At 41.9% G+C, this 72,089-nt stretch overlaps 1 protein-coding gene across 4 annotated transcripts; it reads right to left on the bottom strand.

Moving 5' to 3' along the window:
* Positions 1-37,422: 37,422 nt before the first annotated feature.
* Positions 37,423-69,501, bottom strand: YWHAZ (tyrosine 3-monooxygenase/tryptophan 5-monooxygenase activation protein zeta). Of its 4 annotated transcripts, XM_012762045.3 has the most exons (7): positions 69,332-69,501; positions 66,331-66,400; positions 65,925-66,229; positions 42,268-42,391; positions 41,661-41,824; positions 41,485-41,580; positions 37,423-39,602 (listed from the first exon to the last, which is right to left on the bottom strand). In XM_012762045.3, exons 3-7 carry the CDS (start codon positions 66,216-66,218, stop codon positions 39,543-39,545), a joined length of 738 nt encoding a protein of 245 aa, XP_012617499.1. In that variant the 5' UTR covers positions 66,219-66,229; positions 66,331-66,400; positions 69,332-69,501; the 3' UTR covers positions 37,423-39,542. The 4 variants fall into 4 exon arrangements, with proteins under 4 accessions (XP_012617499.1, XP_012617495.1, XP_012617500.1 ...); XM_012762041.3 differs by lacking the exon at positions 66,331-66,400 and having other exon boundaries at positions 69,332-69,498; XM_012762046.2 differs by lacking the exons at positions 66,331-66,400; positions 69,332-69,501 and adding an exon at positions 68,856-68,875.
* Between the last annotated feature and the right edge of the window lie 2,588 nt (positions 69,502-72,089).

Genomic DNA, 72,089 nt, shown 5'->3' with positions numbered 1-72,089 from the left:
AGAACAAGCTAAGCTTAGGGCTCAAAAGGGCGGGTGGAGACCATGGGAACAGGGCCAGGCGATGGGTGGAGAACTGGCAGGGGCTCTGTAGTGAGTTTGGATTTTTATTCTAATTTCAATGGAAGTCAAGCCATGCGAGATGCTAGAGCAGCTCTGAGACGTTACTGAGGTGGGAGAGAAATCCGCTAGGGGCCAAACCTGCCAGCTGGCATCTCCCAGTCCCGATGATAAGCTTCTGCACGGGGAGGGGGGGCAGGACCCATCTTCTAGAGGTGCCTCCAGGTACAAAGACAACCTGGAACCTACATTGTTAGGAGGGTGGTGGCTTCACCCGGAGACTCCTCCCAGGGGAGAGGAGAGGCTCCAAGCTAGCCTAGACTCCTCCTCGCTCCCTCCCTCCCTGCAGAGCGCTCAGCCTCTCCCTCCAAATCATGGTTCTTAGCCTTGGCTCGCATGTGGATCATTTGGGAAGCTTTAAAAAAAATGCTGAGGGCTAGATCCTGCCCTAGTGATTCTAACTTAATTGGTCTGGGTTGAGAGACTAAATATACAAATGGACAACAGCCATGCCATCTATAAAATAGAACTATGACCCACAATCTGCAGCAACCAGTCCAGGAAGCCCAACCATAGCCTCTGGAGCAGCTGGCCGCAAACACTCAGGACTCAATCAATAACTGCCAGCTGCCCTCAGTTTGGACCCTGCTTCCAATATGGGACCAACAGAGAGAGTCAAATATGCACTTCTGACTAATCCCGTAGGGTGCCCACGCTAGGCAGCTGCCCACAGCTTCCCCACGTGACCAACCCCCAGTCAGGCACACCTGAAGCCTTCCCTCCTTGCCATGCAGAGCTTTCCCACTCCTCTGCCTGCCTTTGAGTCTCTACCAAATGCAGGTGACCACTCTCCATCCAATCAGCTACGGCTAAGGGGTTAGGTCCCATTTCACAAATGTGGCACCTGGTGGCCAACCTAGGATGGAAGAATGAACAGTTTCCAGAGAAAGGGGGGATCTGTGATGCACAGACTGGCCAGACACCTCAGAAATTCTTGACCACGGCCTTTTAAGCCACTGCAAGAAGTCTGGACTTTATCCTACAGGCAATAGGAGGGACGAGCCATCTAAAGCCAAGATGGGACTTGTCATTAGAAACGTAACCCGCGTGGAGGATGGATCACAATGGTGGGAGCCTGCAGGTTGGGAGGCCGCTTGGCAAAGTGTCAAAATAATCAGGCCACAAAACGACGAGCCCCAGATGGGACAAAGGCAGTGAGACAGAGAGGCATTTTAAGGATGGAAACTAGGACGTGGTGACTGATTGCAAGTGAGGAGCCACGTTTCCTGCCGGTGTGACGGGTGGACAGTGGTGTTGCCAAGTGGGACAGCGCTGAGAGAGAAAAGGTGTGGGGGAGAGTGAGGCTAGTGCAGAGCCCACGAGCTTGAGAGGTGACCACGTGAAGAACTGATGGATCCCACCCCCTGTTCCTTTCCCCCTGGACGCAAGCTTCATTGCCAATAAAGGAGAATTGGGTGGCATTATAAAATTATCCTCATCTTCTTGTTGGTACTTATGAAATCAGGAGGAAGCTGAATCTAGAAGACAGTGTGGGGGGGTGCTTTGGAGCCAGACAATGTATGTGCCAGTCAGCTGTGTTACCTTGAGAAAATTCCTCAACCTCTCTGAGTCTCAGTTTCCTCACTGGTGAAATGATATACCAGGGTGACCTTATAGAATTCTTTTTTTTTTTATCTTTTTTTTTTTATTTTGGCATATTATGGGGGTACAGATTTTAAGGTTTCAATAAATGCCCATTCCCCCCCCCCAAAAGTCTGAGTCTCCATCATGACCATCCCCCAGATGGTGCACATCTCACTCACTATGTATGTATATACCCGCCCCCCTCCCCCCTCCCACCTGCCCAATACCCTATTACTGTAGCACCTATGTGTCTACTTAGGTGCTACTCAGTTAATACCAGTTTGCTGGAGAATATATCTGGTGCTTGTTTTTCCATTCTTGGGATACTTCACTTAGTAGTATGGGTTCCAGCTCTAACCAGGAAAATATAAGGTGTGCTATATCACCATTGTTTCTTAGAGCTGAATAGTACTCCATGGTGTACATATACCACATTTTATTAATCCATTCTTTGATTGATGGGCACTTTAAGTGTGGCAATATTGGCAGAGTCTTTACAATATGAAAAGCCCTCAGTAAGTGGTCAGTAAGATCATCATTGTTTTCTCTCCATCACTCAGGTTGGATCTTTGCTCTGTGCCAGGCAGAAACGCTGCATCCACAGTCCTAGGTCTGAAGCTGAGTTACCTTGAGAACCAAGCCCATCGACTCCCTGAGCGCCTTCTAAAATGGTTAATTAAACTTACTAATTAACTAGACTATTCTCTACCATAGCAGTTGAACCCTAAATAAATTCAAACTTTGGGTTAGAACTAGCAATCAACTGTCTCTGAACTAACTGACAAATTTGACCCTGTAGTGGACCAAGTTGATGGTGAAGGTAATGACGATAGCCATTTGTCGGCTGCTAACTGCGTGTTGGGCACAATTCTGAGGGCTTTACAGAGTATTAACTCGAAAATCCTCACCAATAACCCTATGAGTCAATGCTATTAGTATCACCCTCGTTTTACAGATGAGGAAACTGAGGCCCAGAGATGTGAAGTCACCTGCCAAGATTATACAGCTGGTATGCAGTGGAGTCAAATTGTGCCTGGGGAGTCTGCCCCAGAGCCCACCGTCTCATCCAATTGCAAATACCGCATAATTCACTCTTATTTTTTATTGTTCTTCCAGAGTACATCGCACTGTTCCACTGAACATTGATCCTCAAGTGTGCCTCAACCCAATATGAAGCATGTTGGAAATCATTTATTTGGGACTGCTTTCTTCTTTAAAATAAATTAGAGCAGTTAGCTCTTTCAATCACCTTCACTTGTATCCAAATATTCTCTTTTAAGGAGGAAAGTGCCTCCTACTAAGGGAGTAAAGATAGTATCATCATCCATTCAGGCGACTATAATAAAATACCTTACATTGGGTAATTTATAAACAGTAGGAACTCATTGCTTACAGCTCTGATGGCTGGCAAGTCCAAGAACAAGGCGCTGGCAGATTCTGCATGTGGTGAGGCCTATTTCTGACAGATGGTGCCTTCTCTGTGTCCTCGCACAGTGGAAGGGGGAGGGGCAAAACAAGCCCTTTTATAAGGGCACTAATTACAGTCATGAGGGCTCTGTCACAGACCAAATCACCTCCCAAATGTCTCACCTCCTAATACTACTACACTGGGGATTAAGTTTCAACATATGAATTTTGGGGAAACACAAACATTCAGACCTTCACAAAGAGTCATGGCAATTATGGGTTGTCATGATACTCTATTTTCTGTCATAATTTGGGGGAATGGGGTTGTCAAAAATCTGAACATGCTGTAAGACAGTAACCTTCAGGTGGAGGTCACTTACCCTGGTTGTCTCAGGAGACAGTCTCAGAAATGTTTGATTAGATCAAGATTCTTAACCTTTGAGGGGTCAAAGATTCCCTTAAGAATCTAAAGAAAGCTACTGACTGTCTCCTTATAAATGCACAAGCACGACTCTAAATAGAATCCCATGTAGTTGGGGTGAGGACATGGATTTCCTGAAGCCCATTCCTGATCCCCAAGTTAAGAATCTCTGCCAAAGAAGATAGGCTAGGCATGTACTTTAATCATCCCTCCAAATTCAGTCTTGGCTTATTAATTTATAATGTAACTCCCTGGGAATCTCTCTATAATATCGAGTTCATTTTGTTCACTTATCATGCTCTGCCCTTGAGACACTTGCAAAATTAGCTGCAGAGAACTATTCAGATGGGCAGGTACCATTTCTCACGTGGCACTATCTCAGGAGTTATGCCCTTCCTTGCCAGTCTGAGCTGCAGAATAAAGTCATAGATAGCTCTTCAAAAATTCAAATCAAATGACTCTAAGCCCTCATGTTGATTATAATGGAACTCTGCTCTTAAAAAAATTTTTTTTACACTTATATATTTAGTTAGTCATCCAACACTTTTGTCCTTTTTTTTTTGAGATGAGGTCTCACTGTGTTGCCCAGGCTGGTCTGGAACTTCTGGGCTCAAGGGGTCTCCCACTTCAGCCTTCTGAGTAGCTGGGACTACAGGTGTGCATCACTGTGGCCAGCTGGAAACTCTGGGGGTTTTTTTGTCTTTTTTTTTTTGAGACAGAGTCTCGCTTTGTTGCCCAGGCTAGAGTGAGTGCCGTGGCATTAGCCTAGCTCACAGCAACCTCATACTCCTGGGCTCAAGCAATCCTCCTGCCAGCCTCCCGAGTAGCTGGGACTACAGGCATGTGCCACCACGCCCAGTTAATTTTTTCTATATATATTAGTTAGCCAATTAATTTCTTTCTATTTATAGTAGAGACGGGGTCTCGCTCTTGGTCAGGCTGGTTTCGAACTCCTGACCTCAAGCAATCTGCCTGCCTCAGCCTCCCAGAGTGCTAGAATTACAGGCGTGAGCCACCGCGCCTGGCCAGAAACTCTGTTCTTATTACAAGGTTCTCCTCCTCTAAACACTTTCTGAAAATCCTGAGAAATGGTCCATGGTCAGTGAGGAATCCTTCTAGCTGCTTTGAAGCCCACTCCACTGCCCTGTGTGATGCAGGCATGCAGTGCCCCATGTGCCCAGCAAGTCAGCAGCTCAATGGAGAGTTCTCTTCAAACTCCTTAGTTTGAGGAGGCACAGACATGATCCCACCCTGTGGTGGTGATGGTGGTGCATGGACATACTGTTAAAATTTCCAATGACCGGCCGGGCGCTGTGGCTCACGCCTGTAATCCTAGCTCTTGGGAGGCCGAGGCGGGCGGATTGCTCAAGGTCAGGAGTTCAAAACCAGCCTGAGCAAGAGCGAGACCCTGTCTCTACTATAAATAGAAAGAAATTAATTGGCCAACTGATATATATATATAAAAAATTAGCCGGGCATGGTGGCGCATGCCTGTAGTCCCAGCTACTCGGGAGGCTGAGGCAGAAGGATCACTCAAGCCCAGGAGTTTGAGGTTGCTGTGAGCTAGGCTGACGCCACGGCACTCACTCTAGCCTGGACAACAAAGCGAGACTCTGTCTCAAAAAAAAAAAAAAAAAATTTCCAATGACCAATTCTTCCAGCTAACACAGTGCTTCATGTACTGCTCAAGTGTTGAATAGTAAGGACATTCACTGAATCAGGAACTATAGGAATGTAATTGCATGTGAACTTATGTGTTCTATAATGTGAGTATATAAATTCAATGTATTTACTTATGCCGTAAGCCACTCAAGTGATAAAGAAATTTCTGTAATAAATTTCAAACCAGCATACATGATGTGCATTCGCTCTAGCTCTTCCCAGCAGGACAATTCTAGCCCACAGATTAAGTAGGCAGAGGTCAGGGGTCAGGAAAGGAAGTTTGCATCTCCATTCCACTCTTTTCCAGGGTCTGAGTTTAACCAGTGCAGTTCACAAGACTCCTGGGGAGGGTACCTAACTACTTGGCTAATAGTCTCACCCTTCATTGTGAATTTGTTCAACTAGACAGCTATCCTCCCAGGTGTTTACGAGCCATTCACAGCAAAGAGACTGGAAAGCTGAATGCAGTATTGGGAGGAAGACCTGGACAGAGATGGGAAACCACAGTAGAATGTTCTGGGTAGCCAGAGAGCACTGAGTATCTGGGAAGTGAGAGATGGAGAAAGATATCTAAGACAAACCTCACTTGATTCACAGTTAGGCCCAAGGCCAGTGCTACTCTTCCCGCAGGCACCCTGGAGGGACCTAACATAATGAACTCCTACTCCTGCATGGCTCAGATCAAACTTCTTTCCCCACAGCCTGATGTCACTTAGGTCCTGCCTGATTTCCTTTTCACAGTGGACCTGTGATAAGCACTAATTTGCAAAGTTACTCTTCAGTCCTTTCCAAAACAAACCACCTCAAAACTTAGTGGGTTAGAACAACCACCATAATTTTCTTGAGCAACTTTTGAAGAAAGTGTTTGAACTATCTATCCTGAGGCTAGAGATAAAAATATCTGTAAACATTGAACTCAAGTCAGTAGTTTTTTCTGCAGAGGATGGGTTAACAATTTTGAAAGTACTTTTCTGTATATTCTAGGATTAAGAAAATAAGACAATATATCATGTGGGAGCCAGATTCTTCACTGTTGGAAAAGGAAATGATAAATATGAAAAAGGAAGGAGCTAGGATAAAGTCCTATGGTGCTGCATTAGAATCAGAGGTGTCATTATGAACTCATGGTTTGAACTAATGGTTTTTAATATAGGGAGATAGGTATAAAAATAGAGTGTGGGCATGTATGTGGGTGTGCATGTGAACACTTACATATATTTCCTAGGTCTGGCCACTGAAGGACCAAGAAGCAATGACATTCCAGTAGCAATGAACACACCTACTACCCAGATATAAACAAGTGTTTAAATGGAAGGACCTTATTGTCCAGTACTCTTCAAAAGTATCGATGTCATGAAAGGCAAAGAAAGCCTGAGCAACCGGCCCAGGTTAAAGGAGGTTGTAGGGACACAGCAAGCAAATGCAGTTCATGATCCGGGTCTTCCTTTTGCTAGAAAGGACATTTTGGGGACAATTGGCAAAATTTGAACAAGGTCTGTAGATTAGATATTAGCATTATAAAATGGAATTTTTCTGACTTTTATAATTATACTGTTTATGTAAGAGAATTTTCATGTTTTTAGGAGATATTCACTGAATTATAGGAGGAAAGAGGTATCACATTTGCAACTTACTCTCACACAGGGGCGGGGGGAGGCAAATCTCAACATTTGGGCAATTCGGGTGAAAGACATATGGGATTTTTTGGTACTATTTCTATATCTTGTCTGTAAGTCTACAGCTATGTCAAAACAGAAGGGGTTTAAAAACAACTATTTTCCTATTCCTCCTGTTTCTGTGGGCTGTCTGGGGCCCAACTGCTGAGTCTTTTTCCTGCCCTTACTCAGGGTCTCCCTCATCTGCAGTCAGATGCTGGGGCAGGGACATCCCAGAAGGGACATCGCAGGCTCCACATGCGTCTCCTCTCCTCTTGTTCTGTAGGAGGGGTGGTGGGAGACGGGCTCCACAGGGCACTGTGATGGCAGGGCCTGTCTCTACATAAAGTCTGGGCTTCTTCCTCTCCAGGACTTTCCACGTGGTCTCTCCAACAAGGCAGCAGGACTTGTTATGTGGCCGCTCAGAGTTTCTGAAAGTGCCAAACCCGAAGTCACCAGACCTTGAGTCTTAGGGCCAGAGGAGGCATGTGTTAGCTCCACTGTGTTCTCTTGATCCAAAAGGCCCACAGGCTCAGCCAGGTTCATTGTGGCAATCTGGGAGGTGCGGGTCACTTGGGGCCATGTTTGGAGACCAATTACAATAACGAAAACTCAGGGTTCCACCTAGGACGCAGAGCCACTATGCAGGGCACAGAGTAAGGGATTTGTGAAAAAGACAAGACCTCACACAGTGTGGGAGGAACCGGGGAAGAGGGTTCGAAAGGAGCAGCTGGGAGATCAGCCGAAGCACTGGTATGGGTGGGCAGACCAGAGCTGGCCCGGGAACCTGGGAGCCAGGCACGGCCGCTGCTGGAGTGGGACCTCAGGAAGTCGATGGGCAGCTGTGTTCTCTGCATCTGGGGTGGGCCTGGAGTTGCTGTCGGTCAGGAGGGTGAGGTGGTCACAGAGCCAGGGAGGGGGAACACAAGCTGGATCTGCCAGCACCTCACCATCAGTCTTTCTCTGCATTTAAGCCATGATGGCATTCAGATAATATTGGTCGCTGTTTTCTTTCTACCTTGCAAATCACACACAAATTTCTCTTTGGCCAAGTCTAAGCTGCAACCAAAGAGGGAAGGGGATGGCCACAAACCTAGTTCTAGCTTTAGACAAGGTGACAGCATAATACCACCCTAAAGGAAAGAGAAAGGACCATAATTGAAGGCTTACAACTTGAGCAGAATCTGTGAACACGTTTCTTGTAGCCAGAAAAGGACCCCAGTGCAAAAGGTCATGATTAAGTACATTTGTTAGGCCTTATAAATATAGTGAAACCAGAATCAACAGCCTCACTTTCTCATGGATTGTGTTCAACTGTATCTCCTTTGTACCAGAGGCCTCCAATAAAACCTCAGTGAACAAGAAACATGGCTGAAATTTAAAGCTTAGGCTAAACTCTTTTAAAAAGACCAGAAGAATGGCCGGGCGTGGTGGCTCACGCCTATAATCCTAGCACTCTGGGAGGCCGAGCCAGACGGATTGCTCAAGGTCAGGAGTTCGAAACCAGCCTGAGCAAGAGTGAGACCCCGTCTCTACTACAAATAGAAAGAAATTAATTGGCCAACTGATATATATAGAAAGAATTAGCCAGGCATGGTGGCTCATGCCTGTAGTCCCAGCTACTTGGGAGGCTGAGGCAGGAGGATTGCTTGAGCCCAGGAGTTTGAGGTTGCTGTGAGCTAGGCTGACGCCCCAGCACTCACTCTAGCCTGGACAACAAAGCAAGACTCTGTCTCGCAAAAATTAAAAAAAAAAAGACCAGAAGAATAACAAATTCAAATCAGGAATTTATCTAAAACCGTTGTCTAGCTTGAATAAGTAAAAATGATGATGATAGCCAACATTTTTATACTCACTAGTACTTACCAGGCACTGTCTTAAGAGTGTTAATTCATATAATCTTTGTTAAAACCCTGTAAAATAGGCATTATTATTATTATTATGCCCATTTTATAGATGAGGACATTGAGGCACTGAAGGTTAGAAGCCCACCCAAGGTCATATGCTGATTAGTAGCACAAAGTGAGGGTTTGCACCCCAGAGTGCCGTGCTCAAGGCTGCTCTGAACCAGTAGGTGAAACTGCCTGTCATACTCTATCCCTATATCATCACATCCAAGGATTGGGTAATAAGGACATATGTTCAGAATAAGAGCCATGGGCATCGTCAGATGCTTTTGTTTGTAATAAACTTGTTTCCTTATTCATTCAGCCAAGATTAACTCAAAGCTTATATGCTAGGTATCACGCTAGGGTCAGGGGTCATGGAAGCAAAACTTGACCCAGCAGCCCCTGTTCTCCTGGATCATTCAGTTCCATGGAGGAGGAAGACATTATTCCAGCGAGCTCCCAGATAAGAGTGCAATTGCAGGGTGATGCTTATGTTCTAAGGGAGATGCGTCAACCTTCCTCTATTCCATTATATTCTGCACAGTCCAGCAGGAAAGTGTGTATGTCCTGGAGATCTTTTCTCTAAAAGGGTTAAATTCCTTCTTAAATCTCACTTAACCAGAAAAGTCAATGACCCTGAGCACCCCTACTCCCAGTGTTGGCCTTGCCTGTCTGTCTCACTCGGGCTCATTTTCCCTTCTCTTCCTAATACTGCTTTCACCTGTTGGGTTTGTTTGGCTACTAGCCCTCCTCCTGCCTCTGTTACAGATGTTTAATTACAGAGATTAGAGGGAAAATAACCAGTTGGTTAATTATTAAGCGGCCTTTCCCAAGAACACTGAGGACATTATAAAATGGTATGCAGTTATCCCCTCATTAGATCACGCAGGCATGGAAAATATTGAATGGTTTTAAATCTCTCCAAAAAGGGTATGAATGGAAAATGTATAATTTAAATCAAAACAACCTCTCTCATGGCTTAAGAGCATGAATGGTTGGAATGTTCCTTCCTCCTGACATCCTTCCTAAGGACAATTGAAGTTGGGTTGACAGCTGGTGCAAAGGCCATAAACAGAGGAAAGGACATTTTACAAGTGGCTGTGGCTTAACATAGTAAAGCACAGTGCTGTTTGGGGTTGTGATTTTGCCTTGGGGGTTGCAGGTGGAAGGTGCTATGGACTGAATGTTTGTGTCCCCCCCCCATTTGCATATTGAAACCTAATACTCAATGTGATGGCATTAAGAGGTGGGGCTTTGGAGAGGCAATTAGGTCATGAGGGTGGAGCCTATATGAATGGGATTAGTGCCCTTATAAGAAGAGATATGAGAGAGATAATCTCTTTACTGTGTGAGGCATCAGTGAGAAGATGGCCATCTGTAAGCCAGGAAGAGAACCCTCACCAGAACCTGACTGTGCTGGTACCCTGATCTTGGACTTCCACCCTCTATGGGATTTTTGTTATAGCAGCCCAAACTGACTAAGACAGAAGGGGTGAAAATACAAGAAAATAACAAACATTCTCATAGACTTTATAAATTGTCTATTTTTATGTCTATTCACTTCACACACAGAATTTTTATATTCTCAAATTTAATATTTAAGCACCTTAACTCTTTAAGAATGACATAGATGTTCCAAAACCTGCAGGAATAATGACTCAACAGTTAAAGTTGTGTCCCTGAGGCTGGTGGGCAGGAGTTAGTCACTTAGTGTGAGTGGGGCTAACCAGCCTCCTAGCAGTCCCTCTCCATGTGGCTGTGTGGTTCTCAGTTATTACTGGGTTTCATTGAATCATCACACCCACCCTCTGGAGCAGTGGAGTAGCATACTGCTGCTCACCAATATGTCAGGATCTCCTATCTTTCCAGCAGGGGGATGATGTATCCTTGTCCCCTTGACACTAGGTTTGTCTGTCTAACTGGCTAATCAATGAAATGAGTAGAAGTGACACATTTCATGTGTGCATGGAAGCATTTAAACTCTGTCTTCTCCCACTGCAGTGATCTCAGAAGCATATGTTGATATTCAGGTGCCTTAAGACCAAAGGCCCCCAGGAAAGCAGAACTAACCCACGGAAAAAAGCTGCCCTGAAGAATTATCTGGACCCACAGTGTACATTTTGCATGAGTGAGAGATAAATTTTAGTGGTATTAAGCAACTGAGACTTTAGGGTTATTGTTACTGTAGCATAAAATAGCCTAAACTGCCTGATGCAAGTAAATATTATTACTCTGATTTTAAAGATGAGGAAACTATAGAATTGATATGTAATGGTAAAACTTCAAAACTCAAAGATTTTTAATAACTTTCACATCTCCTTCCTATAACTTATGATGACTTCTGGTTTGTTTTTTCTTTCTTTTTCTTCTATCTATTTTAAACCTTCTTAGCCTTCCAACTCTGGCCAAATCCCAACTCCTCTTTTCATTGGTCCCCATGTTACTAGGATGAGATCCTAAAAATTGTGTCACTAAGTGTTGTGCACATAGCAGATGCTCAATAAAGATTAGTTTAATTGAATTACTTCCAATATTGGCATGCTTGCATTACTTTTTGAGATATAAAACAACCCATTCTGTGATGATTTTTCTCAATTGGGAAGTTTTGAGAAAAGTGAAATCTTTATTGCATATTTAAAAATTATTATTATTGGAAAATATATACTGAATGCCAGACACTGTACTATGCATTTTATATAAATTATCTCATTGAATGCTGGTGCAGTAGGTAGTCTCCAAAGATGGCTGCTGTCAAGTCCCCTCTTTCCTATGTGCACATGCTGCTCCTCTCACTAACAGGTGGAGTCCGTTTCTCTCCCCTTGGACTTGGGTTGGCCTTGTGACTTGATTTAACCAATAGACTGATGTGGAAGTGTGCCAGCTCTGAATCTACTTCTTCAAAGACCTGGAAACTTCTACTTTCACCCTGAAGAAGCCAGGAACCACACTATAAAAAGCTTGGGCTAGATTACTGAATAACGAGAGACCATGTCGAGAGACAGGCCACTGAGAGGAGCATTGAGGCACCTGTCATGTGAGTGAATGAAGCCTTCTTGGACCTTCCAGCCAAGCCAAATGGACAGCTAAAAGCAACAGTGAGGATGGCCCCAGCTGATGCCAAGTGAAGCAGAAGAACTATCCAGCTGAGCCTTTCCTGAATTCCTGACCTACAGAATCATAAGAAATACCACAGTTGGTCTTAGCCAAAAGGCCAAGAAGTGATAGAATCACAAGAAATAAAATTTCTGTTCTAAGTCACACTTTTGGAGTGATTGCTACACAGCAATGATTAACAGGAGCACCTGATACCAACCTTCATAATAGTACTTAATAATGTAAGTATTGTAAGTACTATTGAGGCCAGGAGAAGTTAAGAATCTTCCCCTAAGGTCACACAGTTAATAAGTGACAGAGCCAGGATGAGCACCCTGTTTCATCTAATCCCAAAGCCTAAACTCCTAACCATACCCTATATTGCCTCTAAAGTCAAGTCATTGGTTTAAGAGCTTTAAAATATATTATATATTACTTGGCCTTTTCATTAACTCAACACAGTTAGTATGGATTTTCTAAAGTTGGTCATATTAGTATTTCCCATTCCACCTGCTTTTCTGCCGTGCAGATGTGCTGTTCCCCCATCATGTGGGGAGTCTATTTCTCCACTCCTTTGGCCTGGGAGGACTTCACGCCTGCTTTCGTCAACATCACATGGTGGAAACCATCCAGTGCCAGTTCATGTCATAGCCCTCAATTGGCCTGGCTCTTGGAAACCAGCTGCCATAGAAGGAAAGCAGCTACCTGAGCCCCCCAGGTTGTAAGAAGGCCAAGTACATGCATAGGCCCTGGAGGATGGAGCACCCCATAGGAAGAGAGAGAGAGACCAAGGAGCACTAAATGGGCCAGACATGCGAGTGCAAAGCCCTCTTGGAAGTGGGCCCTCCAGCTATACCATATGTAGAACAGAGACAAACCATTCATCTGAGCCCTTCCCAAATTCCTGACCTACCAAATCATGAGCAAAATAAATGATTGTTTTAAGCCATTAAATATTGGCCTATTTTGTTTCATAACTATAGATAACCAAAACACTGAGTAATAAGTATTTGGGGTTTTTTTGAGAGAGAGAGATACGAGGTCTCACTCTGCCACCCAGGCTGGAGTGCAGTGGCATCGTCATAGCTCACTGCAGCCTCAAACTCCTCGGCTCAAGTGATTCATTCACCTCGGTCTCCCAAAGTGCTAGGAATGCAAGAATGAGCCACTGTGCCCTGCTGAATAATACATATTTGACAGTGACTGATGATTACTTTTTAAATCACCCTCTATTTAGGATATAAGCCATATATGTTGCAGGTTTCCATAGGCTATGAGTTCCAGAGAGAAAATATTGATATTAATGACCAAAATTCAGTGACTCTGAGCCCCCACTCCCTTGATTGCAACACCATAGACTCTGTCACCATCATCACTGTCCAATGCTCCCAGTTATTTCTAGAAATGCATATGTGCCCCAAACTAATCTGTCAATTGCAATCACCATGAATTGTCCCTACATTACTCCTCTTCTGCTTTAAATCCCACTTATTCATGTCCACTGCCTGAGATGCCACTTAAAGCTGTCTTACCGGCCGGGCGCGGTGGCTCACGCCTGTAATCCCAGCACTCTGGGAGGCCGAGGCGGGCGGATTGCTCAAGGTCAGGAGTTCAAAACCAGCCTGAGCGAGACCCCGTCTCTACCATAAAAATAGAAAGAAATTAATTGACCAACTAATATATATAATATAAAAATCAGCCGGGCATGGTGGCGCATGCCTATAGTCCCAGCTACTCGGGAGGCTGAGGCAGGAGGATCGCTTGAGCCCAGGAGTTTGAGGTTGCTGTGAGCTAGGCTAACGCCATGGCACTCACTCTAGCCTAGGCAAGAAAGCGAGACTCTGTCTCAAAAAAAAAAAAAAAAAAAAAAAAAAAAAAAAAAAAAAAGCTGTCTTACCATCCGAATGGTCTTGTCACAGATGCTCTCTCTGCCACCAATTCCGGGCCTGTTGGGGCTGCGTGAGATGAGTCCAGAGTCTCACAAAGTCTCTGGTGAAACCAGTTCCTTCAGCTCCGCCATAGTCATGACTTCTGTACAGTTCAAGGCTCCGGGAGGGGGACAGCCAGCCCACCATTGATCTCATCACTTTTGAACCCATTCCTCCCAGCCCTGCTCCTCTCTGGCAGCCACTGCACGTCCTGGCAAAGCTGCAGCTCCCAGGCAATTAGCGGTGCAAAGGAGTTGGAATATTGCCGGCCCCCCTCACCAGCCAAGATGCTCTGCTTTAAGAATTTGCAAGGATCTTGAGGGGAAAATAAACAACATACAAACAAACAAAATCCTATAAATATTCCTACACACAAATAAAACCTTTTAAGCATGGCAGAGAACTAAAAGAGTTCTCAAATACATGTTTCCTTTTAGACTTTTGCATCTCTGCTTATGTCGGACAACCAGATATAGATGTGGGAAACCATAAAATCTGGAAGGTAACCACAGCAGATGACAGGGCTCAGCCTCTGAGAAGGAGTAGAGAGAAGGTGGGAGTGAAGGGCAGAGAGAAGAAGGGAGGAGTAAGGAATTAATAATGAATGGAGCCCGTCCGCTCCCCGGGGACTGCCTGGAGCCTCCATTTCTGAGATAGTTAAATTATTGATGGAAAATATGGCCTCAGCTGACAGCAGGAAGACAAGCTGACAGCAATTTAAATTTATTCTGCCCCCAATAAAGTAAGGCCACTCTGATCTTCAGGGCTACTCAAGGGCCCAGCGGGTGAGGATGCTGAGGAGGTCATGGTTTCCCAGGGGCCCATGACCCTGACCAGGTCTAGAGGCAGCAGGAGACCTTGGCTGGAGGGTTGGTCTTGCCCATTTTTGTTCTTTATTAATGTGTGAACCCGCGGGGGGCCTGGATGGCTCCTCTGGGCCTCCATGCAAGGGAGCTGGCTCCGGGTACCTGCCGAGCAGTGCCCATTTGCTGCACAGCCTTGCTGATTTCAGGTTGGAGCCTCTACTGGCTTGCTAGGGCTGCCGTAACAATATGCCACAATCTGGGTGGCTTAAACAACAGAGATCTATCGTCTCACAGTTCTGGAGGCTGGAAATCCAAGACCAGAGTGTCAGGATCAAAGTGTCAGGGAGGATCTATTCTAGGCCTCTCTCCTGGCTTCCGGTGCTGTGCTGCGATCTTTCATGTTCCTTGGCTCATAGACGTGTCTCCCTGATCTCTGCCACTGTACTTCACGTGGCTGGCTTCCCCTCGTGTGTGCGTCTGTCTCTGTGCCTAAATTTTCCCTTTTTATAAGGACACAGTCATATTGGATGAGGGCCCACCCTAATGACCTCATCTTAACTTGATCATCTGCAAAGACAGTATTTCCAAATAAAGTCACATTCACAGCCACTGGAAGTTAGGACTTCAATATGTTTTGGGGGGAACACAATTTGACCTGAAACATTTCTTTTCTCTGCGCTGACTCCTGGTCCCCATCACCAGAGAAGTCTCTGCATGCTGCCTGTCTCTGGGGCCCAACCTCAGGGGAAGGAGTGGCCCTGAGAATGATTAACAGAGCTCTGGAGAGAATACTTTTCTTACCAGAAAAAATGTGCAAGCTGCATCTCAGCAAAAGAGAACTGGAAAGGCCTCATCTCTCTCCCCACCTCACTAAGCCCTTGCAGAACTGCCCAAGACACTCTGTTTGCCTGTCAGCATTCCTTCACCTGGCTGTACGCCCCATGGCCTTCCAGCTTGTGGGATAACTCCAGGGGCTGGCCCAAGGGAGTGGGGGAACAGGGTGCAGCTCCATTTAGGGAGCAGGTCTTGGGAGGCTAAGAGCAGGGGTGGAGCTAGGTATTAGAGTTGCGAAGATGGGAAGGCAATGTGCCTGCCTGCCAGGAAAGGCTGCAGCAGAGGCCCCCAGACAGCATGGGGACGACAGGGATGAGTGCTTGAGTCTACATGGGGACATCAGGAAGCCCTCACAGAAGAGCTAAGACATGCAGGATAGAGGGTACTTGCCAAGGAAACAAACGAGGAGAGGGCATTCCAGGCAGAGGGAACAGCATGTACAAAGGCACAGATGCCCTGGGCATCCTGTCGACCAGAAGCGGCTAAATACTGCTAGATCCTAAAGCTCAAGGTAGAAGGAGCAGGACACGAAGTGAGTCAGGCCGAGAGGTTTGGAGCATTACCTGAGGTGCTGCAGGAGTGTAGAGGAAAGGGACATGGTGAGATTCGTAATGTAGATAGAGCTCTACCCACGACTCTGCAACCAGGAAGAGCATGCAGGTGTGGGAGCAGCATGGCAGGGTAGAGGCCAGGGGCTTGGTGGTTGATGAGACCTGGCCCTTCCTTGGACAAGCTCCTGAATGTCTCCTGGTCTCTCCTGTGAAATCAGCATAACAGAATCTGCACTTCAAGGTGTTGTGATTATGAGAAAGCAATACAGGTGGGGTGTGGGTAAGTGGTGCCTGGCTTACAAGAGGCCTTCAGTGCATAGAAGCCATGAGTAGCAGCAGTACAGTGAAGACCCACTGAGTCACACTGAGATTCTGCAGATTGAACCAGCTATACTCAGCAACTCACATGGGAAAAAGTGCAAGAGGGAAAATGGTGTATTAAAGACAGCTACAAATTCTTTGATACTTCTCCCATAGATAGGCGGGGGTCTGTGTCCCCTCCCCTTGATTTGAGAAGGTTGACCAACAGGATACAGTACAAACGATGCTCTCCAGGGTCTAAGACCAGGCACTGAGGAACTATCTGCTTCCCTCCCTGTGTCTGGGCGCACTCTCTGAAAGCCCCCGGCTGCGGGCTGGAGAGACCACGCTCCAGTCGGCAGCCCCACCTGTGCTCAGCCCTGCAGCTGTCCCCGGACGCACCGGCCATGCAGGTGAAGTCATCTCAGAGCCTCCAGGCCAACTCGTCACCAGCTGAAATCACTGAGTGACCTCAGCCAAGGCCACAGGGAAACAAAATCCATCCGCCGGAGCCCTGCCTGGACTCTGACCCACTGGATCCCAAGGTATGATAAACGATTGTGTTTTAAGCCAGAGAATCTTGGAGTGATTTGTCACATCGCAGTAGCAATAGATGGCAGGGAGGCAGCGAAGGGCCCCTGCAGAGACGGTGGGCCGTGCTGGGGGCTTGCTGAGTGCTTTGGGAGGGCCAGGAGAGAGCTGCCAGCTCCTCACATGAGGGCCATTCGATCTGAGTCTCAGAGGAGGGTATTCTAGCCAGGACTTTTTTGGCTTCGTGATAATAAAAGTCTCTTCAAACTAGCACAGGTGACAAAGAAGCTCTTACTGAGAGGATGGAGGGATCTTATGGAGCCCAAGCTCAGGAGATGAGCGATGTGGCCCAGGGATCTTTGAACTGGGGCAGGACACTGAGAAAGCCAGAGAGCCACAGGAGGACCCCCAGCCCCCTCTGGGGGCTATTTCCATTCCCCTCTGGGTGCCTCTTTGCTGTCCCACTCTCTGGGAAATCAGCTCCTTCTGTTTGCTCATTAGCTCGTAGATGACTCCAAAACGGCTGCCATAGGCCCCAAGCCTAGAATCCAGACAAGTTCTAGTACCCTCTGTCACTTGGGGCCATAATTTGTAGAATTAATTCTGGATCAGTCTGACTGATCCGGCCCAATTCTCCCATCCAGGCCACCCACGTCGCTAGCCTGCCAATGGCCTCTATTGTTTTGGCTCAGCTGACTTCCCTGGTCCAGTCAGCAGCATCTCTCCCAAGGGCTGTGGGCCAGGCAGGTTACAGGGGAGTGCTCTTGGTTTTGTTTTGTTTTTGTTTTTAAGCGGGTGGAGAGAGAGAGGAGAAGAAATGAAGAAAGGGCCTGCCTGGCAGGAGAGCGGCAGGTGTGAGGGCCGGAAGTGTGAGAGATCACGCCCACTGGAGGCACCTCAGGAGGGTGAGGAAAGAACACCCCCCAGGGGCACTGCTCCAGCAGTGACGGGAATGGCACAGGCACAGCCACTCAGAGCAGGCAGCACCTGGGAACACCCGGGATGGCAGGAAGGCCTGATGGTCAGGCCTGCCTGGATCTGGTAGAAAGTCTCCCGTGTGTGTGTGTGTGTGTGTGTGTGTGTGTGTGTGTGTGTGTGTGTGTGTGTATTTTTACTGAAGGGTGTGGTCCTCCCTTATCAGCCCTCTGTGACCTCACTTCCTCCTTTACCAAACGAACATTTCTGAGACTCCAGGGGAAGCGCTGGGTTTGTGGTGTCTGCCCAGGGTTTGGGGGTCACTTTCAGGCCCCTGTGGAGTGGACAGCACAGTTATCTCTTCTAGGTTTTAGGGGAGATTTGAGCTGCTTTTCTCTTTCTCAGCCTTTCTGGGAATACAGGGAGGAGGAAACAGTTTGAGTCCCATTGCAGGCCGTGGAGAGTTCTGGATGAGCAAGCACTGAAAACGTGGGACGTTGCTGAAAAGGGTTTCTCAGCCAGCAACACTTTCTCCCCTTGCTGGGGTGAGTCCCTGCCACTCTGTGTGCTCCATGACTCGCTGAGGAGCCCTCTCCCTCATCAGGAGAGGCGGTCTATCTGCTGCAGTCTGAACATGGGTTGCAGGGGTGGTGTACAGGGGGACAAGGAACTAATACTTGCCGAGCGTTTCCCGTGGCCAGACACTGTGCTAGACATGATGCGTATCATCTTATTTAATTATCCCAAATACCTTGTGCAGGTTTGATCCCAGATACTCCGGATCCACTATGTGAATATTTCCATTGCGGACACCCCCTTAAGGCCCCCTTATTTCATTTCTTTCTTTTTTTTTTGTTTTATCTTGAGCCTCTATAATAAGCACATGAGGTCCCCTTATTTCATATGAAGCTCTGGATACTGTCATAAAAAACACCCAACGCATGGAAATAAGGCAGATAAAGTAGACATCCTTTCAATATCATAGCAGGTAAAAGGCCACCTAAGGATTGTCTAGAATCTCCCTGTCTGATCAATAGTCACTAGCCCCGTGCGGTTATTGAGCACCTGACATATGGCCAGTCTGAATTGAGATGTGCGGTAAGTATATGATCTGCACTGGATTTCAAAGACTTAGTATGACAAAAATTATATCTTATTAATATTTTTATGCTGAGTACATGTTGAAATGAAAACAGTTTAGATTGGCTTAAATGAAATATATTATTTAAATTAATTTCACCTGTTTCTTTTTATTTTGTTTAATGTGGGTACTAGAAAATTTCAAATTACATATGTGGCTTGCCTTATATTTCTATTGGACAACGTTAGTCCAGTGGAATATACTTAGCACATCTCATTGTTTCCTATTAATTAAAAGTCCCAGACTTAATGAAGTTACTTGTTAATTTATAGATATTTGTCCAGTAGAGATGTAGATAATTTTTGTTGAGTGGACACATAATCCCAAAGATTTATGGCCTGTTGGACATCAGCTAGTTTTATTTTCAACCCAGCAATTTTATCCTAACATTTCATCATTAAGTTGCTTATAAATATCTTAGCTGGTTCTTTATGCTGGTCATACATTCCATTGGTTCCCTCATTAACTGATGTGTTAAATACCATCTTGGACACATGTTCATTTTTTATTTGAGAGTCATGATTTTCACCTTTTAGACCAGGGCTGTCTAATAGAACTATAATGTAGGCTACATGTGCAATTTAAAATTTTCTAGTAGTCACATTAAAAAAGCAAAACTACTTTTTTACTTTTGTAAGTAACATACTTTTGTATGTTACTTAACTCTATGTGCCCCAAATATTATCATTTCTATAAATAATCAATATAAAACATTATCAATGAGATATTTTACATTCTTTTTTCATAGTAAGTCTTCAAAATCTGACATATCTCAGTTTGGACCAGCCACATTCCAACCTCTTAATAGTCACATGTGATGAGTGGCTACCATATTGGGCAGGGCAGGTTTCACCCTATCCTTTGACATAAAGAACTACAACCAACAAATAAAGGCAGCTCAGGTCCTCTAGGGTTCAAGTGTGAGCTGGAAGGCAGTTGTCTCTATAAAGGGATCTTTTGATATCCAAGGCAACCAGAGGGCTGGGGTAGCAGGAGTGGTGATGTACCTGAACATATACTCCAATGTTCTGGAAATCCATGTCTCGCCTTCAGACATTTCCCTCCTCTCCACTCACGAGCTGCATGACCTTGAGCAAATCACCTTCTCTCTTGGATTCTCAGTTTCTTCATTTGTAAAATGAGGAGGCTGGACTGGAAGATCTCTGAGGGTCCTCCTGTCACTGATGTGCCATCATTCTCTGCACTACCACCGGGGCAGACCCTCTGGGGAAGACAGCCACCCTCTCTTGGAAGCCCTCAGGCAGTTCCCAGGGTTTTCCTCCTGTTCTCACTCATCTCTATAGTGCTGAGAGGCCCAGAGGTAGATATGCAGCTGCCTTCCCAGTCAAGAAGGGGCTGCTTCCTTTCGGTAGTTGGGGAGACAAGAGTTTGGACATGTAGAATTATAGGCTGTCACCTTCCTCTTTGGCCTACAAATGTATCTGTGGGGGATCTCTTTCTTCCTGGAGCTGCTCTAGTTAATCTTAAACATTAGAAGATAAAGGGAGATTAGTGATAGAATTCCTTTCTGAGGATCCCCACGAGACTGAGAAGGAAACTAGGAGCTAGAGTATAACAAAGAAGAAAGGGAAACTACGTGCTGATTGCCCACTTAAGGAGCTGTAACTAAGTCTTGATTTCTATAGGTAAAAGTCACTGAGCCTTAGATTAAGACAACGGATTAGGTTGTAAATGTTTCTTTTAAATAAATCAATGAGGGGAAATGAAACTGAATATGCCTTCTCCAACTCAAAAAGATGTATATCCTGCAGGGATCCAACAATTAAACAATAAGAAGAGACCTAAGCTTCTGGTGCCCCAGAAGCAGGGCCTATGGGACAGAAGCTACAGGGAGGTCTATTTCTGTCTCTAAGTGGAGGATGGGAAGGTCCTGCAAACCAATGAGGTCCAGGCAGAGGCCAAATGACCACCTGGAAGAAATGGTACATATGGTAGCTTAGAACCCCTCATCTGCTCTCCCCTGTTGAAATTAGCTTATTCTATTGTTTAATGACAGCTGTGCTTAAATCCTGATCAGATGATGAGGTCCTGTGCCTTTTATCTCAGCTTCTTCATATTGCCTGGCCCAGAGTAGCTACTCATTAGATGTTGAATGAATGAATGAGCCAATCAATCAAACAAACAAATAATCAATGAATAACTCAATTAATAAATGAGTGAGTTAATGAATGACTAACTATGTGATTCTTACATCAGATGGGTAGTTAGACTAGGTCATTTTCTCCAACCCTAGTTCAATGAACTAGGAATGGATTGGAGAATATGACCCCCTGCTCTGATGCTGAAGCCTAGCAGGTGACAGTTCTTTCTCCTGACGTTTCCTCTGAGCAGAACAGCCTGGAGCTGGTGCAGCAGGAATCCCTCTCCTCCTGGCAGTGACTTTCTAGAGGCTTCTCCCAACAGAGAGTGGGGGAGAAGCAGGGGCAGAGGTGTCTTCTGTCACCTCGGAGCTTTTCCATTCAGGCCTGTTCCCATTTGTCCTGTCAAGCCATAAGACTGACTTTATTATATATGAGGGTGGTAACGGTTCATGAGAGGGGAGGACACGAAATATCTCCTCCACTGCTGCCTGAAGTCCCACCCTATGGGATGCACTAATAATTCCTTTGCACCTTGAAGGATAGGCATTCTAGGATTTCTCTATTATAGTACATATAAATCTGTATCAGCTCGTACCTTAGGCTGGAAGGAACCACGGCAAGAGGTGCTGGAGACCAACTCTGCTGCCTTCCTCCCTAACACTGCAGAGCATTGGGCCCTTCCCTCCCCAGAGCTTGGGCTTGTCAGTCACTCCCCAGTTGGAACATCCAATGCCCCACACATCTTCTGGGCTCTGTCTCTGCCTTCTCCTCCATGCCTGTCTCCCTCTACTTTCACACACAAACCTTGGGTTCACCCAGAACCCAAGGTTCACTCATTCCACTCCCAGGCTCTGTTCCCCTCCCTTCACCTGGTCTGCCCCCCTCCTTCCAATCCAGGCTCCAGCTCTGCTCCGCCAGCGTTGGATGTTCAATTTGGGACAAGCCAGTTAACTTGTCTAAGTTTTAGTTTCTTCAATATCAAAACAGCAAGATTAATATCAACCCCATCGGTCGGGCACGGTGGCTCACGTCTATAATTCTAGCACTCTGGGAGGTCGACGTGGGAGAATCGCTTGAGCTCAGGAGTTCAAGACCAGCCTGAACAAGAGCAAAACCCCGTCTCTACAAAAAAATAAAAATAAAAAATGTAATAATAATATCGACCCCATCAACCTCACACAGTGGTTGTGAGAAGTTAGGAGTAATCCTGACTATGAAAATGTTTGAGAAATTCAAAGTGCTACACAAATGTAGGCTTACCATAACACCAATCCTAAAGGACCAGCAAACATAGGCACTCATGTAAACCTGGATTTTTAATATCTGTCCTTGTTAAGTTTTACAAGGAATGCAATTCATGGGATTGCTAAGTCTATGTAAAAGTGTGGGCTGCAGGTGTGTTAAATGTGAGAGGGGAAGGAATGTTCTTTGGCACTTTCCCCTGTACCACTTTTATCATGAAAGTCTAATAATAGTCCCTGGACACTGGTGGATAAATCCACAGTGGACTTTCTTCTTTCTTCCAGGCTACACATCTTTGCAGTGAAAGAGATTGGATTCTGAGCTACCAGAGAGAGGACATGAATAAGTAAGGACTCTTTTTCTCTCTCTCTTTTTAGTCACATCTTCACATAGACCCTCATGAAAGAGCTCAAAAGAGCCACAGCAAAAGCCATCACCCGCCTGAGCCCTGCAGCTCTGTCTTTAGAATCCCAGCTCCTTACAAACCTCCTTCCTGTTCAGGAGAATGTCTGACTCCAAAGCCCGTTATCGCAACCCTTTTAACAGATGAGGAAACTGAGCTCAGAGACAAGGAAGTTGTCACTTGTGCAAACTCACAAGCCATCAGTGGGAAGTGAGACTAAGGCTGGACCTTCACTCCAATGGCCCCTAGAGAATGCTTAGCATCACATAATAAATTCTTTTCAGACTGTTTTGTTCCCTTGTGTTTACAATTTATAAACATCAGTCTAACATCCAAAATTTTCAAAAGGATATTCCTCCCACCTTTATCTGCAAGCACCCAGTTCTCCCAAGAGGCAACCAAATGCGTCAGTTTCTTGCACATTCTTTCAGAAATATTTTATTTATATATAAGCAAATCTATTTCTTTTGCCTTTTTTGATTTTTCTTTTTTTTTTTTTTTACACAATTGGTATATTCACTGACCCTCACCTGTCTTCTTTTACTTAACAATATATTTTGTAGCATTTTTTTTTATGTGGCTGTGTGGTATTCAATGTACTGATGGAGGTAGAGGTGATTCCTAGTCATGAGCTATTTAAAAAAGCTGCATTGGGGCCAGCCTGAGCAAGAGTGAGACCTTGTCTCTACTATAAATAGAAAGAAATTAATTGACCAACTAATATATATAGAAAAAATTAGCCGGGCATGGTGGCACATGCCTGTAGTCCCAGCTACTGGGGAGACTGAGGCAGTAGGATTGCTTGAGCCCAGGAGTTTGAGGTTGCTGTGAGCTAGGCTGATGCCACGGCACTCACTCTAGCCTGGGCAACAGAGTGAGACTCTGTCTCAAAAAAAAAATAAAACAAAATAAAATAAAATAAAAATAAAAAAGCTGCATTGGATAACTTTGCACATATGAATATTTCTGCAGGAAACTTTCCTAGAAGTAGGGTTGCTGGGTTGCAGAGGTATGTGCTTTTGAAATGGCCTCCAAGGTGGTTTTACCACGTGACATCTCACAGCAGTGCCCAAGAGTGCTTTCTCCTCCCCAACACAGTATGTTTTCAAACTTCGTGATCCTTGCTGATGTCCCTCTGCCCTTGGACATGCACTTAAGGCCTGACTAGACTCACTTCCCATTTTGTACCCAATATGACCTCCCAGTTAGTTTAAAACCACATGTTGCTCTTCTGGCAACTGATGGAAATACAAACTTCCAGGAAAAACAAAAACAAATCCTTCCTGCAAGGTAGGTTGTCATTCTATCCAAACAGCCATTACATTTTTAGGGGATGATTTATTCATTATTTAACCAAGTCCCTTCTTGCCCAAGAAGACATGGCTCTGGGTAGGGAACGGCTCCACCATGGCGCCCCACACGCATCCATGTGGGCAAAGGCTTGACTCACGGCTTATCTGTGTTTTGGCAGAAGGCCTTGTGACCCCACCCCCCGGAACACAGGGGCAGGGAGGCCTCTAAGGAGATGCGATGAGGCCATGTCCCACTCACTTCCCCACGTCCGCTGGAAGCCTGTCAGGAGACTGCCTCATCGCCTCGCAGGTTCTGACCCAACTGTGGGATTTCCTGCCCCACACACCCCAGAACAAGATAGAAAACCACCTTGCCACAGTCTTGGGTGGCTCCTCAGCAACAGGGCACCCACCACTTTCACTGCAGTCACTTGGCCCCTATCATTTTGGTGTCATCTCTTTATGTGTCAGGGACCAGGCTCTGTGGAGCTGCCCCTTTGCTCATTCCTCCTTGTGCTGTGTGAGTGACAAACCGTCTGAATCCAAAAGTGACTCATTGTATCTTTGCTTATGGAATCAAGCAGAGACCTTGGTCTTGGCTTGGCTTTGTGTTTTATGGGTGAGCTTTACACTCTGTAGTCATTCTAAATGTTTATTTTCTCGTTTACTACCAAATATTTGTGTCATACTGCCTATAGGTTGGACACTTTACAAGGCATTAATGCGTTTACTATTCATACTTGCAACAACCCTGTGAAGTAGATGCTATTATTGTCCCCATTTCAAAAACGAGGAAACTAAAGCCCAGAGTAGTTAAGAAAGCTGTCCAAGAGTTCACAGGAGGTGGCAGAGTCCAGATTCAACCCCAGACAGGCTGCTCTGGAGCCAATGCTCTGAACCACTGTATTTTGCTGTCTTATGTTAACAGAGCCTACACCTAGGGCACCTTTTCTCAAACTGTGCTCTATACAGCACGAGTATCAGAATCACCTGGATTACCCATTTGAAATGCAGTTTCCTGGGCTGCATCCACACCTATGCTATGAAAGTCATTGGTGGGTCTAAAAATTTCCAGATACCTAAAAGTAGGACATCCATCCACCTTGCAGCAGTGGGGCGCCTGGGGATGACAGACAGACTGGGTCCCTGGAGACCCAAGGAGCCACCACCACTCAAGCCCTGAACTCCCTACCTCTAGTCTCTTGTATTTGGAGAAAAAATTAATCCTGTTTGGTTAAATCGCTGCAGTTGAGTTCTTCTTTCATGAAGTTGACTGTCGTCCTACTGAACGCAGAGGATCTCTTTAACCACTGCCGTAGGGCGCTCGCCAGCTGCGAACCCTCGTCCACAGCCGCACTCATAGTCCGCACGGTAGTGTGTGCTGTGCATTGACGACGAATCCGTTTTGCTCTTGTGTGATGAGGAAAGCTTGAAAGCACTGAAAGCTTGTTTTACTTTACAGGCAGCTTTACTTGTAATGAAAATATCAGAATAGGTAACCTATACATGTATGTTGTCATTACGTTATTTTCAAATGTTCACAATTTTATTTTGATAAATGAAAAATTTAAAAAGTCATATCAGGGCTGTCGGCTAAAGTCGCTGTGCCCGTTCATCTGTGGCTGTCGACTATAGTCACTGCTCATACTGAAGTGGTTAAACAAAAGTGATACATTTGCTGATAATTTGATTTTTGGAGGCAGCACGGTAGAATAGAATAATATAAGCCACATATGTGATTTAACATTTTCTAATAGCCACATTTTAAAAAGGCAAAAAGAAAAAAAAAAGGTAAAATTAATTTTAATATGCAGTCAGTCCCCGGATTACAGACAACTGGCTTACGGCGTTCCGCAATTACGAACAGGCTCTCAAGCCTCCCCATAAGGATAATTTACAATTAAATAGTTAAATTAAATAATAATTCGGGAACTCGTTTCTCCCGCACGCGTAAAGGAGCCCGCGGGGCGTGAGCCAGTCCCCGCGAGTCTTTGCTTGCGGCGGCTCTCACTGTTTGCGCGGTCGCTTGCGCACAGCATCGCTTTGCTCTTAGCTTTTTATTTGATTCTGTGAGTCTGTGTTTACCCCTCTGACCACGCCCCCAAAGCTAAAGTCCCCTGCAGGTCCAGGTGAGCCCGCAGGGAAGAGAAAGGTGATCACAGTGGACATGGAAGTAGAAATAATTAGGCGTTTGGAGAAAGGCCGGACACCCGTCATTCTCTGGGAAAGCATTCGGCTTCAGTCGCTCCACTATGGGAACAATTACAAAGGATAAAGTGACAATAATGGACCGTGTGAAAGGCAGTGCTCCAATGAAAGCTTCGGTTATTACTAAGCAGTGTAGTGGATTAATTATTGAAACAGAAAGGTTACTATTGATTTGGTTAGGAGACTAAAACACATGTAACATTCCTATCAGCCTAGCATTGATGCAACATTAGGCTAGTGTTAGCCTTTAATATTCTTTTTTGAAATTTCTCCTATCTCCCATCTAAACTTTTTGTATGAGTTTGTCTTTATGCTTTGTTTGAATTAAAAGAAAGAGCACAGTAGTTTCTGTAACTTACTACAGTACAGGGATATTATTATTATCATTGTTATAGTATTAAACTGTATTCTTACCACGTATGAGCCCTTACAGTGTTGTTGTTATTACTATTACTGTATATGTGCAGTTCATCAGGCATCCGAGTTACATACAAATCTGACCTAAAGCTGTTCTCAGGAATGTATCTCATCCATAACCGGGGACTGCCTATATTTTATTTAACCAAATATACTCAAAGCATTATCATTTCAACATGACAAATACAAATTGTGATATTTTCTACATTCATTTTTTAAAACTAGGTCTTTGTCATTTAGTGTGGATTTTACTAGGGCACATCTTAGATCAGACCGGCCACATTTCAAGAGCTCAATAGCCCCACGTGGCAGCTAGTGGCTGCTGTGCCGGACAGCGCAGTCCCGCAGCTGCGCATCCTTTTTTTTTTTTCTCTCTATTAAAGAAATGCTTTATTGGCCGGGCCCGGTGGCTCACGCCTGTAATCCTAGCACTCTGGGAGGCCGAGGCGGGCGGATTGCTCGAGGTTGGGAGTTCGAAACCATCCTGAGCGAGACCCCGTCTCTACTAAAAATAGAAAGAAATTAATTGACCAACTAAAAATATATATACAAAAAATTAGCTGGGCATGGTGGCACATGCCTGTAGTCCCAGCTACTCGGGAGGCTGAGGCAGGAGGATCGCTTGAGCCCAGGAGTTTGAGGTTGCTGTGAGCTAGGCTGACACCACGGCACTCACTCTAGCCTGGGCAACAAAAGTGAGACTCTGTCTCAAAAAAAAAAAAAAGAAAGAAATGCTTTATTAATATAAACACACAAACTACAAAGCATTAAGAAATTTAAATATCTATGTCATAGCAAACAGGTGGCAAGCTCCGCATCTTTGACCTGTTTTATGCTCTGGTTCTCGAACCTGACTGCATTGGAATCATCATGGCAGCGTAAACAGATGGTACCTGGGTCCCACCTCAGATATTGATGTATAGTGGGGTCTGAGTGCTGCTGGGGAATCGGGATTCCTAGAAGTTTTGCAGGTGAGCCAGTGAGCCAGCAGTAGAATCACTGCTCTAAGGTCCTTATCCCTGGAGCCTTGTTACCAGTCTGGGAACGGTTGTGTGGTGGTTTTTTCAGGAGCTGCTCTTTCCAAGTCAGAACTGCCGGGCTTGCACTGGGTCTAATCTCTGTCTCCGTCTGTCTCCACCTCTCTCTCTCTCTCACACACACACACACACATATATACACACCCACTGGGCCCTAAAAGTGTATCTTACCTGTACGAATACCAGCCAGATGTAGCGCTGATCCCAGCCTGACCAGATCATACCAAAACATCAAAAAGATGAGTCCTGGGGCCAGAAACAAGCATCAGGCCTATTTCAAGTAAGTGAAGACAGACACAACACTGACTGTGGGCTGAAAAGAGCAAAACAAGTCCTCTCGGAGGTCAGGAAAGCCCAGATCCCTGTGACGCCTGTGAACAAGAGCAGACCCCACTAGTCCCAGGACATCTGCAAAAGAGCTGGTTTGGGGATAGAACTCTAGAAGCTGGTTACATTCAATCCCTAAAGCCCCTGCCAGATTAACCAATAATTCTAAGTGGTACTGTGATTGATACCCTGCAAGACATTATTTCTTTACATTAAAAAACAAACAGCTGTTAAATGCAGAACAAAACAAACTTTATCTGGAAATAAGTTCTCAGAAGCAAATTACCCAAGTGAGAGTCATTCTCTCCAACCTAACAAACATTTTTTTTAGTACCTGTTCTGAGTAAGTGATTATGTTAGGTTTTTGCAAACAAGAAAGGTAGTCTTTTTGTTAGGAAGCACAGATGCCAGAAGGGGGCTCAAGATTTATCCACAAGTGCTTGCCGAGTGTCTGCTCTGTGCCAGGTTCTATACTGACAGCTGAGGACAGAATGATGAGCAGGACATAGTTGAAATGGCCGCCCGCCACAGCTGAAATGGCTTGTCCACTGGCTGCAGCACTTGGCTAGAGTGTTTCCAGAATGGCCCGGAGTAGGCAGGGGATACTTCTTCCTAACATCCTCTGCTACATGCAGCTTCCAGCTGAGGACAGTCTTTGTCATCAAGAGTTCTTGCTAAAGGTCATTCAGATAATGGCTGCTGGTAGAAGTGGTCTCCTGTTAGTAGTTATAATGAAAACTCTGAATACCAAATGTATCCTTTACTTTCTTAATTTGAGAAGTTATTTTTCTTTAATAGCATAGTAATGGGCCTCATGTTATGACACCTAAGGACCCAACATTGCTTCAGTGACATTCCTGAAATAAAGTGTATAGGCTGGGATCGGTGGCTTATGCCTGTAATCCTAGCACTCTGGGAGGCAGAGGCGGGAGAATCGTTTGAGCTCAGGAATTCGAGACCAGCCTGAGCAAGAGCGAGACCCCATCTCTACTAAAAAAATAGAAAGAAATTAGATAGACAACTAAAAAAAAATATATATATATATATATATTTCTATATATAAAATTAGCCTGGCATGGTGATGCATGTCTGTAGTCCCAGCTACTCAGGAGGCTGAGGCAGGAGGATCGCTTGAGCCCAGGAGTTTGAGGTTGCTGTGAGCTAGGCTGACGCCATGGCACTCTAGCTCGGACAACAGAGTGAGACTCTGCCTCAATAAATAAATAAAGTGTATAACTGGAAACTAATGAGAAAATATCGGGGAATAAAAAAAAAAAAAAAAAAAGAGGGACATTCTAAAATTTACTGCCCAAACTTTTCAAAAATGTCAAGGCCAATAAAAGATAAAACCGAGAAATTGTTCCAGATTAAAGGAGACTAAAAACCAAAAAGACATAACAACTAAATAAAAGCAGATTCTGGATTGGATCTTGGACCCAAGAAAAAATGTTTTTACTTTTGCTGCTGTGATGGTGTGGTAGATATGTTGGTTTTCACCCACAGTCCCTGGCTTATAACTCCCATAGCCCTTGTTACAGTCCTGTGTTATAATGTTGGGTGTGTTTGGGCTCAGGAAACAGAGTCTGTCTGACCTCCTGCCTCAAGGTAGCACCCCAATCTCCCTGCTTTCTGATTGTGGATCATGAGATCTTCGTTCCAGAGAGGGTCCGTGCCATACCCTGGGGGTGACATCATTGTTCATAAATAAAAACACAAGAGGGCTGGGTCAGAGTTCTTCCCGATAGCGGAACACATGGGGAATCCTAGAAGTGGCGCTCCGTGCCCCTTCCCCCATAGCTCACCCTACGCATGTCCTCGTCTGTAGCCTTTGTAGCATCCTTTATAATAACCAGTAAATGTAAGTAAATGTTTCCCTGAGTTCTGTGAGCCGCTCCAGCAAATTAATCAAACAGAAAGAGGAGGTCGTGGGAACCCCAGCTTGACGCTGGTCAGTCAGAAAGAGGTTCCAGAGGCCCAGACTTGTGTCTGGAGTGGGGGCAGTTTTGGGGACTGAGCCCTCACCCTGCGGGACCTGATGCTATCTCCAGGCAGACCGCATCAGAATTGAAACAGAGGACACCCCACTAGTGTCTGCTGTTTGGTGTGTGGGGAAAACACCCCACGTTTAATCACAGAAGTCTTTTTCTATGTTGATATTCTTGTGTTGTGAGAGCAGGGGGAAAACTCAATTTGAGAGTTTTCCTGAAGCAGCTACAAAGGACATTAATGATACACTTGGTAGATTTGAAGAAGGTCTGTAGATTAGATAATAGTATCATATCAGTATAAATTTTCTGATTTTGATAATTATATAGTTTCATATAAGAAACTTAAAAAAAATGAACACTAAAGTCTAAAGAGGCACCTATCTGCAACTTACTCTCAAATGATTCAGAAAAAATATATATATATATAGAGAGAAAATAAAACAAATGGAAAAATGTTGACCTGGGTAATGGGGGACATAAATATTCTTTGTACTTTTTTGCAACTTTTCTGTAAATCTAGAATTTTTTAAAAATAAAAAAACTGACAGGATATTTAATGTTCACTCCCTATAGTTAGGAATGTGCAACCCAAAAAAGGCCTTTTCCCTCAAATCACCTAAAATTGCACATTTGAATGTGCTAAGTGATACAATCAAGATATTCATTTTTTAATAAAAGAATAAATATGACTTTGGGAAAAAGTAAAGCTACTATTTTGTGTCATTAGGCAGAAAAGAGTTTATTTCCTGGGGAAAGTGAAATTCTTCATGGTTGGTGTTCTGCTTTAAAGTCCCTTGAAGGCCGGGCGCGGTGGCTCACACCTGTAATCCTAGCACTCTGGGAGGCCGAGGCGGGTGGATCACTCAAGGTCAGGAGTTCAAAACCAGCCTGAGCAAGAGTGAGACCCCGTCTCTGCTATAAATGGAAAGAAATTAATTGGCCAACTACAAATATATAAAAAAAATTAGCCGGGCATGGTGGCGCATGCCTGTAGTCCCAGCTACTCGGGAGGCTGAGGCAGGAGGATTGCTTGAGCCCAGGAGTTTAAGGTTGCTGTGAGTTAGGCTGACGCCATGGCACTCACTCTAGCCTGGGCAACAAAGCGAGACTCTGTCTCAAAAAGTAAATAAATAAATAAAGTCCCTTGAAAGAAAGCAATCAAGCAGGGAGTGGGCATATGTTTTCTTAGTTTGAGCTGGGGTTTAATTCTAAATTAGATTACCTGCCAGACTGTTCGATCAGGTAGCGGTATTTCATTGTTTCCAGCATCCCGGTTTTTCAATTTGGTTTCTATTCTTTCTTTCATTTTCTTAATCATATCAACAAATTTGTTTTATAGTTTCTTTCAGATGGCTTTCTCCCTCAAGTTTTGGTGTGCCAATGCTTCGGTTTCTTGTTTGCAGACTCATCCTTGTCATTTCTTTTACCGTGAGCTGAGATTGTTTTGTAAGTGGGAAAGTGTCTAGTCCCATATAGTAATCACAGTAACAGTCCAAACGCCGACTGCATCTCCCGTGGGAGGTCCTCTCTTCTGCTTGTGGTCCAGGGGCTGCAAGGACTTGCCTGTGGTCAGTATCATCTGCACATCCTCGCCTGGTCCTTCCTCGCCCCTGGCTGTGCTGGCTCCACTGGGGTTGCAGAGAGGTGGGGGCAGGAAACATCTTGTCTGGAATTGGTCCCCTCTGACCCTGATAGATGTTTAAACCATCTATTTTTTTTTTTTTTTTGAGACAGAGTCTCTCTGTTGCCTGGGCTAGAGTGAGTGCCGAGGCATCAGCCTAGCTCACAGCAACCTCAAACTCCTGGGCTCAAGCGATCCTCCTGTCTCAGCCTCCCGAGTAGCTGAGACTACAGGCATGTGCCACCATGCCCAGCTAATTTTTCAATCTTTAGTAGAGACAGGGTCTTGCTCTTGCTCAGGCTTTTCTAGAACTCCTGAGCTCAAGCAATCTTCCCACCCCAGCCTCCCAGGGTGCTAAGAGTACAGGTGTGAGCCACCACCCCCAGCCAAGCCACCTTTCAAATTAGTCCCTTCCACAAATTCTTTGGAGACCTCTGATTATCTCTCGAGGGCCAGCACCACCAGCTCCTGCTCGACTGCCCCTCACACTCTGGTTTCTGTGGGTCTAACCCTCACAGATTGCTGTGGAGACCCCATCCAAGCAGTCCTTTTAAACCATGTTCCTGGCCAGGTGTGGTGGCTCACGCCTGTAATCCTAGCACTCTGGGAGACTGAGGCGGAAGGATATCTTTAGCTCAGGAGTTCCAGACCAGCCTGAGCAAGAGTGAGACATCATCTCTACCAAAAACAGAAAAATTAGTAGGCATGGTATCTCAGACCTGTAATCCCAGCTACTTGGAAGGCTGAGGCAGGAGGATTGCTTGAGCCCAGGAGTTTGAGGTTGCTCTGGCCTAGGCTGATGCCATGGCACTCTAGCCTGGACAGCAGAGTGAGACCCTGTCATTCATTCACAAACAAAACACATTCCTTTTAAGATAATTATAGGCAGCCAGGCATGGTGGCTCATGTCTGTGATCCCAGCACTTTGGCAGGCTGAGGCAGGAGGATCGCTTGAGGTCAGAAGTTTGAGGTTGCAGTGAGCTATGATCATGCCACTACACTCTGGCCTGGGCAACAGAGTAAGACCCAGTCTCTAAAAAAAAACAACAAAAAAAGATAGCTATAGGCTGTCTTAATCCCAGACTACTGGAAACATGCCACATTGTTGGCCTCCACAAATCTTGAGGGAGCAGGCCATTTCTGGTGGTAGTCACTTCTGTCCATTCAGCAGAGCCAGCTAGCCAACACCTCTTGACTTGAGACTTTCCCACGAGCCTGGCATCACCCTCTATGCCATCCATGCAGCTTACATTCCAGAACAGTTTGTAAAGTGGTCCCAGTGGAAAACCTTCTCCTTTCCTTCACTCGGCAGGCAGATGATGGTTGGGAAAATGCCTGGCACTCTAAAGCTTTTTCCAAAGAAATTCATTTCCAATTTTGAGGGCTCTTCAACTTTGATCCATTATATAAAGACCCTCTAAGGAAGGACTAAGCTCTCCCAAAATGACTTTCTGGACACCTCTTTTGCAAACCCTGGGAAAGAAAAAGAAAATTAAAAGCCAACAACCGTGTTTCCATTTGATGTATACGGTTTATAGATCATGTTTTACTTTAAGATGTTTACTTTAACATGTTTTACTGTTTTACTTTAAGTAAAAGTATATATAGTATACATATATATCTATATATAAGTATATATAAGTATACTTACATAAAGTATACTTACTTATAAAGTGAGATCTATATATAAGTATATATAGATCTATACTGTTTATAGATCATAAGTAAAATCTGTATTTTTAACTCAAGTCAGCAGACTTTTCCTACAAAAATCAATTCAGTTAATAAAGAACCTTGAAAAATCCCAGAGGAATATGAGAAAAAATATTGAAAATCTTAAGATTTGTCCATAAAAGGCTGTGATAGGAGATGCCTCAGTGGTTTGAACGTAACTCATTTCCTCTAAAGGTTAAGAATTTAACCTTGGGGAACTTAAGGCAGGCTGAATTCTCTGAAGGGGTTTGGCTGATATGCCATAAAATTCGTTAGGCCCCACAAGAATAAAGACTCACTATGTGCTACCCAGAAGTCCTTAAAAACTTTCTGGCTTTCGCTGCCTGCTCCTTCAGAGTTCAGTAGAGACAATTTTAGGGTGTAATGAATAGGGTAGCAATTTTTCAGTCCCTACTGACAGTTTTATGTTCAGTTTCTTGTCATTTAAACAAATTTGGTCACTATCTCCCATATTTTCTCCGCCAATCTTATTTTTAGCATTCAAAGTAAGCCGTTGACTAATTTTTGGCCCACTGTACTTTGTGAATCCTCCACCCCACCTCCAAGCTTAAAACATTGCTTAACATTACTGGTAGCTTACATTGACTTATGTCTTCCTGCTCCACCTACCCTGTCCCTGGGCTTCTTCTCTTATGGGCAACATCTCTTCTTGTACTCATCTTTCATTTCCTTGGTAGAAGAAGTTTTATCATACCTGTATGCTTATGCAAGATTTTTTTTTTTTAAGATACATAGTCTTGCTCTGTCACCCAGGCTAGGGATGCAGTGGAGCTTTAATAGCTTTCTGCAGTCTGTAACTCCTAGGCTCAAGCGATTCTCTCTGCTCCAGCCTCCCAAAGTACTAGGATTATAGGCATGAGCCACCATATTGGCCGATTTGTTCATTTTTAATCTTATTAAGGATCATACTGTACATAGTGAACTGAGACTTTTTTTCACTCAACATTAAAATAATGTTTCACCCAACATTAAAACAATGTTTTTCACTCAACATTATTAAAACTCAAACATGTTACTGAGCTGTAGTTGATATATTTTCTCTACTGATTATGTCATTGGGTAAACTCAATTTATGTATCCATTCTTTTAATGAACATTTCGAGGTCCCCAGCCTTTTTGGCATCAGGGACCAGTTTCATGGAAGACAATTTTTCCACAGACAGGGGGTGGGAGTGGGGAGAGGGAATGGTTTTGTGGATGATGATTCAAATGCGTTACATGTATGGTGCAAACTTCTCTGCTAATGACAATCTGTATTTGCAGCCACACCCAGAACAAGCATCACCACCTCAGCTCCACCTTAGCTCATTAGGTATTAGATTCTCATGAGCATGTAACCTAGATCCCTCACATGCAGTTTACAGTAGGATTCCCGCTTCTATGAGAATCTAGTGCCACCGCTTATCTGACAGGAAGCGGATCTCAGGCTGTGATGTAAGCGATGGGGAGGGGAACAGCTGTAAATACAGCTGAAGCTTTGCTCGCTAGTCTGCCGCTCACCTCACAGACAGACACTGGTCTGTAGCCTGGGGACCACAGAATATTTGGATTATACCCAATTTCTTGATAATTCAAACAGTGCAACTGCAAATATTTTTATGATTTCCTGGCATACGTGTTCAACAGTTCTAAGAAATATATTCAGGAGGGAATTGCTGGGTTTGTAGAGATGGGAATGTTCAACTTCACAAGATGACAAATTGTTATCAAAAGGGATGTACTGAACTCCCACCAGCAATGTGTGTGTAAAAGATCTCAATCCACACCATCTCAAACATTTGGTGTGGCTAGATTTTTAAATTATACTAATCAAATGGCTAAAATTGGCAATATATCACATTGTGGTCTTGGTTTGCATTTCCCTGGTTAAGTGTCTCTTCATGTATTTATTGGCCATATTATTTCCTCTTCTATGAAAAAACCTGTTCAAAACCTATTTTTCTATTTGGTTGTTTCCCCTTTTATTTGTAGTTCTTTATATATTCACGATACCAATCTTTTGTCAGTTCTATGTACATCTTGTCTCAGTTGTCTTTTCAATTTCAGGTAGTTTTCTTTCATGTAAATGATCAAGATTCAAAATTTATACAATTTTTCTTGTTAGTGCACTCTGTACCCATTTTAAGAGAGCTCTCCTTACACTTCAAAGCCAGCAAGTTAGTCTCGACATCTTGTGAACATGCTATAGTTTGCCATTAAGTTCTTCATTCATCTGGAGTCGATTTTTATGACATGAAAAATACAAATGGCATTCATCAAAAAAATTCACAAAATTGTTATGTATAACTTTTTCCTCAACACAGTAAAAGTTCTACATATCTGCTCCCAGATGCTTTCACATAATAAACTAAGTTTATTAATGTGAAATTTTTGTTTTGATAAATAACTTCTACCCTTACCTATTTCGGGAACTATGATCTGTTGAGCAGATAGATTCACTTGTTTTATAAACTATCCTTCCAGCTTTAGAAATAGCCTTTTTGAGGCTCAAAATGTAGTCTTGCTATTTTTTATCCTATTTTTTCAAGTATCATCTTTGCCCTCCTCCACAGACTTGTCATGTGGACAATGTACTGATGGAAGTTTTAGCTAAGAAAACGCATATTCCTGGTCTCCAAGCTAAAGTTAGAATCCTTGAAACTGGGTGCCTGGAAGTAAACATTTAAAACAAGTTCCCCTCAGGTAAGCAAGCACCTACTGAAATACTGACAGGGTTTAAGTTCTGGAATTGGGGTTAATTTTGGGCTTTCAGAAATCTCATGGAATGAACTCAAATATGATCAAATATTCAGGTCTATGGCATCACCTAAGTTGATAACACTAACTTTGCTTCTGCAACCTAGACACATATGCTTGCTTGTCCGGCATGGTTTGCCATCCTTTTAAATCTGTTTAGGTCTCTTGACTTCTAAAAAGAGCTAGAATAAAATTGACTGTTAAGTAACATAAAAGTATTTTATTAATGCAGTTTCACATTCAGAAAAGACCCAAGTCTAGCCATTTTCCAAGGGCCCAGTTTCAATCATCACTTTAAGACTGTATATATTTCAAAGCTACCATTGTCATTTCCTATGTGATAAATGACATAATAGAGCAATTTATTTCTTGACCTCTCTCCCTACAGGAATGTGTAGGACTATCTGCAAGCACATAGCACCACGTAGTTGTCTAACACATTACAGGCTCTCATGCAGTGATTACGATGCACCTGCATCCCAAATTAAGTGTTCTCCCCTAATGAAGATTATGTAATAATCATTTAAATGATGCTGCCACTGCTGGGAAGTCTCAACAATTCTGGTCTGCATCTGGAGCCTATGGATAGTTGAGTTTCCCAAGTCATTCAAAGTTTCACTTTCCAATGAGGTCTGACCACAAATAATCTGACTGGAGCATACAAATTGGCCTTGACTAATTTTAAAATATGCTTTGGGCCATGGCAGGATTGGTGACTATTTTGTGCAGAAATCAGGAAGAAAGATTGAGCCCCTATAATTAAGCCATTTAACATCTTTTCTCTTCTCTCATCCCTCCACACCCCAATTTTAAGGTTTTTATAGCATGAAAATAACAGAACTATTAACTGGAATAGTGAGGACCATAAGCCAGAGCTGCAGCAAAGTACATTCTTTTTGCCAGTCACACTGCTGCTCCACTCTCCAACTCTTAAGTGGTTAATTCACTTTTTAAAAATAATCACAATACTTTACACACAAAAAACATATCACTGGATTTTCTAATATCCTGCACTATCATGTTAAATTGGCAAAAACAGACAGAAGCCTGGATTTTGGGGACAATTTAAGGAAATAAGTTATAAACAAATTAAATTCCAAGGAAATCTCAGGTTGCAAAAAATATCTCAGGTTGGAAATCATCTATTGGGAACTACTATGTAGAAAACATTAATAGCTAGTTATTAGTGAAGCTTTGTAATTTACTTCAGAATCAGACAGCTTAGGTGACTGATGCACATTAGCTTATTAAGCAAATGTGACAAATTTCAAGTTTTATTTATACCTTACTTGAATGATATTCCTATCTCCTCAGTCTAACTAGTTTAATTCTCCTCAGCAATAAAACTATTTCACCTCCTTGGCCTGGGGGTCAGGAGAAGTCAACAGGCAAGGTAAAACAAAGAGCTGTGAGAGAAGATGCTTATTATGTTGCCCCAGATGTCAAGAGATCTGTTCTCCTGGAAATAAAGACCCCAAGGCCTCCATTGCACTTTTATTTGAATGTAATATTTGGGACAATTATCCAAAAGGGCCGATAACTCCCAATTTAATCTGAGGTCATAATAAAACAAGCAACAAAACAGTGTTAGGGATCTCAGTTTCTCACCCTTATCATCAAGACTCACTGCCTCCCATCATCAATATTTATTGAGCATTTACAGTGTACTAGGCACAATAGAACATACAGAAAACATTGTCCCTGCTCTTGAGGAGCTTACATTCTAAAAGAAAAAAAATACACCTTTTTTTAAATGGCATTTTTGTTTGGTGTTTTCTGCAAAGTACTGAGGAAATAGTCTGTAGAGTGAGCTTTGGGTATAACTTAGCCCCATCATTATTTAGAGAATAGAGGAAGAGAAAGAGGAAGGATTTTAAAGGCAGACAATGACAGACCATTCAGGATAGGTAGGGCTTAAAGGGAGATAAACACAATCTCATCAACTAAGGAGATTTGCTGCAGTAAAGAGGATGAGGGAAATAGTTTGTGGGATGCAAGCAAAGGAAGCAGGTATCTTAGACTTTGAGTGGAGCCAGAAAGATCATGCGGCCTTTTCCCAAGTACATGGCCACCAAGTAGGAATGGTTGGTGACAAGACAGAAGGCTAAAAAAGGAAGGTAATCTTGTGCACCTGACAAATAGAATAAAGGGTCAAAATCGAAGGCAGGCTATAAGAGTATCAAGAAATTCTTAAAAATGAAAAGTGATTTGGAAGCACAAAACTTACAGTTAATGCTACCCAATGTCATGATGGGCCAAGAACATTGTGGCTTCCTAAGTTAGAAAATGCCATATACCAAAATTTTAAATGGAACAGATTAGTTTTTTCCAATCAATCTCCCCCTTCCCCAGAAAAAATAAGAACTTATTTTTTGGGGGTTGGGAGGAGGAGAGGGGAACATGGGACATGGTTGGAAACAGTAGTTATATTAGTAGTATTTTTGTTATGATAAACTTTGTGTTTAAACTTGGTAAAAGCCCATTAGCTGCCAAGAGGGAATAGGAATAAATTTCCAAAAATGTACAATTTCCTTTAGAGAAGTTTCAGAACCAAAAGACTAATTTACATGAAAAGCTGTAGAGAAAGTAGTTGAAAAGTCCATTCATAAAACTTTTATTCCACTTACATGAACTTAATACACGTGTTCTTAACAATTATGCTTGGATTGTTCATGAAAATCTCATAAGACATTTAAACAAAGCTAGCCATCATCTCAAATTATTTCCCTGTTAACTATTTTTTACAGCACATGCATGTTAGGCAAGTATCAAAAAAAAAAAATCACAAAAGCAAAAAACCTAAAAAAAGTTAAATACATGGGTTTTTTGTTTTACTGCTGTGCTTGATATACACCAAGTAATGGATATCAAGCAATTCATTTTACTGCATCTTTACTTTTACATTTGTTCTTAGGTTGCCTAAAACATTTAAATACAAATAAAATGAGTGTAGCAAAATAATGAAAGCAAACAGCAGGTAACTTTACAAAAAATGGAATGTGAACCGTTTCTGCCCTTATCCAGAGTAAATTGGGTCACAATTTTGTCTAGAGGAACACTTTTGCAGCTGTAGTCAAAGGTGTACACATTGAGATTGAGTATTCTATAGATACACACGGTTTAACATGTAATATCCATGATATATCTGTTTCTGCCACAGCCTTATAAGTGCTCCAAACCTTAAAAGTACCCACAATAACTACATCTGTGACCGGAACCAATTATCCCTTTTATCCCCCACCAGGACAAACCAATATGCAGGCAGTTTTCTTTGCTTAGACATGGAAGCAGTTTTAACACTGGCCCTTGTGAAGCCACAATGTACCAAAAGTACTATGCCGAACATTTATAACTTGTATAAAAATTCCACATCCCCATATTGGCCACCTCAAGATGAAAACAGATAACTCCCTAAATGTTAACTGGCTCTACTCCCCTAATATTAAACATAAAAACCACATGGGAAATATAGAAATTCAAATAGAAGTAACATAAACCTGTCATAAATCGTAAACAAAAAACTATTTGTGGGACAGCATGGATGACAAAATGGTCTACTGTGTAAATTTTAGAATGAGGCAGACAAAAGTTGGAAGGCCGGTTAATTTTCCCCTCCTTCTCCTGCTTCAGCTTCATCTCCTTGGGTATCCGATGTCCACAACTGGTAAAAAGAAGAAAAAACGTTTTAGCATGTTTCAGTTTAGGAAAAAAAAAAAATAGAAAATTTCCATATATATTCCAAGGTACCAGAATATTTTAGTTGGAAAGCATTCAGAATATCACATTGTCCCGAAGAGCCCCAATACAAGAGATGGACAATCAATACAAGAAATGGACATACTAGTTGAGTGGCACTAAACCAGAAACACCTAATTTGGCCCATGCTCAACGAACTAGGGTTGACTAAGTACTCTCCCCTAGTAGAGCTTAGACTGACTTCCACTACAAAGAGAATTCTATGCTCTGTGAGATTCAAGAACCAGTATCAACTAGAGTTTAACTACCAGAGCTAAACTACAAATCTAGCTTTTCTGACATTTTTAGCTTAGATTTTATATGATTCAAAATAAATGCTGGGAAAAATAAAGCATGGTCAAAACCACATCTTCTAAGAGGTAAAAAACAAAGTTGTCCTATTTGTGGTAGAATTTGGGATTCTATTATTCAGCTAGCCAGTGACCACTTGGAACTGTCTTTAATGTCTTGTTGTAGTTCTAACTTTCAAGGATTCTTGAATTTTCTGTATAAACATATAAAAATTTGATAGAAGATATTTCTCTTTCTAGGGTAATGTGTTGAGACAATCTTGATCAACCAAATTCAGACGCAAATACTAGGTTAAGGTTTTAGGAAAACTTCTTTTCTTGACTGATAAATGATCCAATCAACCTATAACGATAACAGCAGATCCTAATAAGGCCCAGAGACAACACACAGCTAATGCCGACAGAGTAAGAACTGGAACTTGTTTTTTCCTTATTCAGTTGTTGCAGTATGCATCAAGCCTTCCCAAAAAGTGATGAGAACACAATAACTAAGTCTTAGGTTCCATCTTTTTAAAAATGACATCTCTTTGAGAACTACCTTGAGATAAAAATAAAAAATAAATAAATAAAATAAAAAAATAAAAATGACATCTCATCATTTCCAACCAGAAAAGAAACACTCTTAGGAGAACATCCAGCACTAAAATAGAGAACTGGTTTATAGAAAACTGGTAGTGGACTAGAATAAAGTTAGAGGAAATAAAATGTATGAAATAAAGATACACAATGCCCAAGACAAATGGCCCTAAGAAGCTAACAAAACCCAGTGACAATAGGCTACAATCTGCAATTCCTACCTCTTTACCTGACACACAGCAAATGCTTGATAATTTTTTCACCTAAGCCTCAAAACTTCAAATTTAATATTTATGTGAAGAATAAGAAAACCTAAGGAACCAATAAGACAAACCAACTGCAATGTATAGACTTTATTTGAATCCCAATTAGGTTTTCTTAAAAAAGAGACAATTTAAAAAAGACAAAACAAGTGGAATTTGAACATTAGATACTTAACATTAAAGAACTACTGTTTATGTTTTTTATATATAAGAAACAAGGCAAAAGAGATTCCCAATCAGATTCGGTGGACATGTAAGAATTTTTAACTGAAGTTATTAATGCCCTACGCTAGCTATACAAACATGGAGGCAACCTAATGGGCAAGAAAACCATTTTAAAGGAATTTAAAGATGGGTAGCCTCAGTATACTTTTGATACTAAAAACTACACTATTATGTGACTAAAATGAAAACACTCAAGATTTGAAATGGAAACCATGGATTGCAAACACTGAAAATTAAAATTTTAAACCATGTAACTAATGAAAATGTACATTTTTAGTTCTTAGTCTAATATTTCACTTTCTGCAAGGTAGTTTTCTTTATGTGGTTTTTAACTGTGGCTATTATATTTAATAAAAAAGATCACAAATATTCCTTGTAAAACAACATAATCTCTTCAACCACATTAATCCTTAATGTTGTGTTATGTACTTACTGTCAAGTTGTCTCTCAGCAACTGCATTATTAGCGTGCTGTCTTTGTATGACTCTTCACTTAATGTATCAAGTTCAGCAATGGCTTCATCAAAAGCCTATGATTTTAAAAAGAGCAGATTTCAGTGCTCAGATAAGAAAGATTACTAAATATCCACATAACAGATAAAATACATACTGTTTTTGCAAGAGAGCAGGCTTTCTCTGGGGAGTTCAGAATCTCATAATAGAACACAGAGAAGTTAAGGGCCAGACCCAATCTGATAGGATGTGTTGGCTGCATTTCCTTTTTGCTGATTTCAAAAGCTTCTTGGTATGCTTGTTGTGACTGATCCACAATCCCTGTATAAGACACATGAAAATGTAAGTATGCATTTCAACTTCACCCCTCAAACCAAACCTTTAAAAAAGGTTAAAAAAAAAAGAGGCTTAAGCTGGAACATCACACATCAGTTAACGTTAAGATAAAAACAACTTTATAATCTCATCATTGTCATAGTTTTATTGATTAGTGCACTGCTCACTCCTTAGGTACACTGAAAAACATCACTGCCCTGTACACAAAATAGGCTTTTTAGAAACATCCATTTTAGAATACCAATATTAGGGAGTAGATACATAGTCCCTGAGCTCAAAAAAAAAGAAAAAAAAAGCATCACCACTCCTTATTCAGTGCTCTAAGCAATTAAAAAACAACCAAAAAATTGTTTACACTTCAGAAAGAGACTCTTTCACACTATGTTATTTTATACAAGTTCAACCAACAGGCTTATAAAACAGCATACCTTTCTTGTCATCACCAGCAGCAACCTCAGCCAAGTAACGGTAATAGTCTCCTTTCATTTTCAAATAGAAGACTTTGCTCTCTGCTTGTGAAGCATTGGGGATCAAGAACTTTTCCAAAAGAGACTTAGGAAAAAAAGAAAACATATGTAATAAGAATAAAATATTTACAAAGCTGAAAGAGCTTACATTTCTTAAAGAGCATACTAAAGCCTAAGTTATAAAACTTTTAACACCTAGCCATTGTCAATAATACAACTGTGAATGTAAGAAGCTCATGAACTTGTCATTTAAAAGCAGAATTTTGGCTAGGTGAGGTGGCTCACACCTGTAATCCTAGCACTCTGCGAGGCCAAGGCGGGAGGACTGCTTGAGCTCAGGAGTTCAAGACCAGCCTGAGCAAGAGTGAGATCCTGTCTCTATAAAAAAATAAATAAAAATTTAAAAATAGAAGCAGAATTCTTTGGGCATACTCCAATACTTAAAATTTAAAGTCAATGTTCGTTATTATTCAAGGATGATACAATTAAATAATGGTCCCTGACAACTATCTATTTACACGTTGACTTCAATGAATGACAGTACAAACATGACAGTTTATTATTTAGGAACATATTGTAATGTGCTGGGAAACTGCATTTTAATGTAGTCAAAGACATAAGTATAGAAAGACCATAAGAGATGAACCTTCTGGACTCAGGAGGAATGACTAAAGCAGAAACCTATAATATAATAGATACTACCACAGAGTCCAAGCCAGAGGAGGCAGAACAAAATTAACTTCCTTTACAAGAACACAATTCAAAAAAACGAAAAACTGTTCAGAGCAAAAGAATAGACTTTAATCTTATTAAAGTGAGTTTTAGCTAGAACATGTTAAAAGATCATCACAGACCACAGGTAAAATTAAAAACACCATCCTATAAAATTTTGTTTAAGGCCAGGCACAGTAGCTCATGTCTTTTCTAGCACTGTGGGAGGCCAAGGCAGGAGGAATGCCTGAGCTCAGGAGTTCAAGACCAGCCTGAGAAGAGCAAGACCCTGTCTCTACCAAAAACAGAAAAACCAGTTGGGCACTGGGGTGTGTGCCTGCAGTCCTCCCAGTTACTCAGGAGAGGTTGAAGCAGGAGGATCACTTGAGCCCAGGAGTCTGAGGTTGCAGTGAGCTATGATGACGCCACTGCACACTGCCAAGAGTGACAGAGTAAGACTTTGTCTCAAAAAAAAAGTTTAAAACTGCAACAATTTAAACTAATTTAAATCCTAATAGGCTAACAATTCTACTCTACAATCAATTTAAAGACAAAAATTAGATTATACTGGGGGAAGAAGGCTCAATAAACTGGTGATCTTTTTCTTTCAGTTAAGGGGAAAAAAGATAATTCCAGCAGGATTAGGCAAATGTATCAAATTCTTATTTTCTACTCTGGAAGGCACCCACTCATATGCAAAATATAATTTAAAAATTTTTAAAAATAGTAGCTGGTGGGGAGGTGAACAGTTTTAACTCAGCTTCTCATTTCTTTTTACAACTCAAGCTATAGATACCCCAATGAAGCAGCAGTAGGGCCAAGTTTCACAGTGTTGTAAGAAGGGGTCTGGGGTAAGAAAAGTCAACCTGAAATGATGTTTCCTATGATTATTTTCTTTTCAATTTTTTCTCTTTTGTTTATTGTAATAGTTTAAACCTCCATTGATTGAGATCCTATGATTATTAATCAATATTTGAAACTACTGGCTTGAAATCAAAAGAGCATTTTGGTTAGGATGGTAAACTCCTTATTATACCACACCTACACCATCATATTTTGTCCTGTGAACACCATGCTCTGTGTACCACCTATGGTTACTCTTAGAGGATCTGCCTCAAACAGCAGAAGATAGTTGCATTTAAAATAGTTAAGTAGGTCTTTTCACTTAAAACAATGGTTTTAGAGGTAGAGTCTCCCTCTGGCACCTAGGCTGGAGTACAGTGGTACACTCATAGCTCACTGTAGTCTTGCTCTTTTGGGCTCAAGTGATCTTCCTATTTCAGTCTTCCGAGTGGCTGGGACTACCGGTGTGCACCGCCACGCCTGGCTATTTTTAATTTTTTTGTAGAGACAGAGTTTCACTATGTTGCCCAGGCTAGTCTGAACTCCTGTCCTCAAGTGATCCTCCCACTTCACCCTTCCCAAGTGCTGGAATTATAGGCATGAGCTACTACTGTGCCCAGCCCAAAGCAATGGTCTTAAGAAACAAATGACTGGGCTTTTTCAAATTTTACATTTTTATGCAAAATGTATTATTCATTCAATTATAGGAGATGGTGCATGCATAGTGGCTTTGGGTTGAGTCTGGGTTTAAACTGAGGCACTCCACACTGTGACCTACTTAATCTAAATGGTTCAGTTGTTTCTCATCTGTAAGGTAAGGACCTCTATGGGTTTTGAGAGAAAATACAGGTAAATCACTTAGGATAAGCACTCAGTTAAATGTTTACTTGATATTATCACTATACACAACATGCCAGAAACTGGAAACACAATATACTAGTACTTTATAATCTAGCTATACAGACAAGTAGAACTCTAATTCCTTCCATTATGATACACTTTGTAATAAGTACTAAAAGATACTATGGACAAAACTAACAAATCTCTATGTAAATACTTTTGGTGGGGAAGGGTAAATTCTGTTTCTAATTGGCTAGGCAAAAGGTTAAGACCAAATGAGCTATAAAGTCAACTGAAAAAAAAAAAGGTGTAATGTGATTAATCAGAATTTATATATGGAGTTATTTACTTCAAATTAAGTAGGAGAAAAATATACAAATTTTAAGAAGCCTCCGTATACAAATCAACTGTGAACTGCTCTCTAGCTTATTTACTATATTAAATAATTTCAAATAAAGAATCAACAATAACTGAGCATTGTCATGAAATTAATTTACCACCTAGGTATCCCTGTTTCATACTTTACAACTTCAAGACATTTTTTACATTTACTTATTCCCCAAATACTCAAATGCCACTGTGCTAGGCACTGAGAAAATAATGAATAAGATCTCTGAAGTTTGTGAAGCAAGTCTCTAAGTTTGTGGATTAGTGGTCCAGCAGAAAAGACAAGTGAAGCTAAGAATAACACTGCCTAATCATGTCCTTCACTGTTCAATAACTATTTAACCCATAAACTGCACATAAACATACACAGTTACTTAAGAGTGAACCGATCACTTCAGACATAAAATTTTAAAGCTACATCAGAAAACTTATTTAAGTTTTAAAGGCAAGGTGTTAATAAATGCTACTAGTGCTGCGCACGGTGGCTCATGCCTGGAATCCTAGCACTCTGGGAGGCGGAGGAAAGTGGATCGCTCAAGGTCAGGAGTTTGAGACCAGCATGACCAAGAGTGAGACCCCATCTCTACTAAAAATAGAAAGAAATTAATTGGCCAACTAAAACTATATAGAAAAAAAATTAGCCGGGCATGGTGGCGCCTGCCTGTAGTCCCAGCTACTCGGGAGGCTGAAGCAGAAGGATGGCCTGAGCCCAGGAGTTTGAGGTTGCTGTGAGCCAAGCTGATGCCATGGCACTCTAGCCCTGACAAGAGTGAGACTCTGTCTCGAAAAATAAATAAATAATAAAATAAATGCTACTAGAATGAGTAATGTATCTTTTTATAAGTGGTAACTTCCATATCCCTAAAAATGTTTTATTTTATACTGGGGTAACTCATGCTAAGTAGTGAGGGAATTAAAATAGCAGTTAAGTACCTTTTCCCCTAAGGTGAACACTGAATTAGCCATGTAACAACTTTAAAGGCATTAACCAGGAGCCACAAGTAACAGGTTGGCTTGCTAACAGCAGTCAGTCTGCTTATTGGCTGATAGATCAAAATGTCCAACAATGAATGGCAAATGTTTCTGGTGAAATGCTGAGCAAAATAAGTTGAGAAAGGCATAAATAAATAGACTGGATTAAAGATTAAATTTAAAGAGGCTAACACTCTGGCTCAAAAACAGAACTGTGAGAGAAACTTTCTCCAAAGATGGCCTACACCAATTCTCTGTCATTCCTGTTCTTATATGCCATTCTGCCTCCTGTCAAGAGGTAAAATTTATTTCCTTTCTCCTGGAGTCCAGGCTAACTTTGTTGACCTGCTTTGACCAGCAGAAGTGACTACTTATTCCACTTCTCTGCCTAAACCCTTAAAAGCACTCAGGCTTCCCCTTTTGCTTTCTTGGAGAATTGAGCCAGTGTGTAAGAAGCCAAACTACCCTGCTGAAGAAGAAGGCCGAGGCAGTCCCACCCATCGGACATTGTAAATTAAACCATCTTGAGTATTTTCAGCCCAGCTGAACGCAGCAATGAGTAACCCTAGCCAATACTATGTGAAGACTGTCAAATAAGAGTTCAGCCACAAGAAAGAATAAATCATTGTTTTAAGTCACTAAATTTTGAATGGTTTATTATGATTATTTGATTTTTCCCAAACCATCTATGAGGTACAAACTATAATTATCCTCACTTTATAGAAGATAGTGGAGGCACAACAATGTAATATTCTCAAAACCACAGCTAATTTGTAAAGGTGCAATTCCAATTCAGCAAACTAACTTGTACTCCTCTAACATTATGTTACACATTCACTTTCCCAATGGGGTGATATGTTTACTAAAAAGGACAATGTGATTCCAAGGTATATTGATAAGATTAGTAATCAAAGCTATGACGAGAACAACAGAAACTGTCATGAAGATGGAAACAATAGGACATGAATGGTTCCCAAAGACCAGTTAAATTTAGCAAGAGAAAGATTTCTGTTCAATATAAGAAAACTTACGAGCAGCCTAAAACTGGAGTAGGCCACCTAGTCAGACAATGAGTTCTTCTCTTGTCAGAGGTAAGTGTAAGGGAGAAACAAGAGGATTACTTGGGTATTTTGTAAAGGGGATTCATATTTGGTCTTTTTGTTTCTTTTTAAAAAATTTGTACGCATATATAATTGTTGTACATACTTTTAGGGTGTATGTGATATTTCCATACATGTATATAATGTGTAATAACCAAATCAGGGTAACTGGAATGCCCATTACCTCAAACATTTACCTTTTCTTTCTGTTGGAAATATTGCAATTCTTCTTTTTTAGTTATTTGAAATATGTAATAAATTACGATTAACTATAATTTCCCACCTGTATTATTTAATACTAGAAACTTATTCCTACTATCTAATTGTATTTTTGTACCCATGGTCTCTTTCAATTCTAAGGGAACACACAGAGTTCACTGAATTAATTACAATACAAAAGAGGCAATTAAGCATGTTCATTTGTTAAAATCTTTTCCAAATTTGGAGGCCAGAGGAAAAAAGCAAATGGGCAAAGAGAAAGAGGGGGAAAAAGGAAGCAGCATAAATCAGAAAGCAGCAGTAACAGCAAAGTAGGGGGAAAAGCAAAGGGAGGTAAGTAAAACAGAAAATGAAAGGGAAAAAAAAAAGGACTGATAGCACTTTTCAAAATGTACAAAAAACTCCTCAGAGAATATCCTGCTAAATATACAGCACAACCACCTACAAAATTTCATTCACCTACAATAGTACAATGAATGCAATGATGGCTCTGAAACACTGTAAAAAATCTTAATTAAAAAGGGGAAGTGGGCATAGCATTACATAAGGAAAAGTACAGGAGGCATCACAACCAACCATAAAACAGGGCTAGGTTGACTGAAGATATAGAACTTGTAAAAATTTTTCAAGTACCACAGTACATTAACTTTCTTAATCAAATCCAAAGAATTTTCAGGTCAAACAAAATTTAAGAACATCCTACATTCAAGCACTAAACTGATGGTACGATGTTAATCTGTTGAATCCTGGTGAAAATTAATCTGATTTAGAAATTCACATTTCCTCAATTTAATTCACAATAAAATGTATGGTTTTCCTATTTTTCTCCCACTATTAAGTATAAGTTTTTGATGACAACCACTATCTTTTAAAGACATTTCGAAGCATAGTAGCACATGCATAATCCTAGCACTTCAGGAAGCTGAGAGGATGATCACTTGAGGTACAAAACCAGCCAGGGAAACACAGTAGTCTTAAAAAAAAAAAAAAAAAAGCCAGTTCTAAACAAAGGAAAAAGAGGAAAGATATCATGGCTAAAATTTTTAAAAATACCTAAGAGTGATTTGCTGAATTAATGTAAGTTCTAATTTATATGGTAGTCACCCTAACAATGGGGTGGGACAGTAAGTCATTTTACTCAGCAGCAAGACACCATAGAAACTCATATACAATACCTATCAATAAATGGTTCCTAATCCAGAGTTAAACACACAATATAGTTCTGAAGAGGACACTAAAACTAACTGACAGGTAAATTAAGTAGAACTTGAGATCCTAGAGATAAGAGATTTTTCTCTCTATTGCTTCATAGTATAATTAACCTCTTAGGTTGTGAAAACACACTTAAGAGATATGGGGTCAAGTAACATCCTCTCCCTCATCCCACCGAAACACATCAGTTTACCCAGGTAGATATTAAAATAGTTTTTTAGGCTGGGTGCGGTGGCTCACACCTGTAATCCTAGCACTCTGAGGGCCGAGGTGGACGGATTGTTTGAGCTCAGGAGTTCAAGACCAGCCTGAGCAAGAGTGAGACTCCGTCTCTACTGAAAATAGAAAGAAATTAGCTGGACAACTAAAAATATACATATAGAAAAAATTAGCCGGGCATGGTGGCACATGCCTGTAGTCCCAGTTCTTGGGAGGCTGAGGCAGAAGGACTGCTTGAGCCCAGGAGTTTGAGGTTGCGTGAGCTAGGTTGACGCCACGGCACTCTGACCCAGGCAGCAAAGTGAGGCTCTGTCTCAAAAAAAAAAAAAAAAATTTAATTAAATTAAAAAAAAATAGTTTTTAGCAGACACCTTGATCCAAAGATAGTCTATATTAACATGATTTGTCATTAAGTTCTTACTTCCCTTCCTGGGACAGGCTGAATCTGCCTCTGCAAATACGAATTTAAATAAGCATTCACTCCTGACTGCGGTAAAATATTTCTAATGAAAAGTTTATGAACTAAAAATCCATCTCTAGCCTAGTGATATACCTCTTTCTCTCACTGGTCCTTTAATATACAATTCTACCTAAACCACCAAAACAACTACCAGAGCTGGTGGCAAGACCCTACCCTTTGGGTAATCCAAGCACTTCTTAGACTTATTGTTTGGTATAATGGAAATATTATAGTATACACTTGGGGTACCACCCTCACCATTAATTTTGAAAACGTGGACAATAGTTAATCTCTCACAGCCTTTATCTTCTCATCTAAATGAAAATCTACTCCAAAAGGGTGCTATCAGGTCTAAATGAGCATATACAAGGAAGGCACTGATCACAGCTCCAGACAAAGAGTAGGCACTCTCTACTCACTGGTTACTCCATTATGTGTAAATAATATATGGGGATATTGACACTCTAAGTCTGCTTTAGCCAGTAATACCAGCTACTTGGGAGGCTGAGGTGGGAGGATCACTTGAGGAATTCGAGGCTGGCCAGCAACACACCCTCTCTAAAATTAAAAAAAGAAGAAAAAAAACCCACCAAAAATCTGCTTTAGTGCTCTTGTACTCTTAATTTTAGCACCTACTTTTGGGTTCAATAATCTAAAATTTGCACAACTAGGAAAAAGTGGTAAAATAATGTATAAAAATAGCTTTCATTTAAAAATACAGGATTAAGTTATATCAAAGGTCAAAAAAAATTTTTTTTTTTTTTTTGAGACAGAGTCTCACTTTGTTGCCCTGGCTAGAGTGAGTGCCGTGGCGTCAGCCTAGCTCACAGCAACCTCAAACTCCTGGGCTCGAGTGATCCTTCTGCCTCAGCCTCCCGGGTAGCTGGGACTACAGGCATGCGCCACTATGCCCGGCTAATTTTTTTTTTATATATATATCAGTTGGCCAATTAATTTCTTTCTGTTTATAGTAAAGACGGGGTCTCGCTCTTGCTCAGGCTGGTTTTGAACTCCTGACCTCGAGCAATCCGCCCGCCTCGGCCTCCCAAGAGCTAGGATTACAGGCGTGAGCCACAGCGCCCGGCCAAAAAATTTTTTTAAATACAAAAACATTTTCCTGTAGAGACAATGGTGATAGAGGGCTTACTGCCTAAATTCAAATACTAGTTCATTGTTTATTAGCTGTGTCACCTTGACAAAAATTCAGAAATCTCCCTGAGCCTCATGTTTCTCATCTATAAAAGAAAGATATTAGTAGTAGACACAATACACAGGGTTGCTGTAAGGATTAAATGAATACATATATAACACATGTATGTGTATGTTTTTAGAGACTGGGTTCTGTTGCCCAGGCTGGAGCGCAGTGTTGTGATTGCAGCTCACTGTACTCTAGAATTTCCGGGCTCAAGGGACCTTTTCCAGTAGCTGGGACTATAGGTGTGTGCAACTAGCTGACTAGCTTTTTCATTTTTTGTAGAGACAGGTCTCACTATGTTGCCCAGGCTGGTCTCAAGTGACCCTCCCTCCCCAACCTCCCAAAGTGCTGGGAGCTGGGATTACAGGTGTGAGCCACTGTGCCCAGCCTAAATGAAAGCATTTAGAACAGAGTCTGGCACATAGTAAGCAACAAGGAAGTGCTCTCATCCTTTCAGGAGATTAAAGTCTAATCTGAACCATATTCCTTAACCAACTATTTTCTTTCTTTCCTTCAAATATAAGCTAATTAAGCAAATTACCATTCAAAAAAAAAGGGTCCACATTATAGTAACTGTAAAATGACACCTTAAAAAAAAAGGATACCTTAACTCACCCACCTACCCACAAACCAACCACCTTAGCTCTGGACTCCCCTCTTATGCAAATTAATTTCCTTATGTTTAAAAAATGCCATCTTATTTCTCCCAACCATGTTACTTATTTCTCTCTAAACAGGTATACTTTCTAGAAAAAAAATCCTAAATAGTAACAATGCATGCTTCACACTTATGGTTTAAAAGGTTTTGGTCTCAAGACTTTTTTTATATTCATAAAAAATTATTAGAGTGCCGGCGCAGTGGCTCACGCCTGTAATCCTAGCTCTCTGGGAGGCCGAGGCGGGTGGATTGCTCAAGGTCAGGAGTTCAAAACCAGCCTGAGCAAGAGCGAGACCCCGCCTCTACTATAAATAGAAAGAAATTAATTGGCCAACTGATATGTATATAAAAAAATTAGCCGGGCATGGTGGCGCATGCCTGTAGTCCCAGCTACTCGGGGGGCTGAGGCAGAAGGATCTTTCGAGCCCAGGAGTTTGAGGTTGCTGTGAGCTAGGGTGACGCCACGGCACTCACTCTAGCCTGGACAACAAAGCGAGACTCTGTCTCAAAAAAAAAAAAAATAATTATTAGAGAGCTGTCAGCTTTTCATCATGGTAGTGAACACAAATTTCTGAAATCACAAATAGTGTGTTTTCCTTGAAGTGACAGGCTCACTTCATTTTTCAAGATGTCTGCCAAATACCCAAGTCGAAATAACCATAACTTGTCTATCTACAGTGCTTTGAAGTAAAAGCATCACTCCATGAAAAAAGGCAGCTAGTTCACAATTCAAATAACTGCAAGTACTTTTCCTAGAGACAACCACTGTACTTCCCATTTTGCCTCCCAGACAGACATCTACCTAAAGGCTGTTAATGAAGTAATTAATTTTGGCCTCAAGGACAGTTAAGTAAAGTCTCTTTTCTTTAAAGCTGTGACAGTGAAGAATACAATGACTGCTAGAATAATTCAGAATCACTGCCTTGATTAGTGCTAAAGAATCAGCAGCATTAGCCACCCTTGCTTTTGTACCATCCACGCTAAATATTAACACAGTAGAGTAAGTAAGAGCCCATGACTTGGCCAGGCGTGGTGGCTCACGCCTGTAATCCTAGCACTCTGGGAGGCCCAGGCAGGAGGATGGCTCAAGGTCAGGAGTTTGAAACCACCCCTGAGCAAGAGCGAGACCCTGTCTCTACTAAAAATAGAAAGAAATTAATTGGCCAACTAAAATATATAGAAAAAATAAGCCAGGCATGGTGGCGCATGCCTGTAGTCCCAGCTACTCGGGAGGCTGAGGCAGTAGGATCACCTGAGCTGAGGAGTCTGCGGTTGCTGTGAGCTAGGCTGACACCACCACACACTAGCCCTGGAAACAGACTCTGTCTCCCCAAAAAAAAAAAAAAAAAGAGCCCATGACTTAGTATTGTCATGAATATAGTTGTGACCTCAGGGAACCCTCCCCAAAAGGACTCCCAGTGGTCTATGTATCACTTTAAACAATGGTGTGTGGTGAGTGTATATGTGGGGGAAGCTGAAAAAAAATAAAGAAAAAAGAACTGTGGATTTAAAGTAACCTGTGCTGCCGTGTACACGCTAAATATATATATATATATATTTTTTTTTTTATTTTGCCAATCCTGCCTTCAAAAAGCTGGAAAAAAGGAATTTGTGCTAAATACCTTTTAATATTTAGATTGAATGCTATATTCTTAAAGCTAATTCTTCAGAACTCTTCAGCTTCATCTACACTGGCTGTACACCTAGTATCTAGTGTAGAGCTTTTAATTCAAGAAAAAAGCAGAAATATAATAATTTCTGTCAATAAGGGACAAGCTAAATGAATTATTATACCCATGGAATAGAATACTATGCAGACATTAACTTTATTCTCCAAGGATAGAACTGTTTGCCTGGCACACAAATTCCCAGAAATATACACAAAGGACTAATAAAGATTATTACCTCCTCTAAGGAGATGGGATGAGGCCACAGATTTATTTTTTCATTCTATATCCTATGCTCCATAACATCTAAATTATTTTCTAAACCAAGTATACTTTAAACTTTAATTATAGTTTTGCACCTTTAACTTTTATATGCATATGTATTCTTAACCTACTTATAGGCTCTGAAAAGATAAATTTTTGCACATTTTAGGCACTCACATATTAAATACCCTGACTGAATTAGAACACATGAATAATTCGAACTGCTTCATTTAAATAAAACAGGTACGTTAGAACAATCTTGGAGGACATTTCATTAGCTCAGCATCCTAAAGACTATTTTTCAAAAATAGCCTTCATCATCATGAGTTTTTATGACCTTACCAAACTTCTAAATAGTTAAGAGATTGATACTATGTTAGATAATGAACATTTTCTTTATGAGAAAAATCAATGTTCTGTTTATCTGAAGACCTAAGAAACTGCTAATTTAAAACAAGTGTTTGGGTGCTGTACATATATTCAGAAACAGCAGCAAAGGAGCAAGCTGACTACATCCTAATATAGATAAATTTCAGGTTTCTATGTCATGACCTTGAAGGAGGAGGAAGGAAAGAAAAATCCAGCAGAGATAAGAGTGGGAGGATAGTGCGAGAGACAACAAGGCAGAGTAAATCTGTTTTGAAGTTAGGAGTCCTGGGTTTTGGTACTAATTCTGACACCACCAAGAGGTGTGACAGGCATTTCAAATACAAAACCATGACCAACCTTCTTATCCCTATCTTCTTGTTTCACTACAGCATTAATTTCAAAGCCTTCCTTCCAATGTTATCCCCAGAAAACTTATTTACTTCAGCACTAAAGAATGGCCACCTGCCATTATACACTCAAATCAAACCACTGGTCTATGTGCTGTTATTTGGGCTTGCTAACTAAACTGTAAGAAGCCAACTTGTAGGCAAATATATTTGAAAGGAAAATTACAAGTTACACAGATGGGACCATATTTTCTCTAAAGGAGCAACCCATCCATTATAAATGGACACAGCCTATTGGGAAAGCACTCTGGCAAAACATGCTTAGTTATAATCTTTGACAAAGGAATCATAATCATAAGGCATCTATCTTTAAAAAAATTCAACTGATACTTTTGTACCATTATGTTTTTAGAAATCCTTACTACTTTCTAAATTAAAAACCATAATGAATTACCTAAATATAAATGGTTAAGTAACAGGACATCATGTGCCTCCTAATAATCGTGCACTGAGAACATAACGTAACTTTCAGGAATTCTTGCCAGAAATGCACAATCTAAATTTAATCATGAGGAATCACAATCCAAATTGAGATATTCCAGAAAATAACTAGCAAAGACTTAAAAACTGATCCACATTAAAAAAGGATAGCAAGGAGATGTGAAAACAAAATGCAAAGTTGATCTATAAGGTTATATAGTAGTTTACCAATTATTTTGTCAATTTCCTGATTTTGACAATTATACTGTGGTTAACATTTGGGGAATTTGGTGAAAGATTTGATGAATTTGATGAAAAATTCTTCATACTACTCTTCCCACTTTTCTCTAAATCTGAAATCACTTCAAAGTGAACAATTAATAAATTTTAAAGAGAAATCCTTTTAATCATGTCTAATTTCTGGAACATGGGATTACCAATGAGTTTTGCTGTCCATTCTCATAACTTTTTGTGCTCATTTGTTTTTCAAATTTCCTTATTGGGCTGCTATTACCTTTGTATTTACGAGAGCAATCACACAGAAACAGTGATACCTTTGCAAACAAAAATACTATAGGTGGAGAGAAGGTTCTCACCCTGTCTTTTTTTTTTTTTTTTTGAGACAGAGTCTCACTTTGTTGCCCAGGCTAGAGTGAGTTCCATGGAGTCAGCCTAGCTCACAGGAACCTCAAACTCCTGGGCTCAAGCAATTCTGCTGCCTCAGCCTCCCGAGTAACTGAGACTACAGGCCTGCGCCACCATGCCCGGCTAATTTTTTCTATATATTTTAATTGGCCAATTAATTTCTTTCTATTTATAGTAGAGACGGGGGTCCGGCTCTTGCTCAGGCTGGTTTTGAACTCCTGACATTGAGCCATCCGCCTGCCACGGCCTCCCAGAGTGCTAGGATTACAGGCATGAGCCACTGAGCCCGGCCTCTGACCTTGTCTTAATAGAGCATTTCACCAATAGGTCGTAACACTACATTTTATTTCTACAAAGACAATTATACGTAAAACGTCATTAGCAAATCATAAATACTCTAAAAATATCAAAGCAGAGAATCACCCTCTAATGAGACATTTGTGAATTGAAATTTGAAAATATAGCCATGGTAATTATGATGTTATCTCACCAGTATGTGAGTGGGAGAAAGACCAAGCTTCCATGACCCATCCCTCTGTTGCAGACTGTACTATCATGGTTCTCATTCCATGAACACAACAAAAGACTAAGACATTAGGATACAAGCATACCTGCTTTCATAAAAAGCGCACACAAAAAATACCAGTTAAAAGGTAGAGGTGGCAAGAAATTGAGACACAAGGGCCTCAAACATGATTCTTGTTATTTTCATTAAATTAAGTACAGAATCCTAAAATATAGTCTAAACAGAAACCATCATTTTAAATGAAATTAGTGATTTTTTGTTGTTGTTATTCCGACAGCTCCCCGTCCCTCATACAAATCATACCTCTTACAGCAGAGTAAAAAGTCATGTTTCAATCTCTTAAGGTGGTACTAAGGGACTAAAAATATTAATGCTTACTGTATGACCTAATGTAAGTCACTGAACCTCTGAGCTTCAGTCTCTTGATCTGTTAAAATAAAAGGGCAAAGTCTGATGTTCCTTCAACACCAACATTCATTGACACTACAACTTTTAAATTTCCATAAATTCTATGTTAACTACCATTTTATTATTCAACTAAAAAACTCAGAAAACACCCCACAAATATCATTTTAATAACATCTTCATTAATAGAAATCATTTAATTTCAACTCTCCAGTACAATGTATGTGTTCAAATTTCTAGTCTTGTACAATTTTTTGTGCACAGAGATAATTTTCCTAGAACTTTTATTCTGTAGAGCCACTGAGACTTTCACTTTGGAAATTAGTCTCCCACTCCCCCTTGTGGCTGGAGTTGCTTCTATTCTTCTCTAAATTGCAACTTCCTCACTTCCAACCAACCAATCAGAAGTGTTTCACCAAAAATGCTAATGATATCAGGTGGTGTCAAGGACTAACTTAGTAAGTATCTGCAGACATTTTTACTTCAAACTCTTACCTTTCTATACAATGTTGGCCTAGGAGAGAATAATTTTAACTTGTAAACAGGTGTTCTATGAATAAGGTCATACATAGGAAGGAATAGTTATTCAATTTCAAAGAGAAGATTTTTGACCAATCACTTAATGGAATGTATTTTCTATTTTTTTTTTTTTTTTTGAGACAGAGTCTCACTTTGTTGCCCAGGCTAGAGTGAGTGCCATGGCATCAGCCTAGCTCACAGCAACCTCAAACTCCTGGGCTCAAGCAATCCTACTGCCTCAGCCTCCCGAGTAGCTGGGACTACAGGCATGCGCCACCGTGCCCTGCTAATTTTTTCTATATGTATATTTTTAGTTGTCCAGCTAATTTCTTTCTATTTATAGTAGAGACGGGGTCTTGCGCTTGCTCAGGCTGGTATCGAACTCCTGACCTCGAGCAATCTGCCTGCCTCGGCCTCCCAGAGTGCTAGGATTACAGGCTTGAGCCACTGCACCCGGCCTGTATTTTCTATTAATAGATGGCAAATCTTAACTATTAAAACTTTTTTAAATCAACAAGAAATTTGATAAAGCAGTTTAAGAAATGTTAAAGCCAGCCTAAAATTTTATTATAATTCCTGTTAAGAGCAGTAGCCAGGAGGGAGGATCACTTGCAGCCAAGAGCTGGAGACCAGCCTGATCAATATAGCAAGACCCCCCTCCCACCCCATCTCTACAAAAAATAAATAAATAAATTAGCTGGGCGTGGTGTGCACCTATAGTCCCAGCTACTTCAGGGGCTATGCCAGGAGGATCCAGTGAGACCTGGAGTTGAAGGCTACAGTGAGCTATGATAACAATGACGCCACTCCACTCTAATCCAGGCAAAAGATTAAGTCCCAAAAAGAGTAGGTGCTCCATAGAAAGCCTCAACTATCCTAAAATTTTTGTTTTGAAAAATGAACTAGGTGAAAGCGCTACCAGAAAGTAGGACTGAAAACTGCTAAGTTAAATCAGGTTCATAGAATTGCCTGCCTCTGCATCATTAATGACAGAAAAATAATCCCAGTAGGAATCAATGTTTTAAAAACATCTAAAAAAAATTCAAAATGTAGATCTTAAAGATTAATAGTAAAAAGTACCAAAAAGAAGTTAATGAATACTAAGTGAAAACTTAAAATTATTCTGACACTATTGAGGCTTTCCTCTTCTCCCCTCCCCTAAACCACTGTTACAGCTGGCATCAACCCTGGTCTGTGCTGAAGTTTCTCATAAACCATTTCCCCCCATTTTTTTTTTTTTTGAGACATAGTCTCGCTCTGTTGCTCCAGCTAGAGTGCAGTGCCATGATCATAGTTCCCTGCAACCTCAAACTCCTGAGCCCCAGAGATTCTCCTGCCTCAGCCTGTGTAGTAGCTGGGACTGCGGCATGTTCCACCATGCCAGCTATTTTTTCTGTTTTTTGTAGAGAGGAGTGTTGCTCTTGCTCAGGCTGGTCTCAAACTATTGAGCTCAAGAGATCCTCCTGCCTCAACCTCCCAGAGTGCTAGGATTACAAGTGTTGAGCCACAGCACCTGGCCTATAGTATCTTTTAATTTGCACATGTACATTGTGTACTATACGTATAAATTAGTGGGACTGTATTTTATCAGCCCCCTTTTGAAAATAAGGTTGAAGCCCAGCTCTTCTATGTTCAATCAATTTGTAGGACTTCCTCCTCCTCTCTACCCATACCGTTACATAAATATATGTCTATTTCCTTTTCTAAGTTGTCAAGATTTAAGAGCAAGGGCTTTTTACATTTTTAATAGCACAGGGCTTATCAGATGGGAAGTACTCAAATACTAAATACAAAAGTTTCAGTTTACTAAAATTCTCTTAATTTTAATCACAAAATTAAGGTCAAGCTACAATGAAGTGCTCTCAGAAGGTAAGCAGTATTCTTTGCTATTTCTGTGATGATTCAACAAATTCTCAAAATATCCTAAAGGTAAATACTATTATTCTCATTTTGAAGAGGTAGAAACACAGTCAGAGAGATACAGTAAAATGTGCCAAAGTCACAAAACAATCCAAAATTCAAACCCAAAATGTCTGTTGTTGTATCACCTTCCCTAAAATAAGGTAGTACTCACTTTAGTTTCCTTTATTTTTACAAATATTGCACAAGAATATCTTTCAAATGTTATCCCTTTGATCCAATTAAAGAACAGAACCGGATAAATATCTATTAGATGGGAACAATCAAAGGGGAGGAAGGAAAAGTCATTACTGTTAAAGAGCATTACTTTGAGATGTCATTATTCCAAACATCTTCCTAACAATATTAAAGTACTCATGAAATGGCTGAATTTGAGAACTTGCTTGTTCTAAGCAAAAGAACTATATATAGCCCACCTATATAATACTGTCTTCAACTGTCGAATCCACAGATTCACATTTTAAGTATTGTGTCTTGGGCAGGCTTTTCATCAAGTGTCTTTTTCATCAACCAAATGTTGTCCAAGTGATGGTGTTTATTACATTTTCAGAAGCAAAAAATTTATGAGCTGACAGTTCATGAATCTTGGATCAACAAGTAGGTCTTTCTTAGAAAAGCATTTGTTATTAATCACTTAGATGAGAAACATTCAACTCATCACTGAGTTCCTTGGTAATACTAATTTTTAAAAACTGTAGATTCCAGAACTTGTTTGCAAGCTGGGAATTAACTGCCACTAAAAAACATTTCTAACTTCTTTAATGATGTCCCAACTCATTAGACAATTCAAAATAAGTGAAATTCTAATACAACAAAACTTGGGCAGTTCCTGCTAATTAAATGCAATAGGATCTTTCCTAGAACTTACAACTGATGAACAACATGCATATATAGGTCAACTCATTGCAAAAAATCTTATTTTGGTCTTACTTTATAAATTAACATTTGGCTGACTAGCCTTACGTGCTCTACCTTTGGTTACCACGGTAAGCCCATTTTTATCTGGAGAAAGGAAAGTTCACAACACGTCTTGTCAAAAGAAATCCACAAAAGCTTACATACTGAAACTTTTTAGTAACCTATTTCAAGGTAAACAAAAGTGCACGTATGATACAAAATGATCTTACTGATATCAAATCAGCTATATTCATCCATGTGGCTCTGGTAACTAAGATCCACATTGCAGGAAAGAATAAGAATAGAAAAAAATAATTAGTGAAATGTGCCAGTATATAAAACTCTGTTCTATATATTACTATTTATATCACATTATATCTTACCAGAAAACACAAAACTAAACTGCTATTGCACAGCAACTTTCACAAAGACATGTTTTTCATAATTATAGACTAGAGAAAAAATGACTGGTTTCATACAAATGCACCTAGTAAAATGGAACTGCTGACATGGTGGCCAAGCACACTGTTCTTCCCACACCAAATTCAAATTTGTACCACCTAAAAATATCAAAGCTGATATTTCTCCTTCAGTGCATTTTACAAATTAAATACCACAAACACTAACGGTCCTGTTTTCAAGGAGAATTGAAAGAATGGAGTGAATTCTCTAAAGTTGAAAATGATTTAGATATCAAGATTAACTCTTAGAGTAATGGAAGCAGAAACCCTTAGGCCACAAAAATAGAAATTAGCAATGGCATGTATCAGGGACAGTGAGAAGACCAGACTGAAGCCAAAGGCTTCGTTCAAATAGGGGACTTTGGCAAGGATCAAGCAGATGGGATGAAATCTGTGTTTTATAAAGATTAGAATAAGAATGTATGCAACGTAGAGCTGTGAAACAATAAGCAGCAAGTCCAAGTGAATGACCACAAGCAGTAGTGAAAGGATGTTTATAATTTAGCATTTGGGAACCAATAATCTAGGACAGCAATAACAGCTTATAATCAGAAAATGAAGTCAAAGTTGTGTCCCACATGTCACTTTTATTCTAGAAAACATTAAAAATTAGGTAGTTCTAAAGGACAAGCAGTTTCAAAAGGATGACAAACTCTGGCTTTGAGCATATTGAAACTGACAGCAGGCTGCGAGTGGTGGCTCACACCTGTAATCCTAGCACTCTGGGAGGCCGAGACTGGCGGATTGCTCAAGGTCAGGAGTTCGAAAACAGCCTGAGCAAGAGCCAGACCCCTCCCTACTATAAACAGAAAGAAATTAATTGGCCAACCAATATATACAGAAAAAATTAACCATGCATGGTGGCGCATGCCACTGAGTAGTCCCAGGTACTCAGGAGGCTAAGGCAGGAGGATTGCTTGAGTCCAGGAGTTTGAGGTTGCTGTGAACTAGGCTGATGCCATGGCACTCACTCTAGCCTGGGCAACAAAGACTCTGTCTCAAAAAAAAAGAAACTGACAGCAGTTTTTGGTCCCTAAAAACTTAAGCAGTGTTTATTCTTAATGTAAAACTGTCAAAGTAAAGCTACAGAAACTACATTGAACTAACAGAGAACCCAGGAATTCTACCAAAAGAAAAAAAAAAATAGCTGAGGCTTATTAGAATTTCCAAGGACTCTACTTGTTTTTTAACTTAGCAGACATCTGAACTCCCATCATTTTGACTCTTTAAAATTTTCTCTCTCAACACTTCAACATAAATATGCCAAGAATCACCTATTTTACAATAAAAAATCTATGGTGGAATTAATCTAAATGGTCCAATGACATTTAATTCAATATTATAAAGGCAGAACTATTTCCCTTTCCCATCAAACAGCAAATGCTTACCTTTCCATTCCCCTTTATTTCTGTCATTTCCATTTCCTATACTTCAGACTTTTTATATTTGTACAAAATACCTCACCAGGTGCCATACAACTTTAAAAAACAGACTATTGAACTTTATTACCGAAAAGACACTACATAATTTATTCCTTTCTGGAAGGGACTACAACTATCTACAATGTCACTGAAGTTTCTTATACTGTGAAACATACCAAAAGCCACAAAAGACATGTAAATATATATCACCTTTACAAAGTGCTGAAGATATATAACACTGTAGAACCCTTTGGAGAAGTCCTTATTCCAATAAATGAGCTGCCTAGTGATTTTCAGCATAAAAACTAATTCTAGGCCAGGCGCAGTGGCTCAAGCCTGCAATCCTAGCACTCTGGGAGGCCAAGGCAGGTGGATCACTCAAGGTCAGGAGTTTGAGACCAGCCTGAGCAAGAGTGAGACCCCATCTCTACTATAAATAGAAAGAAATTAATTGCCCAACTAATATATATAGAAAAAATTAGCTGGGCATGGTGGTGCATGCCTGTAGTCCCAGCTACTTGGGAGGCTGAGGCAGTAGGATTGCTTGAGCCCAGGAGTTTGAGGTTGCTGTGAGTTAGGCTGATGCCATAGCACTATAGCCTGGTCAACAAAGTGAGACTCTGTCTCAAACAAACAAACAAAAAACCCCAACAAATTCTATACAGTAGTTTTATCACATTGACTGCTATATTAGAAAAGAAAATTTTTCCCTGGGGCCTTGGTGTTTTATTAGGAAAACACAATAAAAACTTTGAAAACAAAGCAATCCCTTCTAATTTAATAAAAAATTTGTCATTTTTTATTGTCTTCTGTGTGTGAGTTACATCCAACTTGAAAAATAATTCTTGGATTCCCAATGTGAAGAGACATTTGAGAGTTACATATGCTTCATGAGGCCCTGGTCTCAAAACTAACGTGAGTTAAACACAACTCACATGGCAATTAATGTGTTAAAGCCAAAGGCACACATTAATATATTCAGACTAGGGAAGACCTAAAAGCTGCCTGGTTTTCAATCTTGCTTCTGTTTAGTGGCAGTTCTATAAGCTGCAGATAAAAATCAGTGCCCTGAAACCACACCTTAAAACTGCCCTGGGCAAATAAAAATGTAGGGCAGCATAACAAAATGGAACTCAGTCAAGTTAACTGATATCATTATTACAACTACTCAGTTACTGTGGCCAACTGTTAACAAATGTTAGACACACAAGAGTTTACTGCTTCCTCTCCTACTCCTCCTATAAAGCCATTTTTTGCCTCTACTAGTGGTTTTCAAATTTTGAATGAAATCTTTAAGAATCTGATGGCTGGCATGGACCCTCTGCCCCAGAATTTTAAAAGCTTCTTGACTTTTAAATCCCATTCATGAACTGTTTGATTTAAAAGACCCCTGTACTACTTACAGGCAGGCCTGTCACTGCTTTTGAACAGAACCCCAAAGCTCAAATACACACAAAGTAGTCAAGGTATTTTACCTGATTCTCATTCTCCACAACCCTACAGGACAGTTATTATTCCTATTTGACCTCAGTTTTCTGAGAGATTGAGTGATTTCCTTGGGCTATGCATCTTCAGCAAAACTATAATGTATCTCAAAATCTTGAGCTCTATTATACTTTGGCATACTTCTTTGAGTTTGAATTGATTTAATATGTATCTCCTCATTTTTTCATTTCATTATCATTTACAAGATAAAAAACTGCTCAATTTTTTGCTGTATCTTTAAAGTTTATAGAGAAGAGGTACCAGTGTTGAGTCCCTCCCCCACTACTAAGAGAGCTTTTGGTCTAAGCATCTGGCAGGAAAGGCAGATTGCATTAGTACGCATATTGTAATTTCAAATTAACAGCACAAGAAAAGAACCCCAAGTTCTTTTACATAATAAAAAAATCTATTTTGTGAATATGCCAGTGACCATTTCCCATGGTAATGCTTTATAACTCTTGTAACAACAAGTAACTTGCTTGTTGTTTGCTTACTAAATGTTATAAATGAAACACCTGATAAATGCACATAACCAGAATGGGCTGCTAAAAAAGCTCTTCATACTAGGTGCATGACAAGTGAGACAAAAACAAATAAATTAATTAAAAAAATAAAGAGCTGTTAGAAAACCTCAGAATTCTGGAGACTGAGTACTTTCTGTAGGAAGAAGGAAGGTATTTTCTTAGCTATTATAAAATATGTGCTTAATATAACAAAGCCTCCTTCATCACTGATGCCATCATCCAACAACACTAATTATATTCTGCAAAGAGATTATCTGCTTATTTTTCTCAAATTAAAAAAAAAAATCCAAGTTCAAAAAAAGCTATAGTAATAAAAAGTTGTGATTGTATTTTTATCATGTAAAATCTTAAGATACGATTTAAGTATTAAATTACTTAGCGGTCCTCAAGTGTTTCTGGCACCAGGGACCAGTTTTGTGGAAGGCAAGGGGTGGGGTGGAGGGCAGGGGACACAGATCAAGCTTCCCTGGCCACTCACCTCCGGTTGTGAGGCCGGTTTCTAACAGGTCTGGAGCAGAACCCAGGACCTGTCAGAGGACAACACGGGGAGGGCAGACTCAGACCACAGCTCTTACTAATCATTAAGTACAGTGGCTCAAAAATTTTCTCTCTGGTAGAAATACCAGTTTCACTACACTTTATTCTTCCAGTTTACTAGAAAGGAGAATAGGAATTTTATGCAAGATGCTTCTTCCAGAGTCAATGTGATCTCTGAAAAAGACTGTAGGAAAAAGCCCACTCATAGGTATCCGTAAATACCAAATTTTCTCAAGTTAAGAAGCCATGAAAAACTAGCAGTGCTGCAGATCTAATTCTTAAGAAGCCCTACTGCTTGTTTATTTAACAAATATTTGAGCATCTACTATATACTCTTGAAAGACCAAGGCTGGAAGCAAAAGCTTTTTTGGAATTCTCTAAGCCACTTGTATGTTAAATGAAAGTTTCCTTACCAAAGTGGAAATTTCATTTAGACTTTGTATATGAAGACAGTGTTATTCTAGAGGGGAACAACATGAGTAGTTACCAGTATAAACCTCCTTAATAATTATGTCAACAAAAAGCTATTTAGAGATTGATCTAGTCATTCTCACCCACTGGTTCTATGCAGTAATATTTTTTCTTGATAAGGAAACCAAAGGGAAGCAAAGTTAAAACTGCTACAAGTCTTAGGAATAGGAGAATCCTCACAATGACAGGACTTTTATACTTTGTGTGTGGAAAACATGCAAATACCTACCTGGAGTTGTAAATAAACTTAATAGAAGGTAATGTTACTACATCCCCTTTCATTCCTAAAGTTCACTTTTGTCTTTAGGGAAATTACAACTTGTAACATACCCTTTTAAAGCCCCAATAAGAATTACTTGATCTATTAGATGTAATAATCAGGGGAAGAACACCAGACTGAACAGAACTCAATAACGTGTACATAGATACTAGAGTAATGAGAGCAAGAATAAAAAAAACAACATTATAGAAAAAAATAACATTTTCAATTTTTAAATATTCCCATTACCTTAGCAAATCACAAAATAGGCATTTTTCATTTAGCCTCAATAAAAGCATAATTTCTTTTTTCAATTTATAAATAATAGCTCTCACTATACTGCCCCCAAGACAGATGCCACATAAAATTCTGTGACTGAGCCCAAATTATAGGATTTTAAAAAATCACTTTAAAAGACAGCCTGAAGAAAATACTATTTGAGAAAAATACAATTCAGGAACTGAAGGTTTTCCATTAGTTAAAACTAGTGTAAAGTAATCATAATAATCCATCACAACTTTAACAAGAACCCCAAACCTACAACCACATCAGAAATAATCCTACTGCTCATTACAGTAGTTCTTTCACGAACAAGGTTCAAATACAAAGTACTGCACACCTGGATTTTCATACTGAGTCTCAGATTCTGTAACCTGTCCAGAGAAATTGGGATACTGCCCGTTTACATGCCAAAACCCTGTCATACTGAGATTCAATGTGTAACTTGAAGTCCTGTGATGTAGGTGTAATCACTTAATAAAACCACTTTAAATACTATTCCAAAAACTCCTGGCTCATTAAAAAGGGAAAGTATTCAGATATATAGGATGTTATATACTAATTGCTGGATCTTCTAATATTTTATCCTAAATTTAAGTTTTTTTGGATCAGAAATCCGTAATTTGTAAGATAGAGTAAAATTAATCAAAATGTAATGTTTCATTCTTTAAAACTTTTATTAGAGAAGCACAGGGTTTCAACACAGTAGGTACTGAATGCTTAAAATACTTCTTGATTGAACCTGGAAAATCAAGTTTCAGTTATTTATAACTTTTCATCATGGTTGTCAGTGTTCAAAATTGACTTCGAACACTTAAATTCAAGAGGCAGAAGCAACTGTGAGGCCAGAGTTTTCTGCATGGGTGACTCATTAACATTATTGAGGCTAATCCAGAGAAGTGTACTATGTCTACAATGAGTCTCCTATTACATCTCTCCTGAATACAACAAAATATGTAAAATTCCTGTATCCACACATGTGCATTTAAGATAATCAGCTCTAGAACTAGTACAAATATTCTAACTGTAACTAAAATAGTAATACTATTAGTTGATCTTTTCAATGATTAAAAAATATACCACCAAACTCTATTATTTTTAGCAAAAGTGAACTGTTTGATAATCATTGTTGCATTTATTTTACACAAATTTATTATCTATTATTGTCTTAACATCTTTTAGTAATGGCACCCCGAAGACTTCTAAATTTAGAACACTCAATTTTTAGAAGGAAAAGAAATACCAAAGAAAGAAAAAGTTGAGAGTAATGTAACTGATACTCATTGAAACCCTATAATGAAGCTAGACTAAATGTTTGATTCTCACCAGTACATCATTGCAGATATCTCTTAGCTCGGTCTCAATTTTCTCTCTGTATTCTCGAGCCATCTGCTGTTTTTTCTCAGCACCTTCCGTCTTTTGCTCAATACTTGAGACGACCCTCCAAGATGACCTACGGGCTCCTACAACATTCTTATAAGCAACTGAGAGAAGATTCCTCTCCTCATTGGACAATTCAGCTCCTTGCTCAGTTACAGACTTCATGCAGGCTGCCATGTCATCGTATCGTTCAGCCTGCTCGGCCAGTTTGGCCTTCTGAACCAGCTCATTTTTATCCATGACTGGATGTTCTGCAGAGGGAGGGGGAAAAAAAAGGAGTATTTAAATACTTTTTCCCATCAAAATAAACAACCTCAAAATTATACCTGTGGTAAATAAACTTTATTAACACCTTGAATCTAACTGCCCGCAGACAATTCTTCACATGAGGAATGAAAATGCAGCCTTCACAAAAGGATGATCTTTTGAAAAGGAAGAAAAAATAGCATACTCAGCATGCAGAACAAAATTTACAGCCATTAACATCAGTTTAGCAAAACTAAAATATCATTACCTCATCTCTGTTCAGAAAATCTTAATTTTACATAAGGCCAAAACATATTTGGTCAAAAGGCTGCCTTAAAAACCCCGTATCTTACTTTGCCAAAAAGTCAACTTGTTTCCAGTATCACAAAGTGATCAAAAATTAAGCAGCTTTTACCCGTTTAGAAAAAAGATGCCTACACAGAACATCAGAATTTCTATCATACTTCCAGAATCATGATTCATGTAATTTTAGTATAATTCGTATTTTTACTTTTGTAATACGTACTCTGGTCGGGAATGATTACTTTTTAGTTGGTATCACCCCCACCCCTAAATCTACTGATCTCTGTAATATTTGCCAGCTGATCAGAGCATGGCAATTTTACAGGAGAATGACAAAACTGTTTGTTCTTAGATATTCTGAATATACAACCACCACCAAGGATCAATATCTAACTGACCCTAAGGCCTCATCTATGCATATTTTGTTGTATGCACACATGCTTAAAACAATCCACGGGTCCTGGAACTTCAACTCTTTATCTTTAATATCTGTGAGGACCAAAATATGTCACATTGGAAGCACTTAATCTACAAGTGTTTCCAATGTCGACGATCCAGTTTAAATGTAAAAATACTGCATTTTGCTTCTAGTAGTCAAAATTTAAAGTTATCACTCAAGTTGTCATTCACCATGACACACTTAATTCTCTTTTCCCTCATTTTTTTTCTTTTATGTACCTTCCTAGGCAGTCCTGAGTCATCTTTCCTTCATTTTAAAGTTCCCTAGACTTTTCAATTTACCTCGGCTACATTTTCCTTGAAAGATCCCTCTTCAAAGGTGCTAAAACAGCACAAAGATACTAACCCATAGTGTTAACCACGGAATAAACGATTTTAAAAGAAAATCGCCTAAAGTGCACTTTTTAAATTAAAAGGTGAACAGAAGAGCCATTGTCACCCACCATGGGAACTGACTCCCCGATATCAATCATATTTACCTTTCCAGGGAAATCCCACAGTACTTGTTCTTTTTTTAACCAAATGAGAATAGGTCCCCACCATTTAAACAAGTAATCAACTAGCCTGGGAGACGTACTGTTTCAATGCATAAAAGTATTTAAAATTTGTGATTGCGTATCTCCCTCTTGTCTCGAAATCAATTTTTCCCCTAGGAACTCAAAAATGTTCTCCGGTTAATGCTGGTTTTAACGAAAAATGATTTAAAACCAGTACAAAGGTTTCTCACCCCGACCGCTTCGGTTCAAGGGGAAGTGGATAAGGTTTCTTACAGACTAGCTAGTGCTCCAATGGGGCCTCGCCTCTATATTGCGGGGAGGACTCGCCGCACCCATTTAACCCGTAACTGACTTAAGACGTCGGGAAGGGGGAATCGGAAACCCGCAGACCGTGACTTTAAAGCGCAAATCCTCGGGTCTGCGCCATCCGCAGCCACCCCCACCTTGGCTCCGCCCAAGCTAGTGCCTCCGCACAAGTCCCCGACTCTCCTCCTTTGTCATGGCGGATCTGTGTCAAGGAGCCCAACCTACTGCTGAGTGTTAATTCCCCCCCACCACCACCAGAGCAAGAGGGAGGAGCAGCCCGCGCCCCCGCCCAAGCGGGGGTGGGGAGGGATGGAGGGAAGCCGCCTGCCCGACCCGGGGGCACAGACGCCAGCTCCGCCGCGGACACACCCCGCTCTCCTACCCCACGTCTTCCCCGCCACCGATCCCCACGGGTGCCCATTTACAGAGTCTATAAGGGCCCGACAGCTGCAGCCGGTGGGGGAGGGGAACGAGCGGGGCCACCACCGGCTGTTAAGCTCAGGCTCCCCCGCCCCGCAAAGCAGGATATGCATCCCAAAAGGCGCAGGGACTACGTAGGTCTAGCCCCTCCGGTAGGACAGCTAGCGACACGGCCCGCGGGCTTCCCCATCCCCGACTCTACCCCCACCCTAGGCCCAGAACCCCCATCCGCACCTCCCCGCCAATTCACAAATAGTGAAAAAAGTCAGCCCCCTCCCCCACCCCAATAGGGTAAACTCAAGTCCTTCCTCCCACGGCCTGGCCCAGGAAATTCAGCTCTAGGTCCCTAGCGGGCCCCACCCCATAACCTCACACCCATAGAGGGCTCCGCTCGGCGCCAGAGCCCGGCCTCGCCCTGGTCTACCTGACGGGCACCGCCTGGCCGGGCCTGGGCTCGGGCCCGCTCGCGGCCGGGTCCTTCCCGCCCGGCCCGGCTCCCCCGGCCCCTCCCCGCCGCCGCCTCCCGGGGTGGGGGAGGGCTGGGCCCGCCGCCGCAGCGCCGGGCGCGGAGGCTGCGCCGAGCAGGGGAGGGAGGAAGGGGGAAGGGAGGGGGCGAGAGGAGGGAGCGGGGAGGGGGCGGCCTCACCTGCGCCACTGCAATGCCCGCCGCCGCCGCCGAGTCATTATCTCGGGCGGAAGCGGAGAAAGGCGGCGAGGGGGAAGGGGGTGGGAGCCCGCAGGGGCAAGGGTGGGGACGGATCGCGGCCGCTGGCGCCCTGGCTCTGCCTCGCCCACCCTCGGGAGCTGGCGACTGGGGGATCCGCGGGGATCTCGCGTGTGGGCGCCCTTTCCACCCCGGGGAGCGGGAAGGGGAAACGGGCACCGATCGGGGCCAGGCGTCGATCCGGAAGCAAGTAGCCGGAGGAGGCCGCTAGCCGCCCGCCGGAGTCCAGCGGAAAAGCCGCCGCCAGTGTCCGCCTGAGGAGACTCCGCCTCAGCCCGGCGCCGCTGCCGCGGGGGGAGCCGAGCCGAGGGGACGTGGAGCGGGGATGGCACCCACGCGTGTGGAAGACTGGCCGGGGACAGGAAAGAGTGGGGCGAGGCGGCGGCCAGGCTCCTTACCTGTGTCCGGAGTGGGTGGCGGCGGGCGGACGGACGGGGGCTCAGCAGTCTCTGGGCGGCGGCAGCGGCGAGGCTGAGACTCTGTCCCTGGATCTCGCTGCTCACAGGCTACAGCCGCTCCGCAGACACGGGGTTTCCTCCAATCACCAGCCCCGGCAGCAGGGGCACCACACGCACGATGACGTCAAACGCTGCTATGGCAACCGTTGATTGGTGCCCACAGCTCTCGGGGCCCAGCGCAACCGCCGCTCCCCAGTGCGCGCGCCCTGCCCGCCCGCGCTAGAGGGCGAGCGAGGGAGCGCGCCTCCTCGCCCGCTACAGACACTCCACCCGTCCCGCTAGGCTTCCAACTTCTCTACTCTTGTCCCAAGTGCAGCTGGGCAGGAAGCCGCTTTTTTATTTTCCTCCCCACCGCTAACCCCCTTCTTCGCCTTCCCCTTGGATCCTCGACGCCCTCTTTCTTTCTCCCCCGCAACCTCTGACAGCCCACTCTTCCTCCACGCCTACGGGAAGAAAATTTCTCCCCACCCCCACCTTAGCTTTCGTTCAGTCCGCCTGCGCCTGCGCCAGTCACTCCCTCTAGAAGGGGCTCCGGTTCAGCCACATCCGGGACCTTTCACATTCCCCCCACCCCCTCCCCGCTGCCTGGCCTGGCCCGCCCCGCCCTCCGTGCTTCGCGCTGGTAACTGCCCCAGGGCAGTCCCGGGGCAGGATTACGAGACGGCTCGGCAGCCCGGGCATTATGATCAGGATGGGGCGGGAGGGGGGGGCAGGGCGCGGTCAGACGGGGAGGGAGTGGCGGTGTGGCGCGCGGCCCCCGCCCGCCGCACCCCTGCGCCCGGCTGGGCCGACCTGGGCGCGCGGCCCCTCCCGTCCTCACTCCCGCCGCTCCGGCTTTACCTGCTGCTGGGGGAAGCGGCCTTAGACCTTTTAAGGCTCGGAAAAGACAGTGAGGCGACCGGCCCTGAGCGGCGGGGAGGTTTTCCAATCGGTAGCTTGGGATCTGCGCGCAGTGACAGCCGCGAGGGGACAATGGGTGGGCGCCGAGGTGGGCCGGGCGGAGCCGGCGGGAGGTGAGGCTCGGGAGGAGGTTCGGCTTTCGGAAAGCCCACAGTTCCCCAGGGGAAACACGGCCTTGTTAGATGGAGGCTTGGAGGTGAGCATGGAAGCCTTAAGAGGAAGAGAGGCTAAGAAACAGGCCCGAACGCAATCATTCGTTGTCTCGTAGGCTAGGTTTTCCTAGCCAAATAAAGATTTCACTTGAAGACCTCACAGTGCAGTGATTTAAAACATAAAGATCTTTACCTTTATGTCTCCTGGAAGCAAGGTTTGAGGTTCCCAGGGCCCCGGTTGACCCAGCTGGCGATGGGAGCGGGCCACAGGCGGGGTGACTAGAGGAGACGGAGGTCAGGAAGAGGGGGATGGAGAAGAGCGGAAATTGCAGGTGCCTCAAATGGTAGGGCCTCCACCCAGTCGACTTAAGGAAGTCAAAGAGCTATATTCAGTGTGAAGTCTCTCTGCCCCTTTCCCCTTAAGTGTGTTTGAGCTAAGAAAAGGCAAGTGCTTGGATGACCTGCAGAACCACTGGTTAACAGATATGGAGTGTTTATAGATAGCAGTGAGAGAACTTGGAACTCTTCCTCTTACCGCAGCGTAAACTCCACCTAGGCCTCATTGAATTTTCCAACATATCTTTATTGAGCATCTACAAAGGCCTGCACTAAACCCAACTGACAGAGAAGAGCCTCAGCCTCAAGTTCTGTAGAGCAGCAACCTTTTTGGCACCAGGGACCAGTTTCATGGAAGACTATTTTTCCAGGGAGGAGGGATGGTTCCGGGTTGATTCAAGTGCATTAGGTTTATTGTGCAGTCTCTCTGCTAATGATAATCTGTATTTGCAGTTGCTCCCCAGCGGTAGCATCACTGCCTCAGTTCCACTGCAGATCATCAGGCATTAGGTTCTCATAAGGAGCAGGGAAACCTAGATCCCTCCCTTGGGCAGTTTACAGTAGGGTTCCTGCTCCTGTGAGAGCTGATCTGACAGGAGGCAGAGCCTATTCCGAGCTGCTGTGAATAAGGATAAAGCTTGAAGCTCCTATAGCTCACCTCCTACTGCTCCCTCAGCTCCTGCTATGAGGATCTTCCACTGCTCACCTCCTGCTCTGTGGCCCAGTTCCTAACAGGCCAGGGACCCATATAGTCTGCTGCCTGGGGGTTGGGGACCACAACTCTAGAGGATTTCAATTTTCAGTAATAGACATAAAATGATTCCTCCCTCTACCAGAACTTTGTCTTTTCTATGTGATGGATACAATGTCTGGACCACAAGACTGTTGTATCAATGACTTTTTGCCTTAAATGACAGCTGCATTTAGATAGTAGAGATCACAAGGAGAGTTTCCACTGACCAATTTGATTTCAGTGTTTTTATTTTTTTCTAAGTTTCTGCATCAGCATAAATTCATAGTAGGTTGAATGGATGAACAAATTGATTAGGGTTTCATTTCCAAGATTAATTCAACTTGCTTTGACTCCCAAGTAAATTCTTTTAGGGAGTGACTCACTTAACATGACTAATATTTCAAAAGCTGTTTTTTTACTGTTGTTTCCAGCTTTGTAGTAGGCACCAGAAATTTGACAGAAGATACTAAGTTAAATTTTTTTTAAAATGGAAACTGATGTTCCTTTAAATATATTTCTCAAATATAGATCTATGTAAAATATATGCCTTTTGTTTTAGAGGAACTTTAGAGATTTT

The sequence above is a fragment of the Microcebus murinus genome, chromosome 7, assembly GCF_040939455.1.
Source record: "Microcebus murinus isolate Inina chromosome 7, M.murinus_Inina_mat1.0, whole genome shotgun sequence".
Classification (NCBI taxonomy): Eukaryota; Metazoa; Chordata; class Mammalia; order Primates; family Cheirogaleidae; genus Microcebus; species Microcebus murinus.
Note: the sequence above shows the minus strand (reverse complement) of the source record. Positions and strands in the feature narration are given on the sequence as shown.

Coding starts and splice junctions, on each gene's coding strand:
- YWHAZ (XM_012762045.3), bottom strand. CDS start 66,218: ATGGATAAAAATGAGCTGGTTCAGAAGGCCAAACTGGCCGAGCAGGCT. Junction 41,581..41,660: donor CCTGCTCTCTTGCAAAAACA/GTATGTATTTTA, acceptor TTAAAATCATAG/GCTTTTGATGAAGCCATTGC. Junction 39,603..41,484: donor TGCTGAGAGACAACTTGACA/GTAAGTACATAA, acceptor TCTTTTTACCAG/TTGTGGACATCGGATACCCA.